This window comes from Aethalodelphis obliquidens, unplaced genomic scaffold (assembly GCF_003676395.1).
Source record: "Aethalodelphis obliquidens isolate GAN/ISIS:26980383/991018 unplaced genomic scaffold, ASM367639v1 scaffold26, whole genome shotgun sequence".
NCBI lineage: Eukaryota > Metazoa > Chordata > Mammalia > Artiodactyla > Delphinidae > Aethalodelphis > Aethalodelphis obliquidens.
In genome coordinates, this window is record NW_020837970.1 from 10023308 (window position 1) to 10095396 (window position 72089).

General features: G+C 45.6%; 1 long non-coding RNA gene across 1 annotated transcript; it reads left to right on the forward strand.

Annotated features, from left to right (window-relative positions):
- Nucleotides 1–12542: 12542 nt before the first annotated feature.
- On the forward strand, nt 12543–41608 carry LOC113629091 (uncharacterized). The gene is made up of 6 exons (XR_003436383.1): nt 12543–12686; nt 25407–25499; nt 28230–28306; nt 28877–28958; nt 37996–38107; nt 40930–41608. It is a non-coding gene; the product is annotated as an uncharacterized LOC113629091 (long non-coding RNA).
- The last annotated feature ends 30481 nt before the right edge of the window (nt 41609–72089 follow it).

A 72089-nucleotide genomic window follows, 5' to 3' on the forward strand; every position in this document is an offset into this window, starting at 1 on the left:
CTCTCTCCTCCGAAATTCCTGGGAAGAGGCCCAGAGCAGAAGCCAAATTGATGCAGAAGATGCACCACGATGTGGTTGGAGCCCAGAAACTCACTGTGGGCACAAGGCTCCTTGGGGGCTTAGCAGCCAGCAGTCCTGCTTGTGTTCCAGAAGCTCTAGGATGGATGTGCCCTCCTAACTTAAGCCAGAAGGACCCTGAGGAGAGCTCTCTACTAACTTGCAGAATGAAGAGATTTCTTTTATTCCCCCTTTTCCTTTTTTTCAAAAATCATTCTTCGGAAGCTGCTGCATAGCACAGGGAGATCAGCTCAGTGCTTTGTGACGACCTAGGGGGTGGGATAGGGAGGGTGGGAGGGAGGCTCGAGAGGGAGGAGATATGGGGATATATGTATGCATATAGCTGATTCCCTTTGTTATACAGCAGAAACTAACACAACATTGTAAAGCAATTATACTCCGATAAAGATGTATAAAAAAATCATTTTTTGACAGTGGAGAAGCTCTCTAATTTTTTCCTAATTAGGTAAATAATATATACTCTATATTATATTTTTTTAATTGAACACCACAAAGAAGTTCAAGGAAAATAAAAATCGCCTGAATTCCCAACACACTGAGCTATCACCACTAATAATTTAGTAGCCATCATTTCATTCATCATTATATGCAGATACACTCACACACACATATCTTAACATGAAAAGGATGTCACGCATGATGCTTAGTCAGAGACACTTTGACAGTGTGTTTTTGTTTAGGTTTGGTTTAGTTTGGTCTGGTCTGAGCTGGTTTAGTTTGGTCTGCTCTGGACTTGACTGACTTGGTTGGGTTTAGTCGGGTTTGGTCTGGTTTAGTTCGGTTTGGTTTGGCTTGGCTTGTTCTGGTCTGATCTGGTTTGATTGGTTTTAGTTGGATTTAGTTTGGTTTGGTCTGGTCTGGTCTATCTTGATTTGGCCTGGTTTGGTCTGGTCTAGTTTGTTCTGATCTAGTTTGGTTTGGTTTCGTTTACTCTTATCTGATCTGGTCTGATTTGGTGTCATCTGGTTTGGTTTGGTTGAACTTACCTCCCCGGTTCCCTCCTTGGCATGCATCCTCAAGTACCTTTCTTCATGAGGGGACTGGGAGCATAGTTAATTTCACAAAAACTGAGACTTTGCTGTATACATCTCTCCACACCTTGCCTTTCTTTTTCCTGATACCTCCTGGAAGTCCCTCTGAGTCAGTTGGTATAGATCCAACTCATTCCCTTTAATTGTTGCCCAATATTCCATGGTATGTGTGGACCGTGTACACTCAGCCATTTGTCCACCAAGAGGCTATGGCCTGATTTCCCGTGTTTGGCCACTGCACGCGTGTTTCTGTCAATGCCAGTATGCTATACACACCTCCAAGGACAGCATTCACATAACTGTGCCACCCTGCAATTAATATTATCCTGTGGCTAGTCTTCCATTCTGATACTTTTATTCCTATGAGATGCACATCCAACAGTGAGCTTGCTGGGTCAGAAGATATGTGTGTTTTTACTTGTAATAGGTGTTGCCATATTGCTTCCCTCTCCTCAAAAAAAAAAAAAAAAAAAGTTGATAACTTATATTTCCATTGGCAGTATATGAGCAAAAATTCCCATCATCTCCCAATTCCAACAATATCCCATTGTTACTTTGTGTAACAATGTAAGTAACAATTGTGCATTTTCTAGATTGGTAACGAGGCTGAGCATCTTTTCATATGTTTATCAGTCAATTTGGATTTGCTCTTTAATTTTTCTATTGAGCTGCTTATCTTTTTAATTTAATTAATAAGCATTTTCTATTATAGATTTTCATCCTTTATCTGTCATATGCAATGCACATCTATTCCCTGACCCCAACTTTATTTGCTTTTTTATCTTATTTATAGTATCATACATTTATTTCAAATTTAGTATAGCAATTTAATGTAGTAATTCATCTATTTTTCATTTATAGCTTTTAGGTTTATTGTCTTAGTTTGAAAGGTATTGCTATTCCCTACATTATACATGTTTTCCTAGATTTCAATATTTTTTGTTTTATTTTTTACATTTAGGCCTTTCATTGATCTAGAATTTATTTGTAAATACAGTATAAGAGAAGGATTCAACTTTATTTTCTTTCACATGGATGGCCAGTGATGCCATCATCATTTATTACAGAAATATTCATTCGCAACTGGAATAAAATGTCACCCTTGTCACATATTACAGTCACAAACATTGTGACTCTTCTGGTGCTTTCTGTTGTGTTCTATCCATCTATTCCTGTGCCAGTACTCTTCTGGCTCTGATTGCAGAGACTTTGTGATATGTTTTAATACCCTGTAAAGCCCTCTAGCCTTGTTTTCCAGAAGACATATGAACCATTGAGATCCTAATTAGAATTGTATTACATTCTTATTATATTAAGTTTTCTATCCAAGAACTTTTTCAGTACGTGGGCCTCTCCCTGCTGTGGCCTCTCCCGTTGCAGAGCACATGCTCCAGACGCACAGGCTCAGTGGCCATGGCTCACGGGCCCAGCCACTTCACGGCATGTGGGATCCTCCCAGACTGGGGCACGAATCTGTGTCTCCTGCATCGGCAGGCGGACTCTCACCCACTGCGCCACTAGGGAAGCCCCTTCTTAGGATTTTTATTAGGAAAGGCTGCTGAATTTTACTGAATGTCTTGTCAACCTCCATTGATCTGATCACATTTTCTTCCTTTAATCTGTTAATGAATATAGAAGTAGAAGTCTAAATAAAACATTAGCATTGTAACAAAAGAATAATATACTTTGATCCAAAGGTTTATCCCAAATATCAATATGTAAGAATATGTTGGTATCTCTATTCACAAGTTAGATTATTTAGTTTTTGTTTTTGTACTGTTTCAGGTTTTATGTATTAGTTTACAGCATTGATCTACTCAAGTTTTTCATCTCATTGCATCTATTTTTGCTTCACCATTTCTTCTAGTTTTCAAATTTGTTGCTGTAGTCACACCTTCCTTTGCCTACAATTGCTCTGATTCCTTCTACACCTGTGATCACACCTCCCTTCCTCAGGGCTGGTCTTCTGTACCTCTGCTCTCATTTTCTTTTCCCCTTGGTCACATTTTTTTTCTATTTTCATTGGGCTTTTCAAAAATAGGAATGATGGTTAACACTGAAATCTGGCTATTTAAAATCTTACATACATGTTTCTACTAAGTGAAGTAATGTGGTTGCTGTCCCATCTTGACCCGCCTTGATTGACACAATTCCTTGGGTGTTCTGACTCTTTCACCTGAAAAGGTGACACCCCCACCACCACCACTGTGACAGAAGAGGCCCCATGAGACTGTTTTTTCCGGATGAGAACTCTCGGTTCCTGATTCCTGGCAGAGGCCTGGGCCCTGCTGGCCCTTCAGGAATGTTGAGAGGAAGGATGCAGGAAAAGTTGAATTTGTCCCCTAGGATGGTTCTAAAGGAATGGGAGAAGGGAAGAGATGTTTCAATCACGCTCTTGCTCTCTCCTTATTACAAAGGCAATATTTACTCATTGAAAAAAATTAGAAAATATGGATAATCAAGAAGAACATTTAAAACCACCCACCCCCCCACCCCACACACGCACACCCAGAAATTAAATGTCACTAATACACACCACTGTTGAGGTGGTGGTTCATGGCAGCCGGGGCTCAGCATCAATAGACAAGCTCCACTAGCCACTCCGGTGGGACCTCAGGCAAGCGAGTCCACCTCCTGATCCGCATTTTCCTCATCTGTAAAACAGAGAGAATACTTCACCACACAGGTTTGTTATAGGATCAACTTAAATAATATTTACAAAGCACTTGATACATAGTAAGAACTCAAGGGACAGGTATTATTAATAACATACTTTATATGCCCATTCAGTCTTTTCCTCTATGCAAATCTACATGATATAGACACATACACCTATGCAGTAAAAATGGAAGCTGGGTCCCGGTACATTTCTAGAATAAGCGGTGAATGCTCTTATTTCACCCCAGCAGATGAGTTGGCTTGCTTTCTACACCCTCAGTCCACACACAGCATGCACGCTTCTCCTTGGTGGTCAGACTGGAGCCTGCCTCTCACTTCAAGGTGTGAGCTCGTCCTAAACTCACCTGGGGGTTATTAGTGGACAGGATCAAAGGAAACCTAGTTGATGTTTTTTCCTTCAGTGTGACCCATGTGTTCTACATCCTACTCTTTAGTGCAATGATACTTGTCAGAATGAAGCAAGAGTTCACTATTTCCAGCGTCACAGGGTATAAATAATTTAAACGCACTCCAAAGATACTGTTTTAAGCTGGACTGCCCAGACAGGCTGGACAAAGGGAGGTTGAGAGTCATTCTATCCTGTCTAATCCTGCAACAGTCTGGGAGGGATCTCAGAGATTCCCTCATATTTGTAAAATATCTAATATTTATAAAATTCTCTTTTCTAAAATTTATACAATTATTTCAACATTTGGTATATTTCTGTCTGTACCGTAACACTTGAGTCTTTATTCAGCTTTCGTTGCCTAGAGTTAGACATGGAGTGGATACTGGTACTGCTCATTGAACAAATGGATGAATGAGTGGGTAATGATCTCCTGCCCAAGCTAGAAAGTAAAAGAGAACTAAATCCAGAGCTAAAATCCAGATCTCATGACCCCTGACCCCAATTCTGATATCTTTCTGTCTTTTCACTAGGATAAATTATATCCTGTACCAAACCCAAACAGCCGTTTTCAGTCCTGTTCACCCTCCATTCATTCATTTAGCGCATAGTCATTGGGCACCTACTGTGTGCCAGGTGCTTCCTCTAATAGTTACACGGACAGAATTGTGAATGATGACCTTGGCCATTGCTCTTATCAGAGAGTCCAAGTCATCCAACCCATGCTTCCTGGGGAGAGCCCACTTCTCTTCTCACCCAGCTCTAGCCCAGCCTGATAAGAGAGTCAGGATATGGAGGTGGAGGTAAGAGGGAGAAATATCATTCTAAGGGCTTCCTGTGCCCTGATCCCTTCTTTGGGTGCAGAATCCCAGGTTCTCAAGTCCTTCCCGCCAACCCCTCAGCTCCCTTGGTTCTCAGCTATTGCACTTCACCCAGGTTGTGCTGCCTCAGGCTTCAGACCTCTTCCTCCCTCTTCCAGGAAGGATCTAAGTCCACCTGTACCCTGTTCATTGGTCACCTACAGCATGGCCTCTCTCCCCACATGCTTCAACTTCTTAGCACATTCTACCTTATGTTCTGGTTATCCAGTGTGTATCTTATCTCCTCTACTAGATTATCAGCTCCTTGGTCTCAGGACCCATGTCGTATTCATCTTTGCATCTTCAGCTGTGCCTGGCATGGTGCCTCATAGTGAGTATTGCTTAATCCTTGTTGAATAAATGAATGGCTGAATGTGCAGTGGACGAGGAAATGTTATCTGGTGAGACAGAGGTTAGAGAGAACAGGATTATTTGCTTAGCGTAAGAAATGAACTAGAATTGAGGGGAACAGAGGAGAGAAAAGAGGAAGGGAGAGAGTCTGTGTACATGGCAGGAACCCAGGTCAGTAGAAATGGCCAAGGGACTTTTTTAAGAGCAGAAGAATTTGATATTTGAATCTGGAGTTTATAGGGTGTGATGGAACCATGTTTCACCATATCCTCAATCTTCAGTGACACATCCTGCACTTATAGAAACCTTGTATGAATCATTTTTTTCTGTGGGAAATCAAAGAAATGGAGCGGTGTTGCACATCTGGAGTGAAGCCAGAGAGGACAGGTATGGGGAATCCACAGAATTAATTCATCAGATCCTGGCACTCACAGCCCACGGTGATGAGGAAAAGCTCAAGCTCCCTTCCCCACCAGAATCCATGGAAAAATTAGGAGGGAGAGGGAGGTTCCCACCACACATGGAATGAGGTTGAGCTTACTGTATTTCATTTGAACCTTAAAGGCCAGGATACTTGATACCTGGCATATGAATGAATGATAAATTAATTATTGCTAAAGTGTTAACGAGCTATAGTAGCTTAGTGGCTTACTGTCCTCCCCCTCCCCCCAATAAAAACATTTCCAATGGCCATCAGTGTCTCATGGAGTGGCTTCAGGGTCCATGAGAGAGATGCTTTTGAGCTGAGACAGTTATCTGAGGGTTCTTTAAGTGTATGAGTCCTGATTCCAAGGACCTTTTTAACCCTACCTTGCTAGATAAGTCACTGTCCCAGTGAAGCCAAAGATGAGTGGCTAGAAGCATCTGACCGTTGTTACACGCTGCCAACCAACCCAGTGGGCACAGCAGGAAGCTAGGCGTTAAAATGATCTGATTTCAAACCCCAGTTCATGAGTTCATGTGAGTCTAAGCAAGCCAGTTCATATCCTTGAGTTTCTGTTTGCAGACCTGTCAAACTGTGGAAATGTCACTGTCTGTGCCAATGACACAGTGTTATAAACCAGGAAGCTTGGGCTTCCCTGGTGGTGCAGTGGTTGAGAGTCCGCCTGCCGATGCAGGGGACACAGACTCGTGCCCCAGTCTGGGAAGATCCCACATGCCGCGGAGCAGCTGGGCCTGTGAGCCATGGCCGCTGAGCCTGCGCGTCCGGAGCCTGTGCTCCGCAACAGGAGAGGCCACAGCAGCGAGAGGCCCACGTACTGAAAAAAAAAAAAAAAAAAAAATCAGGAAGCTCTCTGGGAAGCCCAATCAAAGGGCTGGTTCTGCCATGGGCACAGATTGTATTTTACTTCATTTTAAACACAGTCCTTCATGGAAACAACCTAAATGTACATCAACAGATGAATGGATAAAGAAGATGTGGCACATGTATACAATGGAATATTACTCAGCCATAAAAAGGAACAAATTGAGTTATTTGTAATGAGGTGGATGGACCTAGAGTCTATCATACAGAGTGAAGTAAGAGAAAAACAAATACCATATGCTAACACACATATATGGAATCTAAAAAAATGGTACTGATGAACCAGTGGCAGGACAGGAATAAAGATGCGGACGTAGAGAATGAACTTGAAGACACGGGGTGGAGGGGAGGAGAAGCTGGGACGAGGTGAGAGAGTAGCACTGACATATATATGCTACCAAATGTAAATAGCTAGTGGGAAGCAGCCACATAGCACAGGGAGATCAGCACAGTGGTTTGTGACGACCTAGAGGGGTGGGATAGGGAGTGTGGGAGGGAGACTCAAGAGGGAGGGGATATGGGGATATATGTATACATATAGCTGACTCACTGTGTTGTATAGCAGAAACTAACACAACGTTGTGAAGCAATTATACTCCAATAAAGATATAAAAAAATTAAATAAAAAAAAACACAGTCCTTGGTTTCCATGGGCAATCTTGATTCTGCTCCACACTCAGTTCCAAACAGAAAGTGGGAAAGTGCGTGGAAGTCATGGAAATAGATGTGCAGGCAACTGGCTTCAAGAAGTGATGACAGAGAACAAAAAAGGTCACAAGGTGGGAATCTGAAAAAACAACAGCTCTGAGAACAAGACAGACCGAGCTATTTATAGGGCTATAAAGCTCCATCACCCCATAAAACTTAATAATCCCTAGCAGGATCTCTGGGGAGGTAATGGGCAACCGAGCCGTTCTGGCCAAGTAAGTGATGGCTCAAGCCAATTACTAGGTCCTTCCTTAGTGCTCGAGCACATACTGCAGACAGTGGCTTGTGTTCACAGGGATGGCCTTGCAGCACCAAGAAGAAGCTGGATTGTGTTGCTCCATGTTTACTAAGGAAAGTACGTACCGGTGAAGCATATTTTAGAAAGATTTTTGTTAAAATGGTAGCAAGGGGAAGTGGGAAACTCATGCAGACGTGGATTCAAACCCAACTCCATCCTAACCAGGCCACTGAAGTGTGCAAGTTAACACCTCTGAGCCTCAGTTTCCTTATTGGCACGATGGGAATAGCAAGAGCCACCTCACAGAATTGTTGAGGGGCTTCGATAACATAACATAGACTGCAGCCAACACACAGGTTGCCCTTAAAAGATTAGGTTTCAGTGATCAAGGAAATTTGCAGATCTAAAGCGCTGGACCCCTGCCACAGGGCTGGGTAAATGAAGCATTGCATCATTATTGCCACTTGCATTGCTGCTGCTGCTACTACTACTGCTAATACTAACCTCGTTGTTACTCCATTCCCATGGAGAGAATAAGGGGCAGCCATCGACCATAAGGGCAGGAAAGAATTTATCAGCAGAGGTAGGCTGTCAGTTCACAGACTCCTTCCTCAATGAAAACTGCTCTCACCACGGGCCTCTCCCAGGCAGGTGGTCCCTCCCTGCTCTGCTCTCCCCAGACATTTGTCCACACTTCCATTAGTCAGGCTTTCCGATCTTCTTGGAGGTGCTTTTTAACGACGGGTAAGAGCAATCCATTGCATTCAGGAGGACTGGGTTCAAACCTATGTATATCCCTGGCCAAGATATTTTACTTCTCTGTGCCTCATTTTCCAAATCTGTAAATGTGGCATCATAAATTACCTATCTCATAGGGATAGTATGAGGATGAGTTGAGTTCTTACATGTAAATTTCTTGGAGCAGTGCTTGGGGCATAGTAAGTGTCGCCAAGTATTAGCTAGTTATGATGAGGATGAGTTGTATATACTATGTATATATTTATGTGTGTGAATATATAAATGACACCTCATACAAATGGACATTGGGTAAGTGTTTTATAAATGAAAGTTGATGGGCTGGGAGAAGCTCTGACTATTTCAAAGAATTGCTGGGTAGCTTTGCTAGAGGGGCTGTGACCTTTCCTTTCTAATCAATAGGCTTCTGGTGGTGGGGAGAGGGTTGTGAAGCAGAAGTCACTGAATCCCTTTCTTGATTTTACGAGACTCCCTGTCTTGTGATAGCACAGAAGAGGAATTCAGAGGATGGAGACCCTTGCCGGAGGCATTCAGGAGAGGAATTCCATCTGCCGTCCTATATAAACAAACAACGCGGCAGGGGCTAGTCCCTTCTCTCCATAGGAAACCACTTGTTCCCATATTTTGTTTTTGCCCTCCTCTGCCTTTATAGGATGATAAATCACTAAAATGTGATGTGGCTTCAAAAAGCTAACGGTGCATTTTTTTTTTAACATCCAGCCCAGCAGATCTTCACATGCATGGGAACTTGCTGTTCCACAGAGACTTGAAAAGGTCCCCAGGAGCCCTCCCCCCATCAGAGGTGGAGCAACAGCCTCTTGTGCAGTTCCCATCCCCCTCTGCTCAGGGACTAAGAGAGACGTGGGGAGTCTCTAAATGACCTGCTAAGAGCAGGAGGCACAGACAGCTAGGAGTTAGAGAGACTTGGACTGAAATCTCAGTGCTGCCACGTACTGGCTGTAAGAAATTGGATGAATTGCTTAAATTCTCTGAGCCCCCATGCCTACATCTGTGAAAGGGGAACCAAATCTCCCCCTCCAAGGTCTGTTATGTGGATTAAGTGATAGCTAGTCATAAAGCAATTAGCACATGGAAGAGACAGCCAATGTGCGGAGCTGTCTTTGGCCTACATAGGAATGTATAGTCCCTGGAAAGACGTTCATCCTGAGTTGAGTCCTTTCATGCCAATGCCAGCCCATGGACGCGTCCTGGAGTTTGTGCACATCATTTAAGCGCTCTGCCTCAGTTTCTTCTGTGCAACATGAAGATAAAAATAATTATCCAGCTTACTTCCCAAATTTACAAGAAGGTGGAAAAGTTTATGAGTGTACTTTGAAAGTTCTTCGAAAAAGTAAAAACTGTTTAACTTCTTTTTTCTAAAGTATCAGCACCAGAATTTCTTTGATTTAATCAAGATTTGCACTGTGGCCTTTGATAGACCAAAGTAGACCACCACTCACAGATGAGACTTTAACTCATTAGAGGCACATTCAGAGAAAAGCCTTGCATGACTTTAATTCTCACTGCAGTGTCCATGACTGATAGCAGAGCCTTTATAGAGAGAAGATTTTGATAGAGCAGAGGAGGGAGTGAGCACAGAAGCATCTGTGGGCTCAAAATATGCTCCCCAGAGGGGCACCTGAGAACATCAGAAACACGCTTTGCCCAACTCATCCATAGCCTTTAGGCTGGTCTGGACACACAGTTGTTCTAATTCCTGTGTTATGCTGTCCTCTCTCAGGACCAGCTGCCTCCATCATTTAAAAACGGAGAGGCAAGAAGAGCTGGTTATTAAAAGGTATCTCGTTTCATAAACAAGTGTTCTTGCTACAAATATTCCAGCAACAGGCTGCCTAGTGTCCCCAATCTACTGAAATCCAGGACAAGTGTTCCTGCCAATCTCCAGCCATCCATCTGTCCGGCAGATCCACAAATCATCATGGAAGTTAAAGAGCTGCTGGTGGTCGCAGCAGGGTGACCTGGATCCTCCCTGTCACCCATCAAAGCCCCCTGGCCCTCAAGTCCCACAACAACAGTTCCTCTTCTTGTCATCAGGCCCAGGTGATGAGCTCAAAGAATGCCCCAGAGGAAGCCAGGAATGTCTTTGTCTGGCTTGGCAAGTGGCTTGCCTGCCCTACACTGGTCAGGATGTGGGAGTGGAGAACTATTTTTGTTTCCTTCTGGAAGTGACCACAGTGACCAGGGCCAGCCACAAATCTGTTAACTGCCCTGAGGGAGATTTGCCTCCCTTCAAAGGACAGTAGGAGGAAAGCTTGTTTGGGAAGCCAAAGTGTCTCCAGGTGCCACATTCTACCCCCGGGCCACAAAATGAAACCAGGGGGACCTATCTGGATGAGAATGAGACTCTTCACTAGATTTTCAGACACCCCCCCAAGCCTCTGCTGTTACCAAACCAAACTTGGGTCCACTTGCCTATGCAGTAAAGCCAATCTCCTGACCGGGTTGTGGCGAAGGACGGTGCAGTGTTTATTGCAGGCACCAAGCAAGGAGTTCAGGGCGGCTAATGCTTAAAAGACCCCAACTCCCCAAAGACTTTCAGGGAAGGGTTTTTAAAGACAGGGTGAGGGAGGGGTTTGGGGGGTACGTGATCAGTTCATGAACAGTCTTCTGATTGGTTGATGGTGAGGTAATCAGGGGTCAGCATCATCAACTTTCTGGTTCCAACCCATCTGGGGTCTCCCTGCTTGTGGTCAGCTTACAGTTAACTTCTTCCACCTGGTGAGGGTTTCAGTCTCTGCAAAACAGCTCAAAGGACGTGGCTCAGGATATTATCTCTAGCCCTTGAGGAGGAACTAAAGGTCCTTGACTTTGTTTAATGGCTAAACTATTTTTATTTTTGCCTTCCTTGCTTGTTCTCCTTTCTTTCTTTATTTTCTCAACTTCTCTGATTAAATGTACGCTTTGGAACTCAGGGAAGCGTAGGAGGCTACAGTTTTTGAGGCAGGCAGAGGACATGGGTGAGGAAGGCTGCTCTGGGAAGGTTCCATAGGGTCCTGCTTGGATACACTGCCACCATGGCTATCGGTGACTGACTTCCCCACTGGTGCTTCACTTATTCAATCAGTCAGTGATGTGTGCCTGGCCCATTGTGTGCCAGGCACTGTGCTGACAGAGAGGAGAGGGGTCTGTGGAAGGATTCCAGTTCCACACCCTCCAGTTTCACTTCCCGGGTCATGAGGAGGTGGGAGGGGGAAGGGAGATTGCTACTGTCTTTGGCCCCGGAAAAATGCTTCCACTCCCATGTGAAACGCTTTCCCTCAGTGAGCTTCTGCAGAGGTGGAACAGGTTGAAACCTTCTAAAGAGTTTCTGTTAAATTCTAAGAGTACAGAGAGGGAGAGGGGAGGATGAATGGAACTATGATTTATTCAACTGCTATTTGTTCAACAAATATTTAATGAGCCAGTATTATGTGCCAGGTAGTGTGCCAGCAATGAGAAAACAGGTGGAAAAGGGCTATCCCCTGACCTCAGGGGATTTGATAAGCTCAGATGCTGAATTCGTGGTCCACTGGTTCCCAGGGAGTAGCACCCCACCGCCTACCCGACCCCTTCCTTCCTTCCACTGCCAGTCATTTTATTAAAAAATGAAAGCCTGAGGTAATTTGCTCTCCCATGTCAGCTAGGAGGACTTAAACTCGCACAGGCTAAAAGTTCACACTAACAGGCAGGATTAATTAGTAGTTGTCATGGAAATGGAATATCATTAATTATACAATTTGAAACTGTTCAAGTCCACTTGCACCAAAATTACATCCTGAAACTACAGCATCACAAAGCCTTCACACACTCTTGACTCATATTTGAGTCATGTACAACACTTAAGTATTAAATATTATTTGCAAAACAACCAGTATTGTCCATTTATGTGCGATGGGGTAGGAGAGTTGGTGCTCCACACACAGAAGGATGTCTGAGCATGTGGCCCATTATTCACACCTAACACACATCAGTACATCTGTTTTGAAATGCCGTTGCATCCAGACTGTTGTCTAGTGGATAAAGTCTCCTATGGGCCCCATAAAGTGTGCAAGGTGCCTGCATTAGTCGTTTACTGTTGCATGACAAATCACCCCAAAATGTAACAGCTTGAAACAGCAATAATCATTTCACATTTCTCACAGTTTCTGTGCGTCAGGAATTTGGGAACAGCTCAGCTGGAGGCTCCGGCTCAGGGTCTCTCCTGAAGTTGCCGTCCAAGTGTCAGCTGGAGCTGTACCTGAAGGCTTGACTGGGACTGGAGGATCCTCATCCAAAGTGGCTCACTCTTATGATGGTGAGTTGATGCTAGCTCTTGGCCAAGGGCCTTTTCCCTCCATGTGGGCCTCTCTGTGGGGCATCCTGAGTGTCTTTAAGATATAGCAGCTGGGACTTCCCTGTTGGCGCAGTGGTTGAGAGTCTGCCTGCCGATGCAGGGGACACGGGTTCGTGCCCCGGTCCGGGAAGATCCCACATGCCGCGGAGCGGCTGGGCCCGTGAGCCATGGCCGCTGAGCCTGCGCGTCCGGAGCCTGTTGCTCCGCAATGGGAGAGGCCACAACAGTGAGAGGCCCGCGTACCGCAAAAAAAAAAGATAAAGCAGCTAGCTTCATCCAGAGCGAGCAATATAAGAGACCAGGGCTGAAGTGGTAGTGCCTATCCTTGGTCCTAATTGTCATTTGTACGATATATATTAGTCACACAGGCAGCGCCGACTCTGTGTGGGAAGGGCTCATACAAAGGCTTGAATACCAGGAGATGTAGATCCTCGGGGGCCATGTTGGATGCTGGCTACCACCAGTGCTGATCATTGCAAATGCTTCCTCTGCTCTCCAGCGTAGTCAGGCAGCAGGATATTCCCATCCATCAAATCTCTGCATATTTGAGTGAAGCTATGTGTAAATTGATGCATTTCAGAGCATTCTGTAATAATAAAATAGATAATACCAAAACAGCAGAGAATACTATTTGGACTGTTTTCGGACATTCAGAGGTCTCTTGATTCCAGAATCTACAGATAATCACTATTAACATTTCAGCATATGTCCTTCCAGGTCTTTTCCATGTCCTTTCCAGTGGTTCTTCTCCTAACAGCATTTAAAGGTGTTTATGTCTGTCCCATCCTAACACCACCTTTCCTTATCCTCTGTTTCCCTTCAGCTGTTACCTTATATCTCTTATCACCTCCACAGTCTAGCTTCTTAAACAGCTTGGCTAAACTTCTCACCTCCCGATCGCTCCTCACACCACTTAAACTGGCTTCAGTCCCCACTATTCCATGGGAGTTGTCCCTACCACAGTCACCCATGACCTTCTCATTGCCAAATCCAGTGGACACTAAGTCCCTTTCTTTTCTGACCTCTTAGCGCCATCTGATGCTGTTGACCACAAATCTCCCTTCCCTGGTTTTTCTCTTACTTCCCTGACTGCTCCTTATCCGTCTCCACTCTGGGCATTCTTCTATCCACCCCTTAAATGTTGGGGTTCATTACTTCTATCCACCCCGTAAATGTTGGGGTTCCTCAAGCCTCTGTCCTAGACCACTTCTCACTCTACACGTGTTGCCAGGGCAACCCCGTCCATCTCCGCACCTTCATTTACCAGCTATAAGCCAGTGCTTTTTAAATCTACATCTCTAGCTCAGACGTCTCTCCTGAGCTACAGACCTATATAACCAACTGTGTGATGAGTATCTTTGGTCACGTCTCAAGCTCAATGTGTTGAAAACTGAATTCATCATTTCCACCGGCTCTGCCAGTGTCCTCCCATCTCAGTAAATAGCACCTTTATCCACTCAGTTGCCCAAGCCAGAAACACAGGCATTAATTATCCCTGACACCACTCTCTCCATCTCTCACATTCATCAGTCACCATGTCCTAGGGATTCTACCTCCAATATATCTCTAAAATCCGTTCACTTTTCTCCATCCCTTACTGTCAGCTCTCAGCAGCTCTTAACTGGTCATCCTATCTCCAGTCTTGCCTCATCATTTACTTAACCACTCTTCTATCATGGGATGTTTAGGTTTCTTGTACATGATTATACTTAAGAAAATTTTTTTTTGGTTACCTGAGCTCTTTGTTAGATTGGGTTTTGATTTCATGATGTTAATATATTTGCCTCTAAGGTATGCCTTACAAATAAAGAATCAGGAATAAACATCTGATCCCCTTCTCTCCAGACCAAACCTCTCTCCAAAGTCCTGTGTGGTCTCGATTCCAGGGGAATGGATTTCACTATGTTCCCAGGAGTGGACACACTATTCCTCAGCCTGACAAAGCCCTCTGTAACCCAGGCTGGCCGCATCTAGCCAGCCCCGTTCCCAGCCACACACTCTTCCATTCCCTTATGCATCTGGTTGTTCCTTCATCAAGTATTTATCTAGTACACATAAGGCACTGTGCTAAGAAATATCCTCACTGTAACAGGTCCGTATCCTCATGGCATGCTCCACCCCACCTCCAAACTACATTTGTTTTCTGATTCTGGACCTTTGCTCACCACCACCCCGCTCCGTGGAATGTCCTCTTTCATCCCCTTCCCAATAGCCTCGTCTTTCCCATCCTTTGATGTAAGCCTACCTTCACTGACCATCCCAGACCACAGTGATCCCTATACCTTTCTTATCTCTTCTCTCATTTCAAAACGTAATCAAGGTATCTTGCATTGCTATTTTATTATTTCTCATATCAATAGTTCTAACTGTAGCTGTATCAGTACTGTCTCCCCATCTGGATTTAGACCCCTGGAGAATCAGAATCATACTTTTTTTTCCTTTCTAGGGAATTACTTAAGTAGGAAATTCCTTATTAGTAGCTGATTAATTAACTAGTTAATTATTTTACTTCTCTGAGCCTCGAGGTCTTCATATCTAGTACTAGATAATAATTCCAACAATTTAGGGTGGTTGTGAGAATTAAAGATGGCAACAGATGAGAAAAAATATCCTATTGTGCCTGGCACACAGAAGGTGCCCAATAAATGTTAGTTCTCATCCCTGTAATGTCTAATCCTGGGCTGAAAACACAGTAACTAAAAGTACTTACGTGCAAAATGAATGAATGAATGAATCGGTAAATGAATGACAAAAGGCTGAAGGAATGAAATAATGCATTCCCTGTCAGAGAAAGAGACGGACTTTCCTTGGCTGGTATGGGAGCGTATTCTGCCAGAGGAGAGACTGTAGATAGATTTCCTCCTCGGCTCCAAGATCATGAAATGTTGATTAATGGGAAATCAGGTTTGATTTGGGTATTTCTGCTGCAGCCAGCTAATTTTTGTAAGTTTGACTGAATTTGTGATCTGTCAGAATTCCCAGAAGAAAGTAGCAGGCACGTGTTTCTTATAAACTGAAAAGAAATTCTTGTGTAAATTAATTTTCACTGGCATAGATCTGGCTCCAGGTACCGTAAGAAATGAGAATATGTTGGTTTTAGAGCCCAAGCTATAAATAGTTATCCCCTCACTGTCACTGGTGTTTGTAGAAACTCCTTTTTCACTAATGGTCATTCCATTTGTTTTGAAAAAGATATCAAATGGTCCAAAAAGTCTTGAAGGTCATGACATAAAAGGCCTTTGGGGAGGAGGACACTAGGAAGAGGGGTTGTCATCTCCAGATGCTAACCATTTGGTTTTCTAGCTTCACATGTTGAGTTCATGGTATTAATTTTGCGTTCTTCGTGGAGGGAATGACTTTGTGGTCAGCTGCAGTCAGCAGTGACAATTAACCCCTGTCCTCCTATCTTCACCACGGGAGGTGACAGAGGTGACAGAGATTTCTCCATTATTCCCCCGATCCCCTTCTTCATTCCCTGCTCCCCTCTCCTCCCCATTCCTAACAGACCTCCCCATCACCCCACACCATATCTTCCCAACTACATGGAATGTTCTCGAAGAAGGGGGATCATGATTAAGGACTGCAGTCTTGGCACATTGACCCTCCATGCATGCATGAACAAATTGGAGAAATTTATTTTGTGTGGCCACAAAATGGCAAATCTGGAAGGGACATCACAGATCACCTAGTTCAGGGACTCCTCAGCAGGGTCCATGGAATTCTAAGGGATCTGTGGATAGAATTCAATGAGTGCACACATTTGGATGAAGAAGGTTTAAATCTTTATTTTCATTACTAACTGAAATTTAGCATTTTCTTGAATTACAAATAAAGGTAACACCCCACAATAGTGTTGGCACTATCTGTGACTTTTTCACCAAAGAAGTCGTACTTATTTTTTATATCTCATTATAGATATTGCAAAAATCTCAAAATAATCTTTTATTTTCGACATTACTTCAAAATTACAGCAAAATGATAACATTATAAGTAAAAAATTACTTGCCACCAGATCTCATTTGATGCATTAGTAAAGAAGCATATCTATTATTATGTCAAGTATTTATTCTTTATTTCGATTATATTGAAAGTTATATCAACATAATTGGTTTCTTCTGTAATCCTTGGTATTTTGTCTCATGCATTTAACAACATTCTACTGAGAGGGGAATCCATAGATTTCATTTGACTGCCAAAGGGGCCACAGGACAGAAAAGGTTAAGAACTCAGATCTAGTCCCTGGAAGCACAAAATTTGTCTCACACCATATTCCAGGATCTCTGAGAAAGATAATGAAGACACATCAGGATGCAGAGGGAAAGAATACTGTGATCGATTAGCAGTGTCTGTCAGGGGCACAATATGAAGAAAGTGGTAGAATGGAATTGCATACTTTCCAATCTAGGCCAGTGCTGCAAATACAACTTTGTGCAACGATGGAAATATTTTATCTGCACTGTCCAATATGGTGGCCACTAGCCTCATATGACTTTTGAACACTTGAAATGTGGCTGGTGCAACTGAAAATTTAAATTTTTAGTTCTATTTAATTTTAGTTAATTTACATTTAAATACCACCTGTGACTAGTGGCCACTGCACTGGACCACACAACTCTAAACTAATCCCACCAACACCTACCTTAGTCACCTCCCACTCCACCCCACCCCCTCTCATGGAGGAGGAACCTCTACCCAGAGAGAGATGGCCTTTGCCAAAGGTCATTGGACCCATTGGTGACAAACCCACCTCTCTCTACCTCCCAGTTTGGAGTTTTCTCACTTATACAGCATTTCTAAACTATCATTTAGCAGGATGTTCATTCCCTGAATAATGCCCAGTGTGCCATGAGAGAAGAAGTTATTCAAAGTTATGTAAGTCCTCTTGGTAAAACAAGATAAGGCACTATCTCTTCATTGCCGTGAGGTCTGATTTAATGATTTCCTTTTTGTTTATGTCAGTTTGAAGGGCAAAGGGTGGAAATAGGAATTATTTTGCTTTTTTGGTCTGCTAATTTGCTTTAAGAAAATGTTCACAGATATTCTGCATAAAAGTATATTGTTTGCTGTTTTGCAATCTCCAAACACTTAAGTAACCTGCTGTAAGCCAGACTGTTTCTGAGGATGATTCACGCCCCAGAGCAGGTCCCCATCTTGAAGATTCAGGGTTAAAGAACACAGACTGTACCGTGCCCACTCTGTTTGCAGGAGGGGCCTGTGTTGATGAAGAATTGGTGGTGAGGAGGCCTGAGGCGGGGATGCATTCTGATGAGGTCATGGGGAGGGAATGCCTTCCTCTGCAGAGGTGGGAGCCTGGGACAGCTGCCAGGAGTGTGGTCTGGGAAGCACAGCCCTGGGACAGAGGAACAAGAATCATGCATTTGCCCTGCTCATTAGAAATCTTTGGGGGCCTCAACAAGCTGCTTCATAGTTTCACCCTCCTGCAAGCTCAAGCCTCAAGAAACAAAACAAAACAAAGACAAAAACAAAACAAAACAAAACAATGGCCTTTTCTCCTGTCTTGGCTAAGAGAGGGCTTAACCTTGAGTTAACTTTGCCGATCTGACCGCAGCTAAGGCCTGCCACAACTCAAAGCATTCATAGACAGCAAAACTGGCCAACACACTGATTATAATGTTTTCTAAAGTTTCAGTGGTATATAAACAATTTTCAGAGACTTCTTACTGTGAACCAGCAGGCCCTCCTCCAGACATGCTGAATCAGAATTTTTGACGATGTGTCCTAGGTATCTAGGTCTTAAACAAAGCTCCCAACTGATTCTGATGTACAGTTAGATTTTAGGACTGCTGGCCTAAAAGATGACATCCATACCCTTAATCCTGGCATCCAAGGCCTCTGGGAGCTGGCCCTGCTCTATACAGGTGGAGCATCATAGTGGGAAACATACAAATTGTGTAGTAATTGTCAACTGAAAAAACACACACACACACAAAAAGCTGAGAGTTCTGTTTTATTTGGAGACCTTACCGAGGACTATAGCCTGGGAATCAGCCTCTCAGATAGCTCTGAGAAACTGTTCCAAAGAGGTAAGGGAGGAACCAGGATACGTAGGAGTTTTTGATGTAGTTGAAGAGCCAAAGTTTACTTCTAATGACAAAAACAAATATCTCAAGTTAATGATTTTAATGCTTTTCTATGTGTGGGAAGATACAAGAGTCTGGGCTCACTGAAATTATTCCTTTGATAAGCATCCTAACTATCTAGGGCCAGTATCCTGTTTTTCTCCATCCTGAATTCCCCTCAGGGTGCACCATCAGGGCTGGTTGCAGTGGCAGGTGGCGGGACACTTTCCTTGTTTACCGGAATGGCAGGCAACGTTTTTGTCCACATAATGATATAAATAACAACAGCTACCATTCATTGGGTGCCTGCCAGGTGCCAGGTATAGGACTAAGAGCTGTAAGTGAATCACCATTGAATCTGCACGTTGGCTCTATTATTACCATTTTACAGATAATACTCTGAGGTTTAGAGTGGTTAAATAATTTGCGCAGGGACACACAGTCAGGAAGTGAAGAAATGGAACTCATCCTGAGGTCTATCAAATTCCAAAGTCCATGCACTTAACCTAGGGTGAGCAACTATCCCAGTTTGCCTGGGACTGAAGGGCTCCATTACACATGGCACCTTCTGTGCTAAAACCAGGACGGTCCTGGCCACACCAAGACAAGCCGGTCACCCTGTCTCAACTTGGAGATTTCTGCCTGAGATCAGCTCCACCACTTGTGACCAAATTACATCAGGCAAGCCTGCCCACCCTTGGGTCTCCCAGGTTCCTCGTCTGAAAACAGGAACTGTCACATCTGTCCCAGAAGGTGGCTGTGAGCATTAGATGAGATAGTGCCTGTAACAACATCCACTGAAGGAAGAGGTGAGCTTCCCCGCAGGCCCACCTGGTGGAGCCCTGCGTTGTGTTGCTCAGTATGTGTTTATTTGAAATCTGGAAAACTCTCAGCCATGATCTCCTCAAATAATTCTTCTCCATTTCCTCCGTTCTCATCTTCTGAAACTCCTATCCAGTTGTATATATATTAGCGTCTCTCAGTTAAGCCTACACATCTCAGACATTCTCTTTCCCATTTTAAGAATGTTTTGTGGGGACTTCCCTGGTGGCACAGTGGTTAAGAATCCACCTTCCAATGCAGGGGACACGGGTACAATCCCTGGCCCGGGAAGATCCTTCCTGCCACAGAGCGACTAAGTCTGTGCACCACAACTACTGAGCCTGTGCTCTAGAGCCCACGAGCCACAACTACTGAAGCCTGCGTGCCACAACTACTGAGCCCATGTGCCACAACTACTGGAGCCCGCACACCTAGAGCCCGTGCTCCGCAACAAGAGAAGCCACCGCAATGAGAAGCCTGGGCACCGCAACAAAGAGTAGCCCCTGCTCGCCACAACTAGAGAAAGCCCACACAGAGCAACAAAGACCCAATGCAGCCAAAAATAAATAAATAGAATATACAAATTTATTTAAAAAATAAAATCTTAATAAAAAACTATATTTCGTGACACTCTGGGAGAGGTCCTCGGTGCTCTCTTCTGTCTTAGTCTTTCTTCAACTGTACCCAACTAAACCTGACAGTAGTTATTGAGTTTATCAGTAACTACATTTTCATTAGCAGAATTTGTAGCTGGTTTTTCTTCATACCCAGCTGGTCTTGCCTCCTGTCTGCCTGCTTTTTGTTTTACAAATGTCTTGGGTTTTCAACTTTCTTTCTCCTTATATCCCTTTGAAACACTTGTTTGCTGATTTTGGTGACCGTCTTTCCTGGCATCCCCTTGCCTCCTGGTTTGGAATTGAGGTTTGCAGGTGGCTCTGGAGTTGGAGCTTGCTGTGTTTCACTGTGCGTTCTTCCTCCCTCTCTGTTCCCCCCTCTCTGTCGCCGTGGTGTTGCCTCCTTTCTGACCCAGTGGCCCCAGTTAACGACCAAGTCTACTACTGATGGTTCTGGCTTCTCTCGGGGGCAGAGACTCTGGCAAGGTGCTGGCATTGCCCTTGACCTGCCCACCTGGCCAGGTCTGCTTCCTTCTCCCTCCCTTGGACGGCAGCTTGTGGCCGGTGGCCGCCCAGGCCATGGCCATTGCTTCCCTTCAGTCTCATTTCACAGGTAGGGGGGTGCTCTCTGGTCCCACATAGGGGGCCTGGCTTTGTCCCTACCTGACTTGGGGTGCTTTTACTCCCCATTATGTCAAAAGGAGCCAAAATGGCCAGTTTTCGTCTTCTGCTCTCAGGCCCAGAGCCCCATGCCCCAGCCTCACCTACCCCCACTCACAGGTTTGTGTCCTGTGCTGTTTTTTTTTTTCCTTATTGAAGTATAGTTGATTTACAATGTTGTGGTGTACTTTCAAGTGTACGGCAAATTGATTCAGATAGATAGATAGATAGATTCCTTTTCAGATGCTTTTCCATTATAGGTTATTACAAGATACTGAATGTAGTTCCCTGTGCTTTAACAGTAGGTCCCTGTGGGTTACCTATTTTATATATAGTAGTGTGTATACATGTGTCCTGTGCTGTTCATTGAACACTGGGATGTTTTACATCCACGTGTTCCCGTGCCTTTTTTGGTTTTCTCTTATTTCTAGTCTGTCTTTACTCAGCATTTGAGAACAGAAGATCCTGAAAGGATCGTCCTACAAAGCCGTCTTGACTTAGGTATTTCCCTGAAATTGTGTTTCAAAAGAAAATTAAAATCAAGGAAGATTCAAAGTTCTCATGAATGTTTCCTTTGGCACTTAAAATAATAGTCCCAGGCAACCAAGAGAAAGGAACAGGAAGCCACACTGTGATGACAGCATCTTTATGTGATTTTTCCCAGACCAAAGGCACACGGGGTGGACAAGGAAAGAGCCCGATGCTGGGGCCTCATCTAAGCATCTACGTTAACTCAGTGCATGATCTTGGCTGCCAGTTATTGAGCTCCTCCTCTCTCGCTGTTAGACTGAGACCTCCCCCACCGATTCTGAAAGCCTGTGGTTCTCTAACCAAAGGGCAGCATAGCCCAGTGTCCTGTGATCCAGAAGCAGTGTCCCAAGTGTTCCCTTCTTACCTACTCCCACCCTCAAATGACTGCCTGGCCACCACCTCCAGGGCTGCCATTCCAGAAATTACAGCACTTAACAAAGTCTGTTTGGGGTCACAGAGAGAAATTTTGCTCAAATGCTACTTAGGCTTTTCATTTTTCTTCTTCCTTTCCCTCTGACCCAAATTTGAATTCCTAACTAACGTTACAGAAAGTCCCAGTTGGGAGGTAAAGGGGAATAGGGGTGACTGTCTCTATTCCACAGAGGGAGACGTTGCAGCCAGCAAAGTTTCAGGAACTTGCACGAGGTCACCCAGCAAGTGGATAAGGCAGGACTTTTGAAGGCAGGTCCATCTGCTTCCATAGCTGTCCTGCCTCAGCATAGCGTGCCATTCCTGGGCAGATGAAGGGTGGTCCTCTGAGCAGCTGCCATAGTAACAAGGGTCTCTATAGTATCTCTCCATCCCCATTGATGGCTCTCAGAGCAATTCCTCAGTCAGAAAGCTGCAGGTGACCACGGGTACTTACCAGCAACTCTAGCACCCACCCAGGTTTAGGGCCAACTTTTCTACAAATATCCCACCAAATCTTTTCAATTGGGGCCTTTATTGAAATCCCGGGGCACAGTTTTTGCAGATCAAGTCAAGATCTCTTTCTCCACTCGCCATCACTTAACTCTCAGGGCACTGTTACAACCTCAGAGCAAAGCTCCTCTGCCAAGACAAATAGGTCTCTACTTTCTGTTGTTTTCTTGACTTCATAATTCTTGGCTTCGGGCAAAACTGCGAAGCTGGCAGCTTTCATCCCCACCACCCCTGCTGGCTCTGCTCTGCACCCTTTCCTCCCTTCAGAGGCCCTGTCACCCTCACCCCTGCTCCTCAGTCGCACCTCCTCCTCACTCAAAGCTGCTCACACCAGAAAGACAGAGATTTGGGCATGGCAGCAAAAAGGGGACTCTGTCCCAGGGGATTTCCATATTGAAGAGAGTGCATTCTTTAAGCATGCACCTGTCCACCTGTGCGCACATGCGCGCATACACACACACACACACACACACACACACACAAGGTTTATTGTTTTATGATTAGATAATTGACACATGTACATCACAGAAAATGTGAAAAGTACAAAAAATATAAAGAAGAAAGTCAAAACCTGTAATCCAACCACCCAGACAAACCTCCATTAACTCTTTATTTCCTTCCAGTTCTTTGTCTTAATGTATATGCGTATATGCATGCATGGATATATCATACATATATACATTCTAGGGCCTGTTTCAACGCTATCTTGTTGCATTGCTGTGACTGCCAGTTCTCCCTCAGTACCACAGTGCTGACATTATTATTGTTTTATAATCAACTTTAATCCCTGATGGCTCGAATTCTCCATCATCACTTTTTTAAAACATTTTAAAAATCACTCTTAACTCTTTCTTCTTCCTGGTGAATTTTTAATTTATTTATTTATTTTTGGCTGCATTAGGTCTTTGTTGCTGCACGCAGGCTTCTACTCTTTGTTGCTGCACACGGGCTTTTCTCTAGTTGCGGCGAGCGGGGGCTCCTCTTCGTTGCGGTGCGCGGCCTTCTCATTGGGGGGCTTCTCTTGTTGCGGAGCACATGCTCTAAGCACGCGTGCTTCAGTAGTTGTGGCACAGAAGCTTGGTTGTTGTGACTCGTGGGCTCTAGAGCGCAGGCTCAGTAGTTGTGATGCACGGACCTAGTTGTTCGGCGGCATGTGGGATCTTCCCGGACCAGGGCTCGAACCCATGTCCCCTGCATTGACAGGTGGATTCTTAACCACAGTACCACCAGGGAAGTCCCCTGGTGAATTTTAGATTCATTGTGATAAATAAGCCATTGCTTGTTGGGTTGCAAGTTTATTGCACTTATAAATTAATTGGGTAAAATTGGCATTTTTACAACATTCGAATTTTCCGTCCAGAAATATTGTATGTCAGACCTAGATCTTCTTTAATATGTTACAGTAAAGTGAAAAGATTTCCTTCAGATGGGTCCTACATGTTCTTTTTGAGGTTTCTTAATATTTTTAATTTTTTGTTGGAAATTGGGATCTTTCTTCTTTACATGCTTCTGATTTGAATTATTGACTTGGAAAACTTATCCTGCATCTAACCCTTACTCTTTAAATAATTCTAATACTTTATCAATTGACTCCCTCCTTTTCCCAGGAAGATAATTATACCATCTGCAAATAATAATTTTATCTTCTCCTTCATATGTATAATTTTGTGAGTCACTGTACAACTTTAAGAACCATGTTAAATAATATCAGTAAAATCAGTGATTTTTCTTAATTTACTATGGATTATTTCAATCGATTAAGGAACTATTTTTCTAATCTTAGTTTTTAGTCTTTTTTTTTTTTTTTTTTTTTTTTGCGGTACGCGGGCCTCTCACTGTTGTGGCCTCTTCCGTTGCAGAGCACAGGCTCCAGCGTGCAGGCTCAGCGGCCATGGCTCACGGGCCCAGCCGCTCCGCGGCATGTGGGATCTTCCCGGACCGGGGCACGACCCCATGTCTCCTGCATCTGCAGGCGGACTTTCAACCACTGCGCCACCAGGGAAGCCCAGTTTTTAGTCTTTTAAATCGAGATTGGATATTGAAACTTCTCAGATATATTTTCATAATATGTTGAGATTATCATATTTTTCTTACTTTACTTGTTAATATTAGAAATTACCGTTATAATTTCCTAGCACTAAAGTAATCTTTATATTTCTAGGATCACACCTACTTTATCCTGGAGAATTTTTTTTTTTTTTTTTTTTTTTTTTTGCGGTTATGTGGGCCTCTCACTGTTGTGGCCTCTCCCGTTGGGATCTTCCCAGACCAGGGCACGAACCCATGTCCCCTGCATCGGCAGGCAGACTCTCAACCACTGTGCCACCAGGGAAGCCCTTCCTGGAGAAATTTTTTAATGTACTCTTGAATTTGATTCATTGATGTTCTATTTAGGATTTGTACAGCTGCCATATGAACAAGTGAGATTAGTTTACAGCAGCGTGTCCCAAAGTCTGTTCTATGGAACACTATTGCTATGAATTGTGCTACAGAAAAAGGAAGAGAAGGGAAGTCCTGTGTTAAAACTAATTTAGAAAATACTACATATCCCTCTTGGAGATTCACAAGGTATATTCCCATTTTAAGATTCTGAGACAAGCTGGGGTTAAAAGGAGAAAAAAGAGAGAAACTTGGGTTTAAATTCGCATAACCCAGCATTTCCCAAACTGATTGACCATACGAATCCCTATCTGACATAATTCCTATTAACATCTTGCAGAGCTCATGTCTGAGGCATGCACTTTGGAAACTGTCTTTGTCAGTGTTGACACTGGTTTCGCTGGAAACCTCTTCCATCAGAAGTTCTAATCAAAGGCTTATAATCAATTAAACTCTGTTGCTGCTACCCTACACAATAAGATACTTATTGTTTCTTCCAATTAAAGTTGATGCCTTTCAGTTTCATGATTCTGAGACATTGTCTCACTCCACTGGGTCCCTTTGGGATCTCAAGGATGCAGAAAAACTCAACCTTCAGAAGGATCCAGTTCGGGGTTGTCTTTATTTAACCTTCCCTCCAAGCTTGACTGGTTCTTCCTTGATCTTCTCCTCAGTTCACGGGACTACATGGTCTGGGCCCTCCGCCAGTGATGTCTTCACTCCAAAGCAGCCTGACTCTTCAACTCAAGTGACCTTATGTGGCCTAGGTAACTTTTCCTCCATCCCTTGTCCTGCATCCTGAAACCGTCTATTTCCACTCACCATCCCCTTTGCTCTCTCTTCTCCTCCCAACTCCAAAATCCCACTTTTTCTATAAATACCCAAGAGATACTCAAGACTGAGAAACACATAATCTTAGTTGCTAAAAAGTTCCCAGAAGCAAAACCCTTCTAGACGTTGCGGGGGATAGATAGATTTACTGTATGGCCTCTGCCCTTCGGCAGCTCTGATTCTTGTGCTGGGGATGAACAAGTATCAAATCATTGCAGCGAACCTTTTGCCCAGTGCCTGGCATAAGAAGAGCTCAGTAGCCATTGACTAACATCACACTGAATAGAAAGTGATAAGTGCCTTATAGAGTTATGTGTATGGTGTGTGGTTAATCTTCTGAAGAATTCACAGAGCAGTGACATTTGAAAAGGGTTTAAAAGGATGAATAGGAGCTCATGTGGTAGAGCAAGGAGGCAATGAAACACTTTGCAGCTGAATCAGACTTTCCAAAACTCTTTCACATACCAACCCCACTTGATCGTCACGACACTGTGAGGTAAACTTCATTGTTGCTAAACCCATTTTTCTATTGAGGAGGTTAAGGATCACTTGCAGCAATGAGCTTTCCCAAATCAAAAGATTTCAGGAATACATGAGTAGCTGTCCTAGCACTCTGATAAGAAACAGCCATTCTTAAGAGGTGTTGAGGTCCCAGGAAAACAAGGCAGGTGTGGTCCCTGTCGTCATGGAGCTCATAGGCTAGATTCACAGAACTTCAGGGCTGCAAATTCTCTCCATGTGGAGGGGTTTTTTTGTTTTGTTTTTTTCTTTTTGCGGTACGCGGGCCTCTCACTGTTGTGGCGTCTCCCGTTGTGGAGCACAGGCTCCAGACGCGCCGGCTCAGCGGCCACGGCTCCCGGGTCCAGCCGCTCCGCGGCATGTGGGATCTTCCCGGACCGGGGCACGAACCCGTGTCCCGTGCATCGGCAGGAGGACTCTCAACCACTGCGCCACCAGGGAAGTCCCATGTGGAGGTCTTTAGCTCAGCAATTAGAGAGAGAGCTGAAGAAATTGCTTTTTTCCACAGACTGAAGCTGGGCCCACCTTTAGCCTAGGAGTAAATGGTGCAGCAGCCAGAGTGTGAGGCCGGCAGACACCCTCAAGATGGGGGTAGGCAGGGGGCGGGGGGCACCCCTGGCTTACATCTGAACCTCCTGGGGAGCCATAAAGAATACTGGTGCCAGGTGTGCCCTGGACCGCTGAAGTCAGAAGCTGGGTTTTGGTGGGAGGGGGTAGTCATGGGTACGTTTAAGTGTCCCACTTGATTGTAATGTGCAACCAGAGTTATAAACCAGTGTTCTGATAGAAAGGTTGGGGCAGTATAGGGACCCAGTTGTGAAGTTCTAATTCTGCTCCTTTACTTCTCTTTCCCCTGCCTTCCTCCTGCATCCCTGCAGCTCCTTTCTGCTGGTCCCATTCTAAGCACCCACATCTGCTCCATCCCAGCTACCTAACATGGGGGCTGAGATGTGCTCCTGGGTTCATCACCACGAAAAGCTTCACTCTCGGATCCTAAGGATGCATTTAAAAGGGGCCTTCTCAGGGAGGACTTAATGGTCATAACGGTGACAAATAAGGCACAGAGAGAGCCAAGGTGCAGTGGGCCTTCGGGTTTCTGTTCAGTCACACCACAGAGGCAGCCATCTGCTGGGTTAGGGCTGGGCCTGGTGTACAAAGGTAGGTCAGCTCTCACTGGTGAGACTACCTTCTCTCTCCCCACCCCTGCCTCGGATATCTCAGGGGAGTAAGAAGAGACTCATATCCTGCTGCTTGCCCGTGGCCAGAATGGCTCCAGGTACACAGCCCAACAGAGGCCGGGGCCTGGAGCAGAGCAGGTGCCAGCCCAGCTGGGGAGCTCATTCCCCCCCGCCCCACCCACCTCTCACCTCCCCTCGGGCATTTTCTCAGTGACCCAGAGAAGGAAAAGAAGTCCTGCAGTCTCTGCGCAGACACGTGGTATTATGCGCCTTTGTGCAGCTGAACCTGCCCTGCCCCAAGACCCTGATGCTTTCCTAGGGCGGGGGTGATTCCCCCAGCCTGCAGCAACTGGAACATGTTCTGGAATTCATCTGGATTGCCAGGGGCCATGAGAGGAGGTGGACAGGGACACTGACCAAAGGTCCCAAAGCGATACAGTCCAGCTTACCTGATGCCAGAGAGTGAGATGTTATGGTGACAGAAGCCAGCTTTAGGACTGTCATCCTATTGGTTGGTTATCACTACTGTTATCTGATTTACATATTTCCATAAGTATTTATTGCACTAGATCCCTCTGGCCTTAAGTCAATGATGTAATGGGAAAAAGGACCCACAGATGAAACCCTGCCTGTGGATGCAGAGCGTTAGATGGTAGACTCCCCAGCCATCAGCTGGATGGAGGTGGGTGTCCCCGCAGAAGTCTGCCTATTGGTCCTCCTTGGCCTGATTTCTTCGACTGCAGAATCAAAAGAGCACTGCTGACTCCAGGGCTGCTCCCCTAGGATGTTGTAAAAGTGAACAAGTTATTGATGGCAGGGAACTGGCCGTCTCTGAGTGGAAAGGGTAATAAATCAAACATTCCATTATGTCTGTTTCCAATTTCTCCTTTCAGTGAATGTTTGCTCATCGTCTACAGCATGTAGCAGCATGCCCCTGCTCTAGTAATGCTAATCTTCTGTGTGTCATAGGTTAAGAGCATAAACTCGGGATCCAGTCTGCTTAGATTTTAATCCCGGCTCTCTACTTCCCAGCTGGGTGACCCTGGGTAAGTTACTTCACTTCTCTGTGCTTCAATTTCCTCATCTGTTAAGTGAAGATAATAATAGTACTTACCTCACAGGGTTGTTATAGAGAATAAATGTGTTAATATATATAAATGGCTTAAAATCGTGCCAAGCACATGATAAGTGCTCAACAAATTTTCACTACGAAGATGATTAATACATAGCACTTTCACATAATGAGTTCACAGAAGCTTATTTATGTTTGGCACCTAAACTCTAACACAGTGTTTTTCTAACTTGTCTGGTGTTTAAAAAACAAAAATACCCAAGGTACTTGTGAAAAATAGAGGTTCCAGGCCACTGCCCTGAAGATTCTGATGCAGCAGGTCCGGAAGGGATCCGAGAAGCAGTATATTTAACAAATGGCCCAGGTGATCCTAATGAAGAGTTTAGGGACTCAGCTGCTACAATGGGGCTAAGAGGCAAAACCTGGCCTCTTCTGGGCTTCCCTGTACTCCCTCTGCCAGTTAATCTGAAACGCCAGGGAGGGGAAGGCTCTTTCACTTTGGAGCTTTGGGAAAGCTCACATTGTCTCCCCCATCCCATTTCAGCAAGAGAGGCTTCCTAGAAGAGGTGGAGGGATTTCCAGGACTGGAACAAAGGGAGAGACCTTGACTCACAGGCAAGAAGACGGTGAGTTATTGTAAGACTGGGGACGCAGGAGAAGATGTGGCCATGGCAGGGTGGGCCAGGGGTGCCTAGAGGCACCCGAGTTTGGCACTTCTTTGAGAAATACACGTGTTTAGAGTCCTGAGCTTCACGGCATCTGGTCAGTCTCTCTAGGCATCTGTTCTTCCCTACACCCAGGATAAAATCCTGAGGTCCCTGTAAACTACAGGCCCATTTTCCCAGAAATTCAGACCCTGTTCTTGAATCAGGTGTTCATTGATTGAACCACATCTCCTAAGCATTCACCAGGCATTGGGAACACAAAATTGTGTGAGTCTAGACCAAGAGCTTCTCTCGGAGTGTGATTCAGACCGCTCTCCATGGAGAAGCTCGGAAGCTTGGTGTCCCGTGGGAAGGACATGTGAGAAGCGATTAGCAATGCCAAGTGACAAGTGTGTGCTAGTGGTCCACCACCGCTGCCATGGGAGCTCTGAGGAGAGGCAAACTCTTCTGGGGAGGTGAGTGTTGCAGTCTTGGAAGACTCCTCAGAGGAGTTGAGCCAGTTCTTGAAGGATGAGAAAGTGCAGTCAGACTGCCAGAGTAAGAAGAGGTATTCTTTTTTTTATAAATTTATTTATCCATCTGTTTTTGGCTGTGTTGGGTCTTCCTTGCTGCATGCCGGCTTTCTCTAGTTGCAGCGAGCAGGGGCTACTCTTCGTTGCTGTGCACGGGCTTCTCATTGCAGTGGCTTGTCTTGTGGTGGAGCACGGGCTCCAGGCACGCAGGCTTCAGTAGCTGTGGCACGCGGGCTCTGTAGTTGTGGCTCGCGGGCTCTAGAGCACAGGCTCAGTAGTTGTGGCGCATGGGCTTAGTTGCTCCGCGACATGTGGGATCTTCCCGGACCAGGGCACGAACCTGTGTCCCCTGTACTGGCAGGCAGATTCTTAACCACTGCGCCACCAGGGAAGTCCCAGAAGAGGTATTCTAATTTTTTTTTAAATTAGAGGAAAGACAGCAAGGTGTAAAAGGGCACAGATGTGGCTGGAATGCAAAGGCTGAGGAAGGGGGTGGGAAAGTAGGTTGGTCTGGCTCCCTGAGATCCCTGGGTTCCATGCAAGGCATCCCTCCCTCCCCATGGGGAGAGCAGCAGGGATGAGAAAGCCCCAGGATGATGTCCATCCCCAGCAATGTTCTTCACTTCCACGGAAAATCCAGCCCCTCACTCATCGAGGAACAGGAAGCAGCACTCACTGTAACTGAACCTTCTTCCGGGACTTGCTTTACCCACAATCAAATCCTGGCCCAGTCTCTGCCTGAGGCCAAATTAGGCCCTGGTGTTATGTGCTAGCCAAGTCTCCTCTTGTGAAGGGGGTGTGGCTTCGTGGTCATTTTGTAACTTCCCGAATGCGTCTTTGAAGCTTTGGAACAAGCCAGGACCTATCTGTGCCCTCAGATCTCAATGAAGGAGAGGGTATAGTTAGAGCCGTTATCCCCGGAGTGTGCTGGGCAGGAGGTGGTGGGGGGTGGGAGGGGCGGGCTTTAGGATGGGCCCTTGTTCCTGCCCAGATGCCCCTCCCACCTGTCATGATGCTATAAATTCTTACCATCTGAGTCACAATTACAATCCTGTAGAAGTGGGTAAGGCTGTGTCACCTTGGGTTGGTAAGTCACAGGTGTTTATTGGTGCTCCTTCCACACTTCTCTATCTTTGCACCTGTCACCTCTGTTTAGACAACTGCCACATTTGTCTGATGAGCAGGCCTATTAGCTGTGCCTGGTGTTTTCGATGGCCAGCAGGACATTTATGGCTGAGAGCAGTGTATCCTTGTTGTTAAGGACAAGGACTCCAGAGTCCGTCTGAGTTTGGAACCAGTTCCACCTCCTATGTCACCTTAACTTTTCTTTGCCTCAATTCTTCTATCTGTAAAATGGGAATAGGAAAGTACCTACCTCCTTGGGCTGTGGGGAAAAGAAAACGAGCTCATACACATAAATTTCTCCAACAGTGCCTGGCACACGGTAAGCACACAATAAAAATTAGCTGTAAGTATTATCTCCTTTCAGAAGTCCTGCTCTCACTTCAAACTCATATGTCAAAATGGAGACCTGAGTTCTTAGTTCTGGCCTGGTCCCTCCGTTAAAAAGCTCTAGAGGCTCTTATATAACAGGCAAAGAAATGAAGCCCAGGGTGATGAAGCGACTTGCTCAGGGTCACACAGAAAGCCAAAGGGAAAGCTGGTGCTTCAGACTCATGGCCACTTCCCACGAGCCTGCTTGCACCAGCCCGGTGACCCCACAGGAAGCTTCGGGCACTGCAGAGAGCCCTTGAAGAACAATTTAGACTTAGTGCCACAATCACCTGGGCCACTTTTTGAAAATGCACATTCCTGTGGTCCCCTATTGAATTCTGATCCAGTAAGTCTAGGATGGGGCCCCAGATTAGCATTTTAAAAAGCACACCTTCTTCCCTTCCCCCAACCAGGCAATTCTGATTCAGCTGGTCTGCACTTTGAAAAATGCCTCTCAAAAGCCAGTCTCCCTCACGTGCTGCCACTGGAGATGAAATCCCAAGCAGGGCCCAGTAAGGCCCTCTGGCCAGCCCCAGGCTGCACCAGTGCAGTTACTAGGCATGCCTGTGATCCCTCAGAGGTATTTCAGGAATTTGGTCACATTCTTTCACGCTCTCATCCTGAAAAGGAACTGCCAGTCCTTCAGACAAAGATGCACCTGTACCCCTGCAAAATCAGTGGGGCATTCAACACCAAGATTATCATTCCACTGAGCATTGTTTACTGTAATCGGACGCTGGGAGCTAGGGGGCTTGTGGGTAATCTGATTCATGGCACCTCCCTCCTCCATGGGTGACCTCATCAAAGGCTCACTGCATGCAATACTGCCTCAGAAGCTTCCGTCCTAACTTTCCTTACAACACTGACTGTGTGGCCCTTCTTACCAGAGGGAGGAAATCAAATACTCAAAGAAAGAACAGATACTCAAAGAGCAGTGTTTTGAGATAGTGGCAAGAAGGACAGTACTTTATATCTGCTTATTAAGGGACTCTGGCTGTGGACAACCATCCACTAGGAAAAGAGAAAGCATTCCCAAACTAAGTGGTCAATTCTGAGATATTTTTAAAAACGTTGACAGGAGTCATCTAGCTTATGGAAGATTTCATTTTGGAGGGTTTTAAGAGCTGTTTCTTCTCAGCCTTTGACTTTCTCTTGCTCAGAACTTGTACCCGGGCCTGTGTTCATTTATTTCCATTTCTGAGTTATCACTGGGACACAGAGATAACAAGGTCTGCTGATCAGAATACAGCTGTGAGGACTAAGAAAGACCATAATAACTGTCCTGCAGCAATCTGAGGTTGGCCTTTCTCAGCAGTGTGGCCCGCAGGGGCAAGTGCATAACCTTCAGGATCACCCAGAATGGGTTCCAGTCCCAGATCTGCTGGTCTCTGGCTGTGGGGCCTTGGACGGGTTACTTAATTCTGAGTCTCCATTTTCCTGTCTGTAAAATGTGGATACTTATATTGAACTTATAGGGCTTTTGTGCTGATCAAAGGACACAGTGAATGTCTAGCATGATGCCCATCACAGGACAGCCAATATATAGTTGTTATTCTTTTGTTCCCTATTTTCTTCTTGGTAACAGTGATTGTGATTGTGCCATTGTTCAACTAAAGAGAAAAGGAATCATTCTGAAGCTAGAAGAAAGGGAATGAAATAAAGCATATTTAACCCATCCAGTGGAAGACAATAAAGCAAAAAAGAGAGAGAGAGAGAGAAGGAAAGACACAAGTAACTAGAAAACAAAAAGTGGTAGAAGTTAGTTAAAATATATCAGTAAACAAAACAAATATAAACAGATTAAACTCATCTGCTAAAGAACAAATTTTCAGATTGGATTTACTTTTTTTTCCATTCACTCATTCAAGCAATAATTATCTACTATGTTCTAGGCAGTGGTCAAAGCACTGGAATCTAGCTAAAAGCTATTCACAAAATATACATGTAAAGACAAAGAAAGAAGACAGTTGAAAGCAAAAGATTAGCAAAAAATACACCAGGTAAGTATTAACTAAAAGAAAGTTGATTTAGCAATATTAATTCAAAACAAAATAGACCTTAAGACAGAAACTTGGCAATAAAGAAGGTCTTGATAAAGGGAACAGTTCACCCAAAAAATATAACTATCTTGAACCTATACTCATAACATAGCCTCAAAATACATAAAGCAAAAACTGACAACATTATAAGGAAATACTGACAATCCACATCACAGTAGTAGACTTTAATCACTTCTCTCAGAAAGTGTTCCAACAAACAAAAATTAGGAAGGATATAGAAGATTTGAACTACAGGTTAAATTTATGACCCTTGCATCTCATAAATAAAGAATAAATAGCTTTTCAAGTAAAACTTATAGGAATTAATCAGTACCATATGCCACAAAGGCACTAAAGAATTGATAATATACAATTAATTCTCTGCGCAGTACAATAAAATTATAAGTCAGTAACCAACACCTTTCCACACAGAACCCACGTGTTAAGAAAATTCCTAAGTAGATTTCTAAATAATTAATGGGTCAAAGGAAGAATGATCATGGAAATTTTAAAATATTTTATAACTGAATAACAGCAAAGTATTACATAGCAAAGAGCAACATAAATTCCATTACCACCCCACGGGCATCTCCATAGCACAGCGATATGCCAAGATCTTGGGGCTCAGACAGCAGACGGAAGCCTTGAAAACTAGAGCAGGTGGAGTTACAGTAGTGCTAGAGAAGACTATTTCTCAAATACCTTTTTTTTTAAAATTGAAGTATAGTTGATTTACAATATTGTGTTAGTTTCAGGTGTATAGCACAGTGATTTAGTTATACGTACATATATATCTCTATCCTTTTTAAGATTCTTTTCCCTTATAGGTTATTACAAAATATCGAGTAGAGTCCCCTGTGCTATATAGTAGATCTTGTTGGTTATCTATTTCTATCTAATAGTGTGTACATGTTACTCTCACATACCTTTTATTCCTCCCTGCTTTCTCTTACACTGTTGCCTCTGTCTGGAACGCCATCCGCCCCTGCATACCCTCCAACTGCCTATGCACCCTGACCCTCATCTGGTGAACTTCTTTTCGTACGTTAAGAACCAGTTCAATCGTCATTGACTCAGCTAACGCTTGGCTCCCACAGCATCTCTTTTCAGGAGCACTTTTTGATCACAAGTGCTGTACGGTGTACATGTTTCTTCTTTTCAATAGCTATAAACTCTAAAGAGTAGGGGCTACATCCTAGTCTTCTTCACCTGCCTAGAGCCACACACAGTAGGCACTCGGTAAGTTTTTGTTGAAAGACCATTGGGATTTTCATCTCCACCCTATGTCTTTAATTACCTGGAGCATTTCAGACTGTGGTCTGCCTACCGTGGCTGGAGGGAAGCCCTCCACTCTGGTTTCCAGAGCTGTACCACAGAAGCGCCCACCATTTCTGTGTCGGGAAGAGCCAGAGAGCCACATTCCTACCAGGTCATGGCCCCCACTGAAACCACAGTTAAAATGCAATGCCACCCTGAAGGAGGACGCTTTAAGTCAGAGCCCAGTATTTTTAGCAGATTTCATTTCACAATCTGCCCCCAGAAGTCTGCAAATTTGGACTTTGGGCCCAAACCCTGGCTAGAAATTGACATTTACCTGCTTTTACAGAAAGAAGTAAGATTTCACTCTAGGCAAGGAAAAACCTCAATAAAGACTGCATTTACCTTCCTGGGGAGCCATTTGCCTGATGTGAACTGAATCCTAAAATGCAAATTCTTTCTTGGGGAATGAGTATGGCAGCTGATGTTGCAACATTGCTCAGAGCAATTTGAAAACAATTCTGTTATTATTACTATCATTATCATTATTTCAACCTAGCCATTAAGTTAATATGGTTAAGTCAGCATTTTCAGCAAATTGTTATGGCATGAAGGAGTGTGTGTGTGTGTGTGTGTGTGTGTCTGTGTTTGGGATTACAGCTGTCATCATCATTTCTATTCTGCTTTAGGGGTTAAATATTTAACCACAAGTATGTGCTGCAGGCTGAAACCTGATGAGTGAGGGGGAGCCAGGGAGAAAGGGGGGCTCCTAACCATACTTCTTATTAATATGAAGGTAATAAACATGATTGTTTAATAGAGTACGTGTAAGCTGGCCTATGAGGCCACAATAGATCACGTGTGTACACATCAGCATCTCAGCACCTCCCATGGATCCTGGCATTCTCCACGTCTGAGCACTGTGGCAGCCCAGAGGAGGCTAAAGTGAACTTGACTTGAGCAAGTGGGAGCAGCGCTTGTGGTGTGTATCCCCCAGAGGCCACTGCCTGATTTATTAGCACACCTACAATTACCCAACGCTTCAACAGACCTGCAAAGCAAGCGGTGAGGGGGGTGGCGAATAGCATTAGATCCCTTCCATGGAGTCAGGGCAGCAGCATTGAAAAAGTTGGAGTGTTGGAGTCAGCCAGACCTGAATGTGAGTCCTAGCTGTGTGACCCTGCGGAGATTACTTAACCTCTCTGAATCTGTCTTCTCATCCACACAATAGTGGCTATAACCCTCTCTCTTAGGGTGGTTATGAAGATTAAAAGGGATAAAACTTATATCACATTTACTTTCTGCACATGCACTGTAGGCACTCACTAAAGAGCAGCTACTTGGTTGTTACGGTTATTCTGTTCTCATTAGTTCATGTCATCTCAATGCCTATTTTCTAGCCCAGTGCCTACCTCAGGGCTCCCATGGTACTTGTTGACCAGGGCCATTCAGAACCTTGATGGCCAAGAGGACTGTCCTGAAGACACCCAGAAAGATGCACCCCACATCTGGGAATCTCTCCACTCTCTCCCCTGGCCCTGGGAAGTAATTTGAGATGTCCGGCTGGGCATTGCTCTTAGAGGACAATGTGTTTACAAGCACTGCTAGGGCCATGGTGTGCAGGCTGGGATGGGACCATCCGCTCAGGGACTGGGTTTGGGTCTCCCTTCCCTGGGGACTCCCTGTTGATCTGTAGTGTTCCTTGGGAGGCACTCACGTAACATGCCCCTACATGCACACACTCATACACGCACTTGTACACACGTACACAGATGTACATTCACACGCACACACACACACACACACACACACACAGACATACACTCATACACAGCGTTATGCCTCATCTTCTTTTTGGAGACTTTGGTTTGAACTGAATGTCTTGTGCCATCACTGCAATGGCAGTACCCCTGTTGAGAGCATGGACATAAAAGATACATAAAAGATAAAAGATAAGATAATAATCTTATCAGTGGTTTAATCCCCCATCCTTAAGCTTACTTTTTAAAACTTGGAAATAATAAAAAGGTAGAAAATAGAGGGGAAATATCTATAGTCCCACTCTCCACAGACCTTTGCTAACACCTAGCAATATCTCTTGCAAGTCTTTATGCATATTTTATTTTACATCGTAATGATTATCCTATGTATTTAATATCTGTGTGTATGCACTGCTTCTTTCACTTAATTTTATAGAGTAAGCATCATTTTAATAGTTGCATAATATTCTGTAAAGAAGGACACACCACGATTTATTTGTCCCAGTCATTGGAACCTTAGATTGCTGTCCAAATGTTTGCTATTATAAATGGAATTATGAAATCAAGTTTTCTTCTGCTTTGGGAGTTATTATCTCAGGAATTATTTTCTAGAAATATAAGGTTAAAGGTTATATGGCTCTTAATACATATCACCAACTGATTTCCAAAAGAGTCACATCAGTGTATAAACCCCCAAACTTTTGCTCTTGATCGTCACTGATATGATCCCCCAAGAAAAACCCCGGCATCCTTGGAGGATGCCTCATTCAGGCAGCAGGACATAGTTCCACCACTAAGTTCATCAGTCATCAAAAGGTGTTTCCAACACCACTGAGTACCGGAGATGACGTTAGGGTTCAAAGAAACAAAGTTCTTAAAGTATTAGAAAAACTATGAAATATACAAAATCCCTGTTTCCATAAGTATTATTGTTTAGGACTTGGCTAAAGTATGTATTTCAGTTTTGTAAAAAGAAGAACTACTATGTAATAAAAGTGCAGACCACACACTCTTATGATAAAAGCTGTGAAAGTGCAGCAGCAATGTCCATCCTGGTCAAATAGGCGGAGCCCAGCCATGCCCTTAGAAGGAATTAGGGACAAGGGCAGGAAAAATGAGCGAAGAAAATGGCTTTCCACACACACAGGACCACATGCTAATGAAAATTCAGAGACCCTTGGAGGGTTGGGGGTAAGGTGAGGGCAGCATTTTATGCTGTTATCAGACACTGTTACCTGAGCGGGAGGGAGGGATCTAAGAAACTGAAGGGACCGGAAGAGACCTTAGGGTCCTAGACTCCACCATGGGGGTTGAGGGTATGGGGAGGAAGGAAAAGATGAGAACAGGCAACTCAGAGGGAAATTTTGTACACTCATTTGCCAGTTTCACAACGTCACCTTGAAAACAAGCATCGTCCACCTTGAAAACAAGTTATCACCCAAGTAAAGGCAGAACTGAGTCATGTTTCCCTGGTGCTGAAATATCCAGGTGATACAACATTGTAAATCAACTATACTCCAATAAAAAATTTTTTAATAAATAAATTTTAAAAATAAAATATCCTGTTGTGTGGCAAGAGCATGAGCTTCAGATCAGCCAGACCTGTGGGCAGATCCTGGTTCTGCCACTTCCTAGCTGTACGAAGGCTCAGTTTTATAACTTTGAGTGGGGATGGTAGTGCTACTAATTTCATCGCACCACTGGGAGGACGAGAAATGATGGATGTGCCCAGCCCAGTGCCTTGCACAGAGACGGGCTTCCGTAGAGGCCAGTAGTAAGAGCTGGGGAAGGAGAGGGAGAGGAGGAGTGGGTAGTAGTGACAAGTAGTGACAGTGGGGGAGGGAAGAAGGGGGACGTGATATGGTGTTGAATAGCAGTAGTGCTGCTGGTGGTAATTACGCGCACCCCCCCAATAATTCTTGATTCTCCTCCACAGAACTCAGAGGACATCCTGCCTCACCCAGTCTTTTTCAAAAGAGTCCCAGCAAAGGAGAGGTGCCTGACTAGGGAATCCTACATACCTACCAACTTCCAAAGGGCCAAAACTGGTAAGAACTGTTGAGAACCTATGATACAACTATAGTGGGTTAAATGGTGTCCTCCCAAAACTCATGTCCACCGTGAACCTCAGAATGTTACCTTATTTGGAAATAAAGTCTTTGCAATGTAATTGGTTAAAGATCAGGATGAGATCATACTGGATTAGGATGGGCCCTAAATCCAACGACTGGTGTCCTTAGAAGAAGGAAAGAGGATACACAGAGGGAAGAAGACCATGTGAAGACAGATACAGAGATTGGAGTGACGGTACCATAAGCCAAGGAACAACCGGAATCACCAGGAGCTGAAAGAGCAAGGAAGGATTGGATTCCCTGTAGAAACTTCAGAGAGCACAGCCCTGCTGACAGCTTGACTTGGGACTTCTGGCCTCTAGAACTGTGGGAGAATAAATTCCTGTTGTTTTAAGCCACCCCAGTTTGCAGTACTTTGTTGCAGCAGCCTGAGGAAACTAGTCCACAAATCATCTCAGTTTACAGAGGAAGAAACCAAGTCCTGAAGAGAAACCAAGGTCATCACTGTTCACCCACAGAAAGGTAGCAGCTAAACAGGGGTTAGAACCCAGCCCTCAGCCCCCATCCAGGGCTCTCCCCTTAGGGAATGCCCCAAGTCTTTGGCATATGATCTCACACCTAGGTTCGGGCCAGAAGAAGGCCTATTTTGGCAGAGCCACATATCCCTGTGTGTGTATGTCCTCCCCAGAGAGCACTCAGTGAGTGGAACCCACTTTTCCCGATAATGACTGACTCCTCAGTTCTGGGTGAGAGCTCTGGCTGGTACATCATCTTGAGAGTTTGCTTGTAGCTGTCATGAGAGAGGAAATGCCAGCAAGCTCCCTCCCCCTGCTGAGAAGTTAATCCCCAGAGACCTTGCTGACTGACACATGGTGGGTGCTTCATAATAAATGAAAAATAAACTTAAATAATGTGGTAAGTACCCATTGCATCAGTGAGTGTTGCTGCATTAATATGCCCAGGTGTCCCTTTAACAGTGCACAGAGTTTTCTGTTCTCATGTGAATAATTCCTTCCATTTGTCGGGGAATGTCCTAGGAGCCAGGTACTGTGCTAAATTTCTCCATCAGGCCCCACTGGAAGCAGGTTGAACACTCATGTCACTTAATTTGAGGAGAGTTGAAGAAAGGGGCTGTTTACAAAAGTGTGGGCAGGGTCTGGAGGAGATTGCAGCGCCCCAGGGTGGGTGGTGTGGAGCCATCGCCACCCTGGGCTAAAGGGATAAGAGGTGGGAGGGGCGAGAGCTGTGAGGACAGGAGCTGTGACATGGGGTCGAGGGCCACGCCTGTGGGTGGCACCCAACAGGGAAGGAGCCAGCTTCAGCCTCCTTGTCCTGTACGGGATCCAGAGAGGCAAAGGGAAGCTTGCCTCTCCTCTCAGGTGTCAGCTGGCTTATAATTGTATCCGTTAATTTTCACAATAACCCTGTGAGGTAAGTGCTATTGCTACCAGCCTGTTTCAGAGATGAGGAAACTCAAGTGAAAAAAAGAAACCATTTCTGGTCATCGATGGGCCAGGATTTGAACCCAAATCTCTCTGACTCCACAGACTATAGAGTTCTGTTCTCGTGTATTAGGCCATAATTTGCCATGAAGTTAGCACCAGATAGATGCCATAGATGTAACTTCAAGAACACAGATGATAGTCAAGTGTCGTAAAACAATTAAGAAGTAACAAATTTTCAGTATTTATTAAATTTTGTTTTTAATAGAATGTATTTAGCTATAAGCTTATATAATTTACTCTTTAATAATGGCAATGTTTAACAACTGATTTGCAAAGTTCCTGAAGACTTAACAGTCATCTCTTGCAAGCCAGCATGGGCTATGTCCAGCACCCCTGAACAGCTAAATTTCTCTTCTGTGGCTTAAACAGTACTATCTCCCCAAATTAATTACTGTTTTGGGGAGAAGAGTATATTCATAACCTAGTAGCACTATTAGATCATCGAACCCACATGCATGCAGCTCACACTGATGGAAATGTTGAGAAGAAATCCAAAGAGAGGAATCCATATCCATTGGTGACCACAGACTACAGGACATGGAACTTCTCCTTCCTTGGTCCCTGCTGTTCCCTAGGATCTGAGGGGCCATGAGAAGGACTGGAGAGGACAGGATGGCTGAGCTAAATGGGCAATACTCTAGAATGGATGTCCCAGGGCAGGGGTATCAGAAGCAAGGACTGGAAAGGATGGATCCAGAGAGTTAGAAACTTCTAGTGGCAAGGAGGAGAGGTTTCCGAAGGAGCTGGGTGGAGATGGGAAGACCTGGACCCTTGCTAAACTGTGGGAGAAGCTCAGGGTTTGGTGAACCAGGTCAAATGCCACTGGGACCTCCGCTTGTGAGACTTTAAGTGCCTTTTCTTTAAAATTCAGGAGCAAGTCCAAATTAATAAGAAATAGGACTGTTCTTCTCCTATGTTATAATTCCAAAGTGGCCGCAACCTCTTCAGTAGAGAACTCAGCTTATGCCTTGTTCAGCCTGACATGGCTGTTTTAGGAAGCCCAGTAAGATGGAGTGGCAAAGGAACACTCATCCATTCACTGGCCTCAGAGGAGAGGGACCTGTAGCCTCTCAAGCACCCAGTGACTCAGGGTTCCAGGAGGCAGACCCGCCAATACTATGGGAGGCCCTGAGAGGACCGGCAGATAACCCACCCTTCTGCTCACCCCTGTAGATTTGAGGATGCTGCCTTCTGGAAGGAGAGGGGAGGGACCCCATGTCTGGGTGGCATCCCTGACCCCGCCTTGCACATAATACGGTCGTGGTTGCTTCAGTTGCTTGCTTCCTCCCCTAGATCCTATACTCTTGGAAGGGAAGAGAAAGTACCATCCCTAGCACAGGATCTGGTGAGCAGGTGCTCAACAAATGTTCGGGAGTGTGAACGAGACCCCAGAAGGAGCACCTTCAGTCTTCCCAGGAGAAGAAAGCTCCGAGCAGCTGGAGGCAGCAGTGAGCGAGGGAGGGACGCAGGCCCAGGAGCACCCAACAAGATGTGTAGTCGATGGACGAATGTCATGTTTGTCTCCAAACCAGCTTGAGGCACTGGGAGAAGACAGAGAAGGAGAGAATGGACCCTGGCCTTCAGGGACTTCCCCAAGGTAAGGAGCTGCGCACACCTGAGAGGAGCGAACAAATCTGGACTTGAGGTGAGTTCATGGGCTCCTCTGTGACGTGGGGTGACTCATCTAAGGTCTCGGCAGCAGGATGAGGATCCTGCCCGGGTTTCTTGCTCCTCAGCCAGTGCCGGCTGCTCCTCCCCTTTCCCGGACCCAGCAGTGGTGCTGAGGAGGGCTGGCAGGTCACCTCCAAAGGAGGAGACCTCAGACACGTGAGGCTGTTCCAGGGCTTTCCAGGGGTACTGGAGATGCCTGGTGGAGAGAAAGGAGGAAAGAGGAGAGGAGGCATCCCTGGAGGTGGAAAAACACAAGTTAAACCTGGAAAAATGCATTGAGGTGTGGATGGTACTGGGGGTTAGGTGGGAGGGAACGCGGGCCCGAGTTGGAAAGGTTTGCTCGTCCAGAGGCTGGAGTGCTAAGCATCTGGCACTTTCACAAATCAGTTTCTTCATACGTGTTGGTGTAGGAGGGAGTTAACATTCATTTGTGTCATTGTTTATTTAATGTGTATTAATCAACACCAAAACGTCAGCCCCGTGAGGGAATGCGGGGAATGCGCCTGGTTTTGCTCACCAGTGTACCCCCTCCACCTGGAGAAGGGCCAGGTACTTAGTAAGTGTTTACTGAACGAATGATCAGAAATTGGGCCAGGACTTAGTGTCCACTGAATGAATGATCAGAAATGTTCAGTTTATATGTTTGGTGTTAGATTCCAAGGCAGCTCAGGAGCCCGGGCGGCGCAGCCAGGAGGCTCCAAGCCTTTACAGCTCATCTTCTTCCAGTCTTTGGTATGCAATGGGCTACTTGTAGCACCTCACTTGAAGTCCAAGCTCCTTAACTGAAAAAAAAAAAAAAAAAAAAAGATTGAGTTTGGCAACCAGTGGAGCAAGAGGTCCCTAAGGCCCTGGGTGCTCTGTCATTCTGGGCATGGCCCAGTTCATCACCCAGAGGGCTGTGCGTGAATGGGCCAGGCCCTGGTTCTCTAGGTCAATCTGTCTCCACCACTGGTTGTACCAGGACATTTGCCCACTTTGGAGGGCACCTTTCTCTAAGTTCAGGGCCTGATCACCAAATAGGCCCTTTCCTTTCCCATTGCCTGAGGCCCCAGGAAAATGACACAGCTGAAGGCCCACTTCAGTCTCTGCAGCCCCAGTGTGCTCACCCCCTTGAGCGGGCGGATACCCTGAGCTGCTGGAGAGTCACCCCGAGCCCTGCTAGCTCCCTCTAGCTCCCCAGATTTTCCAGACCTAGACTCAGAGCAGCCAAATCAGTTGAAAAGAAAATATATATATATATCCGCCCTCCACACCCAGACTCCGTACACTTGAGCTGGGGAAGTGCCAACAAAAATAGCATGATGTCATCCCCCTACTGATCCTGTTAATCCCTTTTCTGCCGAATCTTGAGTCTTGGTTTTTATTTAAAAGTGATTTTATTGTCAGAGGCTGGTTAAAAGCCTCTGAGAGCTGTGCCAGGAAAGCTGGTGGTGTCTTTGATGTGCAGAGCAGTGCAGGGCCCTCAGCCTCTGAGGCCTGACAAGGAAAGAAATGGGATTTGCAGAAGGCTGGGAAGCTGGAGGAATGCTGTTTCGGACAGTGTGCTTTACCAATGGCATCTGGTTTTGCATTTCACGACCAATGCACCTCTGCAAGACAGCCTCTGAGAGAATTTCTCAGCCTCTGCAGGGCCTGTGAGGACCACCACAGTCCCACTCCTTCTGGACCACCGCCTTCCCTGCCCCCGTCATCACTAGGGAACACTTTCCCCTCTGTTGAGGTGCCCTGCTCCCACTCACACCCTCATCACCAAGTCTCCAAATCCCAACCTATTCTAGAAAGGCTGCCTTTGAGAGGTGAGGTGGACTTGGGCCAGGAGACATGGGTTTGAGGCTCAGCTTTGGACAAATCTAGAAAAGGCACTTCGCCTCTTTGAGCCTTAGTACCTTGTACATAAGACAGAAGTATGAATCCCTACCCTACATCGTATGTGACCACCCAAGTGTCCAAAGACAATCATGTGTCTTCAGAAGCTCTACAAACATAAGAGCCCTGTACTAAGGCCAGGCACTTTTGCAAGGAGGGTAAAGGGCAGAGGACGCCAAGAGGAGCAAGGGAGTTGGAGGTGTGTTCAAGGGAGTGAGTCCAATGAAGGACCATGGAATCTGAGACAGAAAGAAAGGGAAGTGAAGCCACTGATGGGTAGTGGGGAAGAACTGGGCCCAGTAGGCATGGGTTCAGCATGAGGTCAAAGAATTGTTACGGGGGGCTTGAGGAAGTAAGCTGGAAGGACAGGCAATGATGACCAGAGAGCGAGATACTTGGGTTTGGAATTTGGGAGGTTATGCCCTTTTGGTGATGGGAAAAGAATGGGTAGCTAAGGTACACAAGTGTTCCTGGCAATGAGGTCAAAATTGGGATCCTGGAAAAGTTAATCCTCATGCATGATTTAGGGCCCAGGAATCAGGAAGGAGTTGGGGTGGAAGGGACTCCAGGAGCCCAGGAGCCAAGGTGGTCAGTGAGCGAGTGGTTAACCAGAAGGCCCAGGGAAGCATCAGGGATGGGGAGGGGGATGAATGGTGTGAGTCTGAAGGAGCAGGGCGTTTTACAAGATGAAGGCGAGTATAGGTGTGGCCTGGGGAGCCAGGAGGATTGCAGACTTATCCTCCGACCCTGAGGAGAGCATGTGAGAATGGCAACCCCGGCCTGAGAGGACAGCCGGCAGAGAGAAGGGAGTGTCCCAGGAGAAGGGTGAGGGTACAGAGGAGTTTGCAGTCATGGAGAGGAGGTGATGAAGGGGATGGGGGAGGCAGGGCAGGCCAGCTGAGCAAATGAACAGAGCAGTGTGGGGATGGAGTCCGGGAGCCAAAGGGTACCTGAAGAGGCCTTGGCTCCTGGCCGATGAGGAGAATGGGTTTGGATAGGATGATGTCATCCATGTGATCTCTAGTAGTGGAGCTGAAGCCTTCACACAATGGCTTTGCCACAGGGTGGGTTCGGGCAGGCAGGGCTCAAGCCGGCAGTCATCTGATGGCTGCTGCCATGGACCTCAAGCATGAATGGTGGGTCTTCAGACAGCTGTTCACACAGGGCTTGAGAGGAGGGATGGTGGCCCCACAGACTGGGACTGGGCTGGTCAGATCAGGGACCAGTTGAGGTCTGAGACCCACTCCATCTCTGCCACCCTGTGATCACATAATTCACAGTTGTCCCAAGGACTGGCCCCAGCTCTCAGCATGAGGCTGCTCTGGTTGCTTGGTTCCTGATTTCAGCTGTAACAGCTTTGCAAGTGCCTTGACCACCAGATGCTGAGAAAGGAAACAGACACCTCCAGTCTACCCCAGAGGCCTGAGTGCAGCTGCCCAAAACCAGCCACAGAGGGCATCAAGAGTCTGAACTGATGGAGGAGGAGGGAGGGTACAGAAGCCCTTTGTTCTCAGGGCTAAGAACAGATTGTGGAATCAGAGACCTCAAAGCCAGAGGTGGTGTTGCTACTTCTGGTGCTAATAATGGCAGCAAACATTTACTGAGCACCTTCTACGTGGTGAGCATAATACACAGCCCAGCTCATTTATTCCTCACATCAACCTTAGGAGGGAGGTGGTATTCTTATCCTCACTTTTACAGATGAGGAAATTGAAGTCCACAGAGATGAAGGAACTAGCTAAGTGGCAGGGATTGGCCCCCTATGCCACACTGACCCAAGTTCAAAAGCCTTTCTTATCTGTGGTTAAGAAAACTACCGGTCCAGGGCTTCCCTGGTGGCGTAGTGGTTGAGAGTCCGCCTGTCGATGCAGTGGACACGGGTTCGTGCCCCGGTCCGGGAAGATCCCACATGCCGCAGAGCGGCTGGGCCCGTGAGCCATGGCTGCTGAGCCTGTGCGTCTGGAGCCTGTGCTCCGCAACAGGAGAGGCCACAACAGTGAGAGGCCTGCGTACCGCAAAAAAAAAAAAAAAAAAAAAAGAAAAAAGAAAAGAAAACTACCGGTCCACTAGGGGACATGACTCATTCAAGGACCCATAGGAGGCCAGGGGCAGAGCCAGCACTGACACCCAGGTCCTGACTGCCAACCCCCAGTTTTCTCCATCCCACCATGCAGAGACCAGTAAGAGCATCCATCTCGTTCTCTGCGTACAGGACACTTTCTACCACCCATGAGCGCCCTTATTTGGGATGAGATGTGTGGTATCCAGCCTCCGAAAGGGCCCATATGACTCTTGCGTCTAGGTGTTCACACTGTGTGTAGTCCTTCCTCGACAATAGGTAGCCAAGTGGACAAAAATGACTGTGTGCTTTCTCTTGGGGAAGTCAGCACCACATTGCAGCACCACTCAAGCAACCTGTGGAGAGGCCCACATGGGGTGGGACTGAAGCTATGTGTCAACAACCAGCACTGACTCAGCAGCCATGATACAAATGGGGAAACACCGTAGAACAGCTTCCACAGCTCAAAGAAGGCATGGGAGAAAACAGAGCTCCTGCTAGAGCAGAGCATCTCAGAGTGTGCCTTTCCATCTAGTGTGTCTCTAGTAGCCTCAAAGCTATCTGGGGGCCCAGGCCAAAAGTCTGGATGACCTGGGACCACATTGCAAGGACCACAACAGGGCTTGAAGTAGCATGCCCATCTTGGATGCTCTAGGGTCTCAGGGCAGGCCACAAAGAGTTCTATTTGCAAAGCAGATGGGACTGGAGGTATCTCTCAGTCATGCTCTGGATTAGTTCCTGGAGGACGTGTAGCAAATTCTTTACTGGAAGGATCTAGAGAATTCTCAAGGGTGGCCCTACCACCCTTGAGAATTCTAAAGAGCCACCCTTGAGAATTCTAAAGAGCAGTTATTTTTGAGAGATGGAGAAGTTCAAGTTCCAAAGACCTGTCATCAGGTGGTAGTAACTTTGCCTCTTCAAGAAACCCTGAAAGGGATTTACATGAGGAGGAAGCACAGCACGTGTCCATCATTGCTGCCCTTGTTATATAAGAGCAGTTATCATTTGTTATATCACCATTATCATTTGCTATATAAGAACAGTCATTAAACACCTACTATGTGTCAGGCACAATGCTATGTGCTAATCATCATAGCAATCTTGCAAGCTAAATGTTTCCTCATTTATGAGTGAAGGAACTCAAGTAGAGAGGTGTTAAATAACTTGTTGAAAGTTAACTTGTTGCATTACAGTGGCAGGGCTGGAATTCAAACCTAGGTCTGTCTGACTCTGAGGTCTATGTTCTACTCTGTCAGCTGTTACTACAATAACAGCAGAGATGTAGTGACTTTGGCACCAAATGACCTTCCTCTGAGTGTAACTTCTGGAGATGCAGGACCAGCCAGGATTCCCAGTTTCAAGTAACAGAAACTGAATAGCTAATTTAAATAGCAAAGGGATTGGGGAGAGACATAGGGTAAATCAAAGACTGACAGGCTGAAAAACCAGACAGGAACCTGCCCCTACCAAGACTCACACAACGGGAAATTCCTCTAGGAAGGTATTCAGATGCTGGGAATCCAAAACAGAAAGACAAACATTTACTGCAGACTCTTAGGAATGTCAGAGCATCAAGGATGGTAGTATTAGAACCCCAATAATGAAAACTTACGGTCAAATGTAGCTGAAAACCACAGCCATTGGTACCTAAGCCTTGATGCCCTCAATATTGAGGGCCTGGGAAAACAAGTCACCTATACAGATTTGAGCAAACAGGTGATGAGTCTCTTCCATTTGCCCCTCCTCACACAACCACCAAACTTAAGTGGGCAAGCTTTTGTAGCGGCTACTGTCAGTCTGACGCTAATCTCAGAACCCACTCATTCTACCCAGCCTCCAATATGGTTCCCAGTGATTCTTACCTCCTGGTATGCTTGCTCTCGTATGGTCCCTTTCCCATTGAATCAGGGCTGACCTAGGTGGACAATAGAATGCAAAGGATATGGCGACATGTGACTTCCAGAGCAGGTCACAGAGGCATTAGAGCTCCTTCCTTGGTCTTCTCGATAGGTAGCTATTGGGGAAGCCAGTCACCATGTTGTGAGGACATTCAAGCAGCCTTGTGGAGAGGAACCAACTTGCCAGCCATGTGAGTGAGCCATTGAGTCTGGGGGTAATTTGCTATAAAACAATAATTGGAGATGAGAAAAAAGGGAGGTACTATGTGTGAAAACAGTAACCACCGGAGCAGTGCCTGGCACCCAGTTCTTCCAGGGGCTAAAAGAGCTTTTCCAGCAGATGTGGCCATTTACTCGGTAACATACCTAACAGATGCCCAGACTGTCAGTAAACCTGAAGCTCCCTTACATGTTCTTCATGTGTAGTTTTGTTTGCAAGAGATGATAAATATCTTGGCCTCCTGCAGCAAGGGTAAGGCAATAGTGGGGCCCAGGGTAAGGCAGTTCATAAACAGCCTCTCCTCTATAAGAAATGTCCTTCTGGCCCTCTGAGCCTGTCTGGCCACAGACCTTCCTGAATTGTGTTTTTTTCTTTGTATAAACCTGGGATTAGAATACTACAGCCCATGAATCACTCACCTGTTTTTCTAAGTAAAGCTGTATTAGAACTCAGCCATGCCCATTCATTTGTATATTGTCTAATGCTGTTTTTGTGCTACAAGGGCAGAATTGAGCAGTTGTAACAGAGGTATTGTGTATGGCTTGCAAAGTCTAAAATACTGACTATCTGGCCTTCTAAGGAAAAGTTTGCTGACTCCTGGTAGAAATGGTCAAAGCATTGCTGGCTAGCACAGCTGAGAACCAAAGAGGCAGCCTGGGTTGTCTATTCTCTGTTCCCAGCTCTGCAGAGGACAGAGGGGCACCGTGGCTTCTCTCTTCCTCTCTCTCACGATGAAGGACTTTCCAAGAGGATGGAGAGTAGAAATGTCAAGGGGAATCTCACCAATCCTGACACATGAACCCAATAGATGTCTACCCTCCTGCATTAGTTATCTATTGCTGTGTAGCAGATTACCCCAAAACTTGGTGTCTTAAAACAATAAACAATCCTTATCTCTCACAGTTTCTGTGGGTGAGGAATCTACGGGTGGCTTAGGCTGGTGGTTCTGGTTTGGGTCTTTGATGACATCAGGATGTTGGCTGTGGCTGCGTCACCTGAAGGCTTGACTGGGGCTGGAAGATGCGATTTCAAGGTGGCTCCATCACATGGCTGCCAAGTCACTGTTGGGTGTTGACAGGTGGCTTCCACCCCAGCAGGAACTCTCTTCTTTGAGCTGCCCCATGGTGTTTTGCCTTTTCTAAGTGTTGTCCCTGAGCCTAGGGGTTCATGAGAAGTGATCTGCAAACCTCATCCCAGGCTGCTCGAAGAATGACACACTCAAACTAGTCTGGGTAAGATGCTGACTCCCCTCCATCTCCCCCGAATCCTGGCAACTGCAGGGGTGGCACCTATGCTGATTGTGTGGGCCCTGCAGATAGATGGGCAACTGCAAGGCCAAGGATTCAGCTTAATGTGGAAGGAAACCTTACTTGCTCTGAGACTCCCTCGTTGATCACCCCAATCAACTCTATGGTCCTTCCCCTGCCCTCCAAAACAGTAATTTGACACTTAGGATGCATATTTGTTACATTAACAGCTGAATAGTAGCCATATCTTTTCCCAACTAGAGTGTAAGCCGTGGAATGAAGAACCTTCTTACACTCTTTCTGTCCTCTGCACACCTGGCCCAGTGCCCGGAGATGAATCAGAGCTTACAAATGTTTGTCGAGCGGCTGCTCCACTGATGGCATAGAACACAGGCTCCGCAGACCCTGCCTCCCAGGGCCCAAAATAGCAAATATTGTGGTCGGTGGGGCAGTGGAAAGCCGAGGTGCCTCTCAGGGCCAGTGCAGATGATTAAGAGTCAGCTGACAGATAGGAACACCCCAGCCCATGACAGCCCGTTCATTTTCTTCAGGCTGCAGAGGCAGGACCTGTCCTGTAAGCCATCCCAGCGGTGGAGCCGAGCTCCAGAACGTCTGCTGCGCTGAAAGGCTGGTGCTATCTCCACTGAGATTCCAGGCCTTCTGGAGCGAAGTCTCAAGTTACACCCTCCTCTCTGGCTCTTCAGCCTTTGTTGGGAGCTGCTTCAGGACAGGGCTGTCACCACCACGCCATGAGTGCAGGAAATATTTGCCAGAGAGTGTCACCCTCCAGGAGGAGAATGACAACCAAAGATCTACGTTTCATGTGTCCCAGGACTCTTTTAGCTTAGATGGGTTCCTTAATCCTTCCTCCCTCCCAGGCGGCTCAGAGACCTGCAGGCATTCCACATGCTGTGTCCGTTTAAGTTTAGAAATTGACCAAACAATAACACCTGGCAATAGCCTTGCAAGTGCCCCAGTGCCCACCGCCTGGTGTGTCTGCATGGCAACACCATGAGGCAGAGCAAGGAGATGGTTCCATTCAGATAAATAATGGAATAACTACAACAACGAACGCTGTGCTAAACATTTCACACATACTCTCATAAGTAAGCCTCAGAACAACAATAGGAGATGGGAATGTCACTATCCCCATTTTCAGGTAAATAAACAGAGGCTTAGGGGTGTTAAGAAACTTCCAGAGTTACCCAACTGGGAAGTGGTGTGACCAGGATTCAAATTCAGGAGTGTCTGGCTCCAAAGCACAAGCTCTTACCACACACGGTCCTCTTCTGCCCACATGCCTGTGCTATACCAGTCACTGTGCTACATGCAGGAAACATAGGGACACTTAAGATACCAACTTGACTCTCAAGTTTTCAACCCAGCCAGGGAAACAAACATTAACATATTTTAAAAATTATATATTACAAGGTGATATTTGTAATACTAAAAACTATGTATAGGAGTAGTCAAAGGATGGTGGTTCATTCTGTATATAAGAGAGGAAGAGAGATTAGGGAAAGCTGCACAAAGGAACTTTCTTTACCTATGATTCAGTTTCTTTTCTATTTTGAATGTGTAATCTTTAGCCATCATCCATCCACATTGGCATCTCTTGGCTAAGTTATCCATCACCTGGGCAAGACCCAGGCAAAAGGCGCCCCCTCTCTGAGTCCTTGCTTTACCAGGTCTCATATACTAGGTAAACGAATGTATTAAAGAACATGAGAATGCTTCTGTCCCTAGGGATCCAGGGCTCGGCATTGGCACAGCACACCTGGTAATCCTAAACATCCACTCTCATGAGTAACACCACTCAAGCCCCAGGGAAATACTTCACATCTTTGCCCTGTGTCTATGAATCAAAAGAAAACTGTGTCCACAAGTCACGAAGGTTTGTGGGCTGTGCTGCTGTCAGTACTGGAGACGAACCCCTCCCTTCAGAGGGTGGGCAGGATTTGAGCAGCAGATACACTTAGTTAAGAGTCAAGGCAAAGTCATTATTATATTCTTCCTCTTAGATGTGAATGCCGCAGATTCATACAGAGTGAGGTAGCCTCTCCTTGTCTTGCTGAATGTCTGTGTCTTGCTTCTCTCTATGTTCCAGTGTGTGGTTCTGGAGGCACTCAAAAATTAATGCATACACGGGACTTCCCTGGTGGCACAGTGGCTAAGAATCTGCCTGCCAACGCAGGGGACACGGGTTCGAGCCCTGGTCGGGGAAGATCCCACATGCTGCGGGGCAACTAAGCCCGTGCACCACAACTACTGAGCCTGCGCTCTAGAGCCCATGCTCCGCAACAAGAGAAGCCACTGCAATGAGAAGCCTGCGCACCACAGTGAAGAGTACCCCCACTCGCCGCAACTAGAGAAAGCCCGCACTCAGCAGCGAAGACCCAACGCAGCCAAAAATAAATAAATAAAAATTTTAAAAAATGCATACACAAATATTCAATCACTTCATTGTACACTTGAAAGTAATATGTCAATTATACTTCAATTTTAACTATCAATGCGGTATTCACAACAGTTATACAGGGAATATTTTGCTATAGTAAACAAATGAATACTTTTAAAAAAAATTTTTCTTTTAATAAATTTATTTATTTAATTTATTTTTGGCTGCGTTGGGTCTTCACTGCTGTGCGTGGGCTTTCTCGTTGCGGTGAGCGGGCTTCTCATTACAGTGGCTTCTCGTGGAGCACAGGCTCTAGGCGCACGGGCTTCAGTAGTTGTGGCTCACGGGCTCTAGAGCGCAAGTTCAGTAGTTGTGGCGCACGGGCTTAGTTGCTCCGCGGCATGTGGGATCTTCCCGGACCAGGGCTCGAACCTGTGTCCCTTGCATTGGCAGGCGGATTCTTAACCACTACGTCACCAGGGAAGCCCTCATAATACTTTTAATTTATTTGCAGGCCTATCCATAACATACCAGAGGCATCAGACTAATTATGTTGACCACAGATAGACGTTGGAAGCTAGAATCATTTTGTTTATTTTTCAGCCTGCACGTTTTATTTCAGGTATCAAACTATTATTTTCATAAAATTTTTTTTTTTTTTGCGGTATGCGGGCCTCTCACTGTTGTGGCCACTCCCGTTGCGGAGCACAGGCTCCGGACGCGCAGGCTCAGCTGCCATGGCTCACGGGCCCAGCCGCTCCGCGGCATGTGGGATCTTCCCGGACCGGGGCACGAACCCGTTTCCCCTGCATCGGCAGGCGGACTCTCAACCACTGTGCCACCAGGGAAGCCCCTTCATAAAAATATTTTTAAAGATTTAATTGCACTTTCAAGGGATTAAATAGCAATTTTACCTTAGTAATGTTGATTTTCAAAGTTGATAGGAATTTGTTATAATTTATATTTTATCTTTCATTTCAATAGATTGTTTTGCATATTTATTTGCATAAATATTCAGTCACACAAAAACATTGGATGGGTTCACTCCCCACTCCAGCCACACTCACTTTTCTCCCCACAACCCTTCTTGAGCTGGAAAACAGTGGGTTGTCCAAGTGTGGAGCCTCATCCTCAGCACCTGGCTCAGCAGGAAGCATGTAAAAGGCTCCCTGACTGGGGCAGGAGGGGCCTCACTTACAAGCTATTTCAGCTGCTGCTGTGTATACTGCTCAGTTCCTCACTTTGTCTTGCTTTGACCTTGGCCTTCTGACTATTCACCCGACTTCCTGATTACCTTGACCGATAGTTTTAGCACTGTCCTCCTGAACCAGGGCTTTGTCAACTTTGCTTTGATCATCACCATCCCTGCTTCCTCCCCAACAAGTATCCCCTCACATCCATTGGCCTGGTGTAACACAGTTCACTAATACAAATATATGCTTTAAAACTGCTCTTTTCTCCTCAAGAATACACAGAGAACGGCCTACTTCATCACTCATTTCATGTAAGTTATTGTACCGACAGCCCTGATCCTGGCCTCACTAGGTCCCTTTCAGGGTAACTCATAAATCACGAAGCCTAGAAAGGAGAGATAGGCCAGTTCATCACAGTCTTTTTACAGTTGGGGAAACTGAGACACAGGGAGAGGAAATGACTTGCACATGATCATGTAACAAGAAAACTGTGACTAGAGCCAGCTCTCGAGGCTCCAAGGCCAGTATCTCTTCTCTTGGTCCACACCACCTAGTTGGATAATTGTGCATTCCAGCAGCAACTCACCCTGATGAATCTCTCCAGGACATCCTGAAGAACAGTTATTTGTGACTTGTGGGCCAGAAATTTGATGCCGAGCGTGCAGAGGAACAGCAAGAGGGGCTACTTCATCAATAACAAAATGGCCCTCTCCAAAACTGCAGGGATTCTGCCACCCTGAGAGGCTTCATGCCTTTCTGGAGACTAAACATTTTCACAGTTCCTTTAGCCCAAGGGTTATTTTCTTGTTGGAAAAATGGAAAATCCCGCTTACAGATGATAAGAAAAATAACTTCAGCTGGACTAATCTAGAGACAAAGGTTCTTCTGAAACTGAAGGAGGATAGAGTAGTCAGGGGAAGAAAATATTTACTTTATATAAATACTGAATGTTTCTTCTGGGTTTCTTTTTATTTGGTAATGCCTAAGAACTCCTAACTGGCTCATTAGAGAGAGGCTGGGTTGCATAGGAAGAGCTGGGCAGTCATGAGCCTGCAGGAGAAGCCCAAGCTCACTTGGTATCCCCTGCCTGGCCACAGCTGTTAGGAACTGCAGCCCACAGACCCTGGGCCGAGAATGGGATGTTTCTTCTGGGGGGAACCTCCACCCACCCAGATGAACCCCTCCCTAGAGATGGAATTATCAGCAGTCCAAGACACTATTTATTACTTGTCTTCAAAATGTACTTCTTCCTAATGAATTACTTACTGCTTTTGGCATTGAAATTTCTCTTGTTACAATTTGTTTCTTGATATCAGAATAATGTATGTCCCTTTCAGTGATTTCATAGTTCATTTTTATCTGAATATTCTCAGTTATTTAGCTAAAGAAAAATGAGTTTCTATAAGGAAAAACCTCAGTTAGTATCTATATTTAAAATATTCCACCTAGGAGACAAACCTGAAAAGAAAAAATGTAACTGTTGGAAACACTGAAAATGTCAGCAACTTCAGGTATCATGGAAGAGAGATTTCTCCCATGAGATTAAGGAAATCAGCTGGACTTGACACCTATTCTGAGAACCCACTGATGTTTTCACAAATGCTTGCAGCTGCATTGTCATGAGCGACTGTAAATGTTGTTAAACATCAGGTTACCGTCTCCTGGAATTGTTTCAGTTTGTTGCATGAGGTCACAGATAAGTGGTTCTTACTTGCCAAAATGTTTGGAATTGACCTGGAAGGGCCAATGCAAGTAAATAGCCTTAAGTGTCACTAGCTTTGCAGTAAATCCACCCAGTAAACCAGAAAACGGCACTGGCTCAGCCTCCCAAGGGTCATTTCACCTCTACTTCAAAAAACCCACCTCATAGCCAATGAGATGGACAAAGCCCAGTGAACTGGGGTTACACCATGATCCTGTGGTATGACTAGCCCAGGGAGAAAGGGCATCAGATTCAGGCTGTGTGACTTTAGGTGATGCTTTACATATCTGAAGTAAAATAGTATTAATAACACTACATATGAACACTTCTATAAATAGGATTCATAATACTAGCCTGATCTATCTCACAGAGGTGATAATCAAATTGTATAAGATCTGGAAAAGTACTCTATAAACTACAGAGTACTTCCGGAAAGTAATGTATACTGTTCACTCAATCATGCATTCGCTCAATGTTTACTGAGTACTTACTATATGCTAGGCACTGTTCCAGCATTGGAGATAAAGCCTTAAATATTATCTTCTTAATAGATAAAAATCTTCCTGGCCCCTAAGCTGAATTGTTCTTTGGCATGGTGGTCAGTCTCCAAGATGGTCCCCAATGATCCTCAACTCCTATTATCTGTTTCCTTACGTTTCCCCTACCACATTGAATCTGACCTGTGTGACCAACTGAATATGGTAGAACTTATATCTGTGGCTTCCAAGGTTAGGTCATAAAAGACGTTGCTGCTCCATCCTTGGTCTCTTGGATTACTTGCTCTGGAGGAAGCCAGCCACCATGTCATGGGGACACTTACGAAGCCATATAAAGGCTTGTGGGGAGAACTGTGGTGTTCTCAGCACTGAGCACCAAATTGCATCCAATACTTTGGAAGTAAGTCCTTCAGCACCAGACGAGCCTTCAGATAACTGCAGTCCAGCTGACATCTTGCCTACAGCCTCATGAGACGCCCCAAGCCATAGTTGCCCGGCTAAACTACTTCTTAATACCTGACCCATAGAAACTGTGAGAGATTTATTTCTTCTTATTTTAAGCCACTACATTTTGAGGTAATTTGTTATGCAGCAATAGATACCTAATATACTTGCTCAAATAATTCTTCCAAAAGGGTAAATGAAGATAACTTCACATTTGGTCTCATATCACTACAAACTGAAGTTTGTTGCCTCTCAATTGTCACTTGGCTGAGGGACGTTGCTCCTACAGCACCAATCGTGTAGATGGTGTTCCATAAATAAGTACTTGTTGGCTGTTGGATTAATGATTTTAGAACCACTGAGAATAACAATGGCTTAGAGGGCAGGGAATAGATCACACAAGGTTGGCCAAGACACAGAGAGACCCACCAAGGCAAGGCAGGTGGTGGAGGGTGGTCTCAGCAATAGGTGATCCTAGAAGTCCAGAGAGATGGACTGGCCTAGGGGAGGTTTGGGGGTAACCAGTGGACATCCCCCTGCTAGTCAGGCAGATCCAGGCTAGAAGGTCTGTATTGGAGGGAGGGAACTATTAGGTATAATTTGAGGGAATGACAGAGTTCAGGTACTGGGATTCAAGGGCAAGACTTCAGACTAAGACATGGCTGCAAGATGGAGTAGGAGGGACAAGATAAAGAAACCTGGGCTTCCCTGGTGGAGTCCACCTGCCGACGCAGGGGACACGGGTTCGTGCCCCGGTCCGGGAAGATCCCACATGCCGCACAGCGGCTGGGCCCGTGAGCCGTGGCCGCTGAGCCTGCGCGTCCGGAGCCTGTGCTCTGCAACGGGAGAGGCCACAACAGTGAGAGGCCCGCGTATCGCAAAAAAAAAAAAAAAAAGATAAAGAAACCCAGTCTTGGAGGCTTAGGGAATCAAGGTAGAAATGGTGAGTGAATCAGAAGCCTACACCTGGAGCTCAGGCTAGGTGGTGCTGAGGAGTGGGGCAAGGCCATCGAAGGACCAGCTGCCAAGTTGACTCAGCACACGTCTACAGAACTGCAGCTCCAGATCCTGCCATTGCCCCTGTCTGAGGTCTTGCTTGATCCAGGAGCCCAAAACGGAGTACAGTGTGCAGAGGAGACAGTTAAAGAGGCCCCTGTCTCGTAAAGTAGAGGGAGGAATGGGCAGAAATCAGATCCATCTGCAATTTGGGAGAGGGATCTAACTGGTATGAGCTGTTAAATCTCTATCCTCAAAGTAGAGGGAGGCAAGGAGACATAAAACCATGAGTTGAAATGTTTGCTTATTTCAACCTCTGATCCTTCCTCAAAACTGTTCTTTTGTTATTGTTACTGGTTGGTGGCCAAGTGGACTCTTGCGGTTTCTCTGTGCTTCCTTCTCCCTGGCCACTTTGGGATTAAGGGCCGAGTAGATAGATGGATTCAGACAGTCAGAGAATAGAGTCAAAGCAGCGGGATGGTTAAGAAAAGCAGACAGGCATGAAGATGACTTCTACAGATTCTCAAGGGACTCTGGGGTGAATGTTTAGGATCAACATTCTCCTCTAGTGAGCCAGCCACTGGGTGTCAAGGGTGCCTTAGAACATGATTTCCTTCACAGAATGTCCTGACTCTTCAGCCCAGTCTCTTTTCCCAACTCCACCCTCACCTTTCTGCTTCCTCTCCTCTTCCACCTCAGCTGTCTTTTGGATTTGGCACCTGTTATGGTCCCCTTGGTTTTTTTGACCTCCCCCCTCACTATGCTTCTTCATCCTCAACTTAGCAAAGCATCCTTGAGCTGCTTCCCTACATAACACCCTTCTCTGCTCACCCAGAAGTTAGACCTTCTTAGCCAGGCACCCGTCCCACTGGTAGAGAGCCCACCACACTCACCTCAAAGTTTTGTGGTTCCTATGTCTGAATTTACCCTGATTTGCCATGAGGGGGCCTTTTACACAGTCCTTCCATGTCAAAATCTCAAGGGAAGCTGTCTCTCCTTAACCATACCTTCACAGTTTTATTCCCTCTTGTGGCCTGTGGGCTTCTGGGGCAATAGACAATGTCCCCAAAACAGATGACAATGAAAAGTCAGTGATGACACCAGCTTGTGAGACTCCTATGAGGAGTCAAGGCAAGAAACTCATTGACAAGAGAAGTACTTAGCCCAGGAGCTCTGGGGATAATCAAAACACAGAGTAACCAAAATAAAGGCCTCACTTCCCAAAATATCTTTGCCTTCTAAAGCTTGATACTCTAACCACAAAAAGGATAACACAATGTGAAATGACGTGCTCCAATCCAAACTCCCTCCTACCACTCTAGAGACTGCTTGTGGCTTTGTGGCACCTCTTTTTCAAATTTATCAGACACAAATTTTCCAGGCATTATTCCCGAAAGTAAACTCTCCCCTACAAAAAATCACCCAAATATTAGGTAGATTGGCCCTGAGTTCTTCATGTCAACTTTTGCACTCTCTTTCCCACTCTTAATGCTCAGGTCCCAAGAGAGTTTTTCTATAGCAATTTCTCTACACAATGTTCATTGCTGTTAACTGGCACAAGTCTTTGTGCCTTGTTTGAGCTGTAAGAATTGTCATTACTGGAAGTGTTTCTGAACTAAATCAAATTGGGCTCTGATTCCTCACAAACCAAGCTCAGTGTAAAGTCCCATTTTGGTCATTTTTTGGTGGCTCCTATGCCCTCTCCCTGGGACTTTCATGACCCATGAGTAAGTCGTCTAGTTGTGGTCACTGTTGGGGGTCCCTGGTCCAAGCTTGTGGGGTCCATTCAAAGGTGGGATGCTCTACAAACATATCCATGATCACCATGCCAAGCTCAGGCATGGGACAGAAGCCAAAGTTCCATAAGTACCAAGGTCCTTAAGCATCCAAGCAACCATCCCACCCTGGGTCCTGCCACCCTCAGCAATGAAGGTCTCAGACTTCCCTGGTGGTGCAGTGGTTAAGAATCTGCCTGCCAATGCAGGGGACATTGGTTCGAGCCCTGGTTTGGGAAGATCCCACATGCCACAGAGCAACTAAGCCCGTGTGCCACAACTACTGAGCCTGCACTCTAGAGCCCACGAGCCACAACTACTGAGCCCACACGCCACAACTACTGAAGCCCACACACCTAGAGCCTGTGCTCCGCAACAAGAGAAGCCACCTCAACGAGAAGCCTGCGCACCGCAACGAAAAGCAGCCCCCGCTCGCCACAACTAAAGCCTACACGCAGCAACGAAGACCCAACGCAGCCAAAAATAAATAAATAAATAGATAGATAATTTTTTTTTTTTTTTTTTTTTTGCGGCACGCGGGCCTCTCACTGCTGTGGCCTCTCCCGTTGCGGAGCACAGGCTCCGGACGCACAGGCTCAGCGGCCATGGCTCACGGGCCCAGCCGCTCCGTGGTATATGGGATCTTCCCAGACCGGGGCACAAACCCGTGTCCCCTGCATCGGCAGGCGGACTCTCAACCATTGCGCCGCCAGGGAAGCCCCGATAAATTTTTTTTAAAAAAGAAAGAAATGAAGGTCTCCCATCCTCTCCCCGCCCCAAGCCCCTGTCCCCTTCTCCTCTAGGACAACCAAGCCTTCCTCTTAGCCGGATCTTCCAAAACAGCCCAGATGCTTTTCCTCTTGCTCCTGGAATCACACACACACAGTGAAGCAGTTCCTTATCAACCCTCCACCCCATCCCCATCCCCCAGGGGAAGATGTGCAAGGCTCAGCGACAGGAAGGCTGGCTGTCCTACCCAGTGAGGCTCAAGGGAGAATTAACTCTATTCTTCTGCTGATGAGCCCACAGCATCAAGACCCTCATTTTTCATAACTTGATCGATAATTGGTAATCACCTTTCCATGTTCTTGATTCTAAAATAATCTACACCTTTAGAGCAGAAGGTCCATGGAATAGAACTCACACAACAGGGGCTCAATGCAGCTTGGTGTGCGAGTATCGAAGGACTGTGTGAAACCCGCCTTGCTGCTTGCAGCTCCCTGAGATCTGGCTCAGCACGATTTGAGGAACAAATTGTAAGACTTCCAAAAACTACACTAAACATTTGTCTATTTCGTTTGTTGAAACAATTTGTTGCATGTTTGTTTGGCACTGTCAAAGATGAAAAGAAATAGATGACGTGGCCCCTACTCCTGAAGACTTTTATTCTCTAGTTGAAAAGGCATGCACCCATGAGAAGGGTTAATAATAGTATAAAATAACAGTGAAAGTAATGTCCCAAGACACATCAGTACATCTCACTGGATTCCTGCAGCAACCCTGAGTGGAAGGTATTGTGATCTCCCATTTTGTAGATGAGGAATCTGAGGCTCAGTGAAGAGATGCTGTCTTCCCACAAGCTATGCCTCTGGAGGTGGAAACCTACATGGGACCAGGAGAAGCCATGTTTAGCTGTTACCTCTCGCTAGCTTGCTCCCTACCCTCCTTGACCTGCAAACTTCCCCCACACACCCGCAATCTTACTCTACCTTACAGGGCAACTGACTCTGTAACAGTCTATAAAAGTTTTATTGTTCTTGCTTTTAGAAAGTTGCTGAATCTCCCCAGCACTTGTAAATAATATGGCACTCCAACTGCCGCCCCCACCTTGTCCCTAACCATAGGCACCCAATGAAGCCAAGGAAGCTCAGGGGATTCTGAGGTCACAGGCTCTACCTGTGGGTTGTTGACCCACCATCCCATCTGCCCCAACCTGTCAGAGATAATTACTATGGCCCAGGTGAGAGGCACCCTGGTATTCCAGTCTCATCCCCCACTCTGCCCACCAGTCTCCCCAGTACATCAAAAGACTTCCCACTATTTCCTGGACACTCCTCCCCAGGCTTTGGCTCATGTAGGGCTCTCCTGGAGTGTTCTTCCCTGCAATTATGCTTGTCTAATACTGCCCGCCTACTCTTAAGAACTAGATCAAAATATCGCCTCCTCCTTCAATCTTTTCTCAATTTCTTCCATCTGTATATATGAGCTCACCAGTCTCGGTAATGCCACAGAATTTCACCTGGATCATCTAAAGGCATTCTTCTCCATCTGCTTCTTATTACAGTTATTTGCGGATTTGCCTTAAGGGATGGGAGTCAGTGTTCTGAGTCTGTGTCCAACCTTCTCCACTTACGACTTGTGCAAAGTTGGGAAACTGAGCCATAAGCAACTCATCTGTAAAATGGGGTTTCTTTTTTTTTTTGGCTGTGTTGGGTCTTCATTGCTGCGTGCGGGCTTCTCATTGCGGTGGCTTCTCTGTGGAGCATGGGCTCTAGGCGTGTGGGCTTCAGTAGTTGTGGCATGTGGGCTCAGCAGTTGTGGCTCACAGGCTCTAGAGCACAGGCTCTGTAGTTGTGGCACACAGGCTTAGTTGCTCCGCGGCATGTGGGATCTTTCCAGACCAGGGCTCAAACCCATGTCCCCTGCATTGGCAGGTGGATTCTTAACCACGGCGCCACCAGGGAAGCCCCTAAAATGGGGTTTCTTGAGGATGCAGTGAGATAATAAGGAGGCAAGCACTTTATAAATGATATTGGGCTTTGCTTGTGTTATACTTCACCACTCTCTGCCTCAGTTTGCACATCCATAAAAATGGGAGTAATAGCGTCTCTCTCTTGGATTTGTAGCAAGGATTAAATGGGCTCGTGTATGTAAAGCAAACTTTAGCACAGTTCCCTGCCTCTGTCTCCACCCCCCACACATGATACAAGCAGAGCTGGGACCGTACATCCAGCTTTATGCTCTTTACTCTGACCATGAGGTTATGCAGGATTCAGGGTGCCATTGCAGACGCTCCTGCACGTGGGTGACTTCTGGAATCTGGGCAGGAACTCCAGTGCTCTGCAGTAATAATTATCATCATAAACAGTTGGCGGCCCCTGCACCCAGGACATTCGTTTTTCGGGGCCAGGTCTGTGCTGTGATGGACACCCCTCCTCAGGGGGAGAGACCGAAGAGCATGGGAGTCTATAAAACCACAGCTGATTCTCAGAGCCAGATGAAAGAGCCGCCATGCCGAGTAGCTGGACACTGAGGGCAGTCAGAAATGCCCCTGCAAGGGCAGTTTGGGGAGCATTGGTCCTAGTCTTCCGTGAGCCATGTCATCTAATTGCTTCAGGTCAACTTGGATTCAGGGGGTGACTAAGTCCGTTTAGATGTTGGGTCCAAGTATCTGCATCTGAGAAGAAAAAGAAATCATAGACTATCAGAGCTGGAAGGGGCCAGTGTGGACCACAGTCCCTCCTGAGAACCTCAAGCCGTGCCCCTCAGCCTTCCTCAGGAGCGCTCCCTCTTTTCAGGGGTGGATCCACAACCTTTTAGCATCATGTATCCCTAACCCTCCAGCCACATTCGACATGACCAAGCATGGACCCAGCCAGGCCGGTCAGATACTCTCTCCTGGAATTGGAAATCTGATACACTGGTCAGTTTCTGTTGGGATCTTTACCCAGGAAGACTCACTTTCCTGGATAGCATGCCGAGTGGAAACCAGACTAGAGAGAAGAATATGGGAAACTTGGACCTCATTCCAGAGAGAAACAGCTCAAGGAGGTGGCCCATGTGAAGAAGATGGCAAAAAACACCCACCAAGATACCAAACGTCTTTTGCCTCCTTGCTTTAGGTAATTAACAATTAACAGTGCCTTGCACATAGCCGCCACTGAAAAGTTTATTGGATGCTTGAATGAATGATCAAAAACAGGTGGAGCCTAATCATAGTATAAATCTGAGGGAGAAGCAAATAGGCACTGAGCTGCTCAAAATTAGGGACCAGATTTATATAAAGTTCAAAAACAGGGTAGTGGTTACCCTTAGGGAGATAATATGTGGAAGGTGGAAAAAAGGGCTTCTGGAGTGTTCTGATTTCCAATATAGATGCTGCTGAGTCTGTGAAAATCGGGTTGAAGCATATGTATATGATATATGTTCATCTCTGTATGTATGTCAATAAGAAGTTTAAAAATAAAACAGAAAGGGATTAGGTCTTGACTTGCCCCCAGAGCCCACCTGATACGGTTCTGCTAGGGGTTCAAGGTTCCACCTCCCCAGTATTTTCATGCAAGAGATATCTGGTTAAATAACCAAAGTGGCCTGGAAGAGAACAGGAATCTGAGGGCCAAGTCACAGAAGAGCAGCCTCGTTCTGAGAAGAGTTTGGGGTAGAGAAAAGAGCTCATTGCCTAGAAGACAACCCCAAATGGTGTGATAATAATGTGTTTGGGCTAATGTTTTAGACAGAGACCCACAAAGACGCATATGTGTACATGTTCACATGCCTTGGACCTTTTGATAAATTCGTAATAATTATAGGAGTAATATTTATTGAAACTTTCTACATGACAGGCACTGTGGTTTACATTCATTAATCAGCTCAATTATCACAACAACCTGATGAAGTGGGAACTATTATCCTCATTTTTCAGTTGAAGAAACTGATGCACAGAGAGGTTTAGTGACTTGGCTAATGTCACACAGCTAATAAATGACAAAATCAGGTTGGGCTAATTCCAAAGCCTATGTTTTTCAAATAATACTTTCCAACTCCGTAAAAAATGTACAAATAGAAGTGTGTACCCTTGATTCCTCTGTGTGAAATACAAGAAATGTCCTCTTTCATTCATCAGTGGTTTATACTAATGACATATCTGGTAGAAAGACAAGTGAGCTTGTTTGTTTTGAGGAGTAAACAGGACTTGCTGATCATTTTCCCACACATGACTGTTGAATGGGAAGCAACCGACACAGTGGTTCTCTTATGAAACTTCATCCTCCTAAAAAATTTTATGAGGTGGGTATTCTTGTCTGTAGTTTGCAGAAGGAGAAACTGAGGCTAGGAGAGATTAAAGGGCCTTCATCCCTATTCAGATTCTAGCCTAGGTGATGCCAAAGCCCAAGAAGGCATTTTTACCCCCAAACAAGGCAGTCTGTCTCCCAGTGTGGAGTTCTGAAATGTGACCCACTTGGCTGTTGGGTTGAACAAGAGAACTCGTATGTGTCCTGGGCTTGCCCCGGATCAGGTGTGCTCACTGAGTGAGTTGTGACTTCTTGGGGCTTCTGTTTGTCTCTGGCAATTCCGGGGCTCCCAGGCCCAGCAGCTCAGCAGGTACCAAAAAGCAATCACATTGAGTCCACAAGAATCCAGAGAGCAAGAAGCGTCAGCATTTGTGCATTGGAGGAATATGGCTGAAGACTGAGAAGTCACAAGCCATGCCAGCTTCCTCAGAGGACGGAAGGACATGAGTAATGGCTCCCCCACTGACCACACACCTGGGGGAAGCACATCACTTGCAGCCATGTGTTCACCATCCTTGTGCAGACGGCAAGGCTGATGGAGAGTGAGCAGAGGTGAAAACAGGCTAGAGTGATCTTTGTCTTCTATCCTTTTAGCTGGGAAGATGCTGACTGCCGGCTTTCCTATTGCTGTTAATGATGTGAAAGTACAAATTATTGCGACTGCGCTTTTTTTAATGCGCCCGTGCAACATTTGTTCACTCAATAAACATGTGTTAGCTAGTGGGAAGGAGCAGCATAGCACAGGGAGATCAGCTCGGTGCTTTGCAACAACCTAGAGGGGTGGGAGGGAGGCTCCAGAGGGAGGGGATTGGGGGATATATGTATGCATATGGCTGATTCACTTTGTTGTACAACAGAAACTAACACAGTGTTGTGAGGCAATTATACTCCAATAAAGATGTATAAAAAATAAATAAAAAGATAAACGTGTTGTGGGTCTGCTGTCATCAAGCATTTGCAGGGGTGATATAGTCTAGTGGTTAAGGTAAACTCTGGCGCCTGTCTGAATTGAGTTCAAGTCCTGTTCAACCTAGTCTAGTAAGAGTCTGCTGCTATTATTACTTGTGCCATTATTACTTAGGACTCAGTGCAAGTCCTAAGCCAGGTGCTAGGGGAAGAGGGATAGTACTCAAGGAGTGTTCCTGCTAGAAGAGGCATTAAGACAAGCACACAAATAGCCTGTGATTGTGAAATAGGACACATGCAGAATATGGCAAGGAACCTAACAGGTAATTCAGAGTTATAAGCCCTGTTCCTTTCATATTGTTCCTTTGAAGGGTCTCATATTTACATATGAAACATCGTTGCCAGAGTCCTTTATTAAAGGAGTCTCTGAACATTCATTGATTTTTTAAATTATTATTATAAAAATAAAACATGTTCATTTTTGAAACTTTGAAAAGTACAGAAAGCATTTCAGAACTTTCTTCTAATTCCATCATCTAAGAAACCATAGTCAATATTTTGCTATATATCCTTTTATTTGCATTTTTTCCAAAAGTATTTTTGAGCTCCACATTTGGAGCCTTTATTCCCTTAGACTTGGTAGCACATTCTTTTGACTTTGCCTCACGAGGCAAATCTTTATCCTTTGAAGGTAGGTTGGTGTTTTGGAACATTCTTAAGTTGCCAGGAACCAGGTTTGGCAAATTTGGTTAGTGATCGAGCTGAAGGCATGTTGCTTTCGGTCCAAACACAGAATGGTAAAGAAATGAAACTCATTTTATTAGGTGGCTTGTAAAATAGCACTAACAACCGTTCCAGGGGGTAGCTTGAAACTGAGTTTGCCACAAGCAGTGGCTTAGAAATAAAGGACCTTATGGAAGGCCAGAATGCTGGGCTGGACCACTTTATTTTTTAATTGATTTTTTTTTTTTTTTTTTTTGGCCACACTGAATGGCATGTGGGAGCTTAGTTCCCTGACCAAGGATGGAACCCACGCCCCCTGTAGTGGGAGCACAAAGTCCTAACCCCTGGAGCACCAGGGAATTCCCCATTTTTTAATTGATTTTTAATTTCTGTGTGGCTTTGGCTTGTGTACGTGCCAAAGTGGATTTTCCTTCTTCTGAAAGACTTGGGCAGTGATAAGACTTCTGGAATTTTCTGTGATCCACTCAGGAATATATTTTAAAACAACAGTAAGAAAAATAAAAAATTGTTAACACTTTAATTGTATAATTCATAAAAATATTCTACTTATACAAACTAAACCTTAAAGATATGGCTACACACCTTTTTGACCACCATATCCAATCCTAAACCCCCTCCTCTCTCCCCAGAGGAAGTGAATTCAATTATCAGATTGAGGTGCAAATTTCCAAAATTTTTTATGTTTGTGCGTATCCATATACATTATACATATGTACTATATATATCAAACATATCATGTTTTACTAAATTGTATCATGGTATGTGTGATTCACTGCTTGCATTTTTCACTCAACTAAATGAAAACTGACCACTTTAACGGGGACAAAACTCATTTAAATATTTAAGTTCTGGTTCACTTCCTTCTGAAATAAGCTCTTAACTTTATGAACAGGCTTTGGGAGAATTTAGAATAGTCAGACAAGTCAGCAGAGGCACATAAGAACTTCCACACTGAGCTAGCCCTAGAATTTATCAGCTCATTATTGTGTGTCTGACAGTGGCACCAAGGAATGCGGTGGGTAGTATGGGCTGAGATCAAACTCCAGGATTAGAGACATCCTAAAACATTCCCTTTATTCTTCATGCCCCATGCTGCAACTGTCCTCCACAAACATATCAGGCTTCTTAAGAACCTATTTCTATTTCCAACTTGCTTCATCTTTAGGGGATAATGAATTCGATGAGTTATATCTGCTGTGAGAAAGACGTTTGCATCCCATTGTCACCATCTGATCTAGAACATTAACTAGGTTTTGTCTCTTATCTTCACATATTTTCATAGATATCAAAAGAGGATTTTGCTACACACAGGGAAATGTGTGTAGACATTCTCTTGTTTCTTCCATTTGGCATGAACAGTAGAGGGAAGGATTAAAGTTGGGAGCCAAGAGTAAAAGCATCAGAACTAAGCTGGCTGGCATGGACGTACACGGATCCCGTGGTTTTCTCCAACCTCTTCCCAAGGCAGATGTCACACACACCTCAGTCAGGATCTGTAGCAGCTCCACAGCTTGGGGAGGAGCAAGAAAAGGAACAGAGCTGGTAATGCCATGTCTCCCGCAAGAAAAGCCTCCCTTGAGTGGTATTTTAGGACATTAGCTCAGGCTGCCTTGTCCTCAGTCATCTCACTGGCATTTAAGTAGCCCCTTGGGTTACAGATCATGGCAGGTGCTGGGAAGTAAAGAAGGCCATGCTAAAAATACCCAGCCTCTTCTGGAACTCGGCTGGCAGCCGGAGCTCCCTTCTCCAGTGCCAGGACCTTAGAAAAAGAACAGAGAATTTCCTTCACCTCAAGCAGCAAGAAAGGTCTGGCTCCCTCCTCCACTGAAGTTACTGAGGTGGAAATAGTCCTCTGGAGAAAACATACTCAAAGATGCATTTCTACTGAGAAATAGCAATTTCTACTAAATCAAGAGAACAGGCTCTCTTAAGGAGAAGCCAGGGTCCCAGTAGAAAACACTTGGAGAGAAGGATTTTGCTAGTCAGGCAAGAAGGGGTCTTTACAAAAACAAGCAAGTTCACTGCCTACTTTCAGTATCCTAGATCCACCCCTAGGCCTCCAAACCAAATCATCTCAACTGAAAACGAAGTTGTTGGCAGTGGGTGGACATCGGCACAGGAACAAAATTTTAGAAATCCCGGTTTCGACTTGACCTAATTCAGCAGCCCTCCTAGAGCCTGGATGGGTGGGAGGCAGACCTCAGTTCCAGCAGGAGGCACCGGGGTTGTCCACATCCACGGTATTTTTCATCAGGTTTCACGGTGTGCAGAGTAAGCGTGGAGCTCTGCTCACCACTTGGGAGGCTGCAGAGATCACTTTCACATATGTTCCTGTTAAGGACATCAGTGGAAACTTGAGAACCAAATATAAAAATATAAAAATGAATAGGTGGCATCCAATACAAAAGAATGTAGGCATTGCCAGGAAGCAATGATTAAAACCATTCCAACGCTTCGATATGGCTCCTGAGGCTGGCTCAAGTCTCTGGAAGCCTGTAGATGCTTTCATGTCTGCCCAGGCTATGGCTTGAGGAAGCACTAGATGCCGTCCTGACCACATATTTTGTCTTCATTTTCCCCCAAACATACGGCCTGGATTGACTGGTGACTCATTCCTTTTCTGACCCAAAAGTTTTGAAAGAAGGAGATGTAGATCTCTCACAATTACGTCAAACTCTCCCTTCGAACAAAATCAACGTACTTGCCTGTCTCTGTGGAGATGTCCTTCTTGTCCAATCTTGGGCCATAAACAGGAGAGTAGGCAAGGTTGCGTTGGCCCAGCCATCCTCTTTCACCAGGTTCTCCCATCAGCCGAGAATGAGGGTGCCTTTAGGAGCCTGGGCTGCAGTCCTGAGCTGGCCCACGAAGGGTGAGACACTCCTTCAGTCCCAGTCTCACTACTATCACCTTTTAACCATGTTCATATGTAGAAAAGACCTCTGGTGGTCCCCTCTCCTCTCCTCTTCACCTTATAATGTGTTGCTTTTAAATATGGAATCAAATATTCATATAAAACCAGGTTGGGAATGGTTAATGAAAAGAGCACCATTGCTGGGAGCTGGGGCATCCACGTCCTTGTTCCTGCACAGCCACCTCCCAGCTGGATGATCTTGAGTCATCACCACCTTTGGTTTTCTCATCTGTAGAGTGAGGATAATAGCACTCAACCTGATGCTGTCATAAGAGGTTGTGAGGAAGAGAGAATGAACTTGAAGGTGCCTGCTAAACTTTACATCCATAGGGAGTAGTGCCATTCTTGAGACAGCTAAATTTCACATGTCGGCTCGATTAAACCTATACATAGTTGCTGCTGTTTAAAGAAGATAAGATGTAAGGCAGGAAAACTTATGGCCTTTTGTTGTACTGGGAGAACCATTTTGCCTGTGCAAACCCTGAGTAGCAAGAGTACTCAGGGGCCTCGCTGCAGAATCAGGACCGGCTGTGTGTCACTAAACAGTGAAGGAAGACATTCACAATGGCCTAAAGACCTTTCTCAGAGCTCCAGACCCTCCCTGGAAAGAGGGCATATTCTCCTCGAGTTCTTGATGGTGGTACCACAAACCCTCAAGGAAGAAAACACTCTTGTGTATGAGAAGAACATGCTGTATCTTGTTCCATGGGACATGACACGCTGCATTCCAAAACCCAGTGCAAGAAGCAATTGTCTGTCAACTTAATTACAGATTCTTCACTTTCCCTTAATTGCTTGAGTCAGCACTGTGCACTCTGGGGGAGTCACGGTACACAGGTAGAGAGGCATTGCTGCTAAGCAATGTGGGACTATCAGGTAATTAGGTTTTTGTTTTGTTGTTTTAAACAAACAGACCCTGATGTACATATTCAAGTGAGTCTTTCTGTTAAAGGTGCCGCATTAGTAAGCTGTGCTCATGTTGACTCTTTTCTAACCAAATATTGGGAAGTGTAGTCTGATAAGTATGGGTACTCTAATGGGAGGAAAGGGACGGTGTACTTAACATTAAAACTCTCCTAGAAAACCTGCAATATGTTCCTCACAGCTATAGGGGGGCCCAGGCAGCATTTGGGACCATGGTAACATAGGTGGAAAAACATTAAATGACCCCCAGAAAGAGGGTTTTACGGTGCAATATACATAGATGCTTTCCCTGGAGGAAAAGATCCATGTCCTTACCCACCTTTCCTGATCCCATAAACTCTAGTTAAATGCTTTGCACACAAAAGGTGTTCAATAAATATCTGTGGAACCTTTGTCCTATCCTGTCACAATACTTACATTCATTCTTCAGAAAGTAAAACATAGAGTCCCTATTTTGAGTGGAAATAAGTCTTTTGAGCCTAGTTTTGTTATGGTTCCTTCCCAGAAACTGTTTCTCCTGCTTACTTGTATGGTTAATAGCCAAGAAACAGTCATTCAACAAACATTTATGGGGAGATGACTGAATACCAAGCACAGGAGAAATCTCCTGGAAATACCAAGGACTTTCTTGGTGTTCACCCAGAACCTCTGGACCAAGGATCCTGTGCAGGCTTCCACACCACCACGATTTGGTCAGTTTTTTAACTTTCAAGGAACACAGACTCTCTCATGTAACCTCAGGAAAGAAAGCGAGTGATTATAAGGACCCCTGGAACTGAGATTTGGTCATCGTCTCCCAGTCTATTTCTTTCAGTGGTGCTTCTGTTTATCTTGATATGTCTACTCCATTCTCTTTCTCTACAACCAGACTTCTCTGTTTCCTCATAACTTAAACGATACATGGCCTATTGTGGTATATTAGTCAGGAGAAGCTAGTAATGCTTCAGTAACAAATAGCCCCCAGATCTCGGTGGCCTAAAACAGCAAAGTTTTTATCTCACTCATACTACCTGTCCACCAAGGGTTAGTTGGGGAGAGAGGGAGTTGTCTACTTATCACAGCCACTTGGGAACCCAGACTGACAGAACAGCAACAGCCTTGAAAAAGAACATGGTAAGGCATATATTATTATGGTGGCCACCATAAGTCACTTTGGTTCACATTTCTTTGGCCAAAGCAAGTCAAATGAAAAAACAAAAAGTCAAATGACCACACCTAACTTAACTGGGTGGGGATGTGCAATCCTACCAAGACCTGACTGGGAAGAAAGCCCAAATATCTGTGAATAGCCTTAATCACCCTCATACAAGGCATCTCTGGCCCAAGATTGCAACCCCCTTTTTTTCAGCAGCCTCAGCTATTGATTCATATTTTTCATGCTCCTTAGTTCAAACTACAGTGAAAGAGAAGCTGAGGGACGCAGTCCATCTCTGCCTGACAGGCCACAACACTAGGTCCCTGGTTAGCCTATGGATCTGTCCTTAAGTCACAGCCAATCAGGTGGGGAAAGGGATATATACTGTATCCCATGGCTGTCTAGCCCACCCCTCTTGATGCTATCCAGGGACCAGGAGATCTGTCCAGTACAGAAGAAATTGTTGTTTAAGTCACAATATTTTGCTGGTCCTAGCCCTTGATAATAGAAAGGTCATGGATGGTGCAGTCCATGAAGCTGGGGTGAGTCTGGCTGATGGAGAGTCATGGGGCATAATCTCAACAGTAGTGAAATGGAAATGACTGAGTCCAGTTAACCTGCTATGTTAACCCACCAGTCTAGGGATGTGGTACCAAGGGATTTTAAAAATTAGCTTTGTGCAGCTCCATTACCACACTGGACACCACAGTCTTTGACCTCTGAACATAGCCCTAGGTGAGAGGGGCAGTGAGGGGAAGAGAAATGGATGGCTTCAGTTTACATAATAAGACCTGAACGTCTGAACCTGGAATTCAAGCCCCTTCACCATATACCCCCCACATCTATCTTTCCAGTCTCGCGTCCCAGTTCACCCCCAAGTGAACCTACTGTCGGACCACCATCAAACATTCTCTTTTCTTCCCTTGGCTCATACAATACCCTCCACTCTATCTAACTGCTATCCTTCCGCTAAAATCAGTTTAAAAACCACCACGTTTCAGAGAAGTTTTTATCTGTCTACTCTGACCTAGTCATTTCTATTTCTTCCTCTGGATTTTTATAACCTTGCTTATGCTGGAACACCTGGATGGCATGGATGTGTCTGTCTTATTTGGGGGATCCTGGAGCCTAGTGCCTGCCTGGCATACATACCAGTGGTATGTTTGAATGGATTGTCTTTAACACCAGTTCACTTAAGGAAACTTCAGCGCGTTCCTCTGCTACGTTTGGCACAATGGAGAAAAGTCGGTAATATATGGTCCCTCTAGGAGTTTCTCTAGTTCAGTTGTGTCATTTTATAGATGAGAAAACTAAGGCCCAGAGAGGAGAAATGACTTGCCCTCTGCCACCCAAGCAGCCACAATTTACTGAGCAATTTCCTATGTGCTAGACAAAACGCTTTTCATTCTTTACCTCATTTTCATCCTTGTAACAATCCTACGAGGGAAGACTTTGTACACCTATTTTACAGAAGAGAAAACTGAGGCTTAAAGAGGTTATAACATGGTTAAGGCCACCCTGCAAGGAGGTGGCCAGGCCAGGTTTTGATCCCAGGGTCTAACTCTGGGGTCTCTATTCATGCCCCCTATGCTGAGCCCCAAGCTGGGGAGTCAGCCCCCTGTGGTCAACGCATCTGTATATCACCCATAGGCCTTGAACTTTGTCAGTGCCCCAGTGGCTGGGTTCACATCTGGTGATTAAAGGGTCCTGGTGAATTTCTGTGCCATGCAGTGCCTATGCACACAAATCTAATGTTCTGACCATCAGGTCAGGGTATTTTTTTTCCCCTCCTGGGCAGTTGGGTTAGTGAAAGAAACCTGATAAAATCCTGGAGAGGAACTTGATCGTCCTCTGAAGGAGTTACAAGTTGTTTGGCCTGCCTAAACTGCTCAGATACCGTCCGGGGAATATTCGGTATCCATGTAGTACAGGTTGCGAATTATTCTGCGGGGACTGTTAACAAGACCCTCACCAGCTCTGCCTCAGCCAGTCTCAAGCAGGGCTTTGGGGCAGCCCCTTTTCTTCTCCTCCCACCAAAGCTCTGAAAAGAGCAGGCTTTTCCTGGCTGGGAAGAGCAAGAGGTATAGGGAAATCCTCCTGCCTCTAAGCAGAGCTTACTCTACAGAACTGGGTCTGTCCCCTCCTCAGAGCTATAGCTGTGGATGCAGTGACTTGGCAGGGGTCACATTTATCCCATGTTTTGGCAACCTAGTACCTGAATGCCTAACATGGAAAGAGACCAACTCCCTAAAATCAGTGTAAGAAAAATTATTAAAAGTTAGATATGGAAGTACCTCAGGGATCATCTACACGCCTGGATTTAAAGATGAGGGAACTGCAGTGCCGAGGCTAAGTCACTTGTCAAGGTCACAGAGCTGCTGGTGATAGAGACCAAAGACCAGGTTGCCTGAGTCTAAACTCAAGGGCCTTTCCCCTTAAACTCACATGCACCCACCTACACACCAACAAACTCACCCCACCCTTTGCGGAAGTATGGCACACAGGCACACGCAGAACTGAGTCAGCTGGGTCCTATGTCCCTAAAGTATACGACTGTCCCTCCTCTGGGGGACAGGGCACCGCATAAGACAGATTCTCAGACATTCTGACCGGTACCAGCAGAGAAATTCTCAAGAGCAGCACCCCAGGCCTTCCTCCCAACTCTTCCTTTCTCTGCTCCAATTGAGTTTCCAGAACGTGAGAGCCCAGGCCGATACCCGGCAGTCTGGGAGCTGCTGGGAGAAGCGCGGGGCGGGTGTCCGGAGCGCACGGGCCCGGGCGCCGGGTACGGGGCCTGATGCTTAGCGCGCCCGGGTCTGACGGCTCAAGGGGGCGACGAGCATCCACTACCTGCC